Consider the following 51,724-nt stretch of genomic DNA (forward strand, 5'->3'; position numbering starts at 1 on the left):
TGAATGGGAGTCATTAGACTTAATGGGGCCCATTGGAATGAATGGGGGCTCCTTGGCCACGCCCCCATGCCCTTATATGGCGTGTTGCTTCCGTAACCCCGCCCACTTGGCTCCTTAGCTCCGCCCCCTTTCCATATATAGGCATGGCCTGCTTAGCTCCGCCCCATTTCCATATATGGGCGTGGGTTGCTTGGCCCCACCCCCTTCCTTATATGGGCGTGGGTTTCTTAGCCCCGCCCCCTTTCCATATAAGGCCATCGCTTCCTTGGCTCCGCCCCCTGTCCATATATGGGCGTATCTTAACCCCGCCCCCTTTCCATATATGGGCATGGCTTTCCCCAGTCTTCCATATATGGGCACCTAAGCTCCGCCCCATTTCCATATATGGGCACCTCTCCTTAAGCCCCGCCCCCTTCCCCCCCTCCTCCCTCCCCCCTCCCATCCCGGACCTACTTAATAATCGGCCGGTTATTAATTAATTAATTAGCTCTTATTAATTAATTAATTAATTAATTAATAATTGGGGGGGGGAGGGGGGGGGGGGGGGGGAGGCGTCCGGTCGCTCCGTCGTTAATATGGACCTGGAATAGAAGAAAATAGGGGTTAATTAGGGCTAATAATTAGGGCTAATAATGGCATTAATAGCCCTAATAATGGCATTAATAGCCCTAATAATGGCATTAATAGCCCTAATAATGGCACTAATAGCCCTAATAATGGCTCTAATAGCCCTAATAATGGCATTAATAGCCCTAATAATGGCATTAATAGCCCTAATAATGGCACTAATAGCCCTAATAATGGCATTAATAGCCCTAATAATGGCATTAATAGCCCTAATAATGGCATTAATAGCCCTAATAATGGCACTAATAGCCCTAATAATGGCATTAATAGCCCTAATAATGGCACTAATAGCCCTAATAATGGCATTAATAGCCCTAATAATGGTATTAATAGCCCTAATAATGGCACTAATAGCCCTAATAATGGTATTAATAGCCCTAATAATGGCATTAATAGCCCTAATAATGGCATTAATAGCCCTAATAATGGTATTAATAGCCCTAATAATGGCACTAATAGCCCTAATAATGGCATTAATCGCCCTAATAATGGCACTAATAGCCCTAATAATGGCATTAATCGCCCTAATAATGGCTCTAATAGCCCTAATAATGGTATTAATAGCCCTAATAATGGCACTAATAGCCCTAAAAATGGCACTAATAGCCCTAATAATCCCTATTAATCCCTATTAATCCCCTAATAATTGCTATTAATCCCTAATAATCCACTATTAATCGCTATTAATCCACTAATAATCCACTAATAATCCCTATTAATCCCTATTAAACCCCTAATAAATCCTATTAATCCCCTAATAATCCCTATTAATCCCTAATAATCCCCTATTAATCCCCATTAAACCCCTATTAATCCCTATTAATCCCTATAAAATCCCTATTAATCCACTAATAATCCCCATTAAACCCCTAATAATCGCTATTAATCCCTATTAATCCCTAATAATCCACTAATAATCCCTATTAATCCTTATTAAACCCCTATTAATTCCCTAATAATCGCTATAAATCCCTAATAATCCACTATTAATCCCTATTAAACCCCTATTAATCGCTATTAATCCCTATTAATCCACTAATAATCCCTATTAAATCGCTATTAATCCCTAATAATCCACTATTAATCCCCATTAAACCCCTATTAATCCCTAATAATCCCTATTAATCCCTATTAATTTCTAATAATCCACTAATAATCCACTATTAATCCCTATCAACTCCTATTAATCCCTAATAAATCCCTATTAATCCTTATTAATTCCCTAATAATCGCTATTAATCCCTATTAATCCCCTAATAATCCCTATTAATCTCTGATAATCCCTATTAATCCCCATTAAAGTGCCATTAATCCCTATTAATCCCCTAATAATCGCTATTAACCCCCATTAAACCCCATATAACCCCTATTAATCCCCTAATAATCCCCTATTAACCCCCATTAAACCCCATATAACCCCTATTAATCCCTATTAATCCCCTATTAATCCCTATTAATCGCTATTAATCCCCTAATAAATGCTATTAATCCCTAATAATCCACTATTAATCCCCATTAAACCCCTATTAATCCCCATTAAACCCCTAATAATCGCTATTAATCGCTATTAATCTCTATTAATCCCTATTAAACCCCTATTAATCCCTATTAATCTCCATTAAACCCCTAATAATCGCTATTAATCCCTAATAATCTACTAATAATCCCTATTAATCCCCATTAAACTGCTCTTAGTCCCCATTAAACCCCTAATAATCCCTATTAATCCCCTAATAATCCCTATTAATCCCCATGAAACTGCTATTAATCCCTATTAATCCCCTAATAATCCCTATTAATCTCTAATAATCCCCATTAAACCCCTATTAATCGCTATTAATCCCTATTAAACCCCTATTAATCCCTATTAATCCCTAATATTCCACTGATATTCCCTATTAATCCCCTAATAAACCCTATTAATCCTTATTAATCCCTATTAATCCCTAATAATCCACTAATAATCCTAATAATCCACTATTAATCCCCATTAAACCCCTAATAATCGCTATTAATCCCTATTAATCCTTAATAAACGCTATTAATCCCCTAATAATCGCTATTAATCCCTATTAATCCACTAATAATCCCTATTAAACCCCATTAAACCCCTATTAATCGCTATTAATTGCTATTAATCCCTAATAATCCCTATTAATCCACTAATAATCCACTAATAATCCCTATTAATCCCAAATAATTCACTAATAATCCCTAATAATCCCTATTAGTCCACTATTAATCCCTATTAATCCACTAATAATCCCTATTAATCCCCATTAAACCCCTAATAACCCCTATTAATCCCTATTAATCCCTAATAATCCACTATTAATCCCTATTAAACCCCATATAACCCCTATTAATCCCTAATAATCCCCTATTAATCCCCATTAAACCCCCTATTAATCCCTATTAATCACTAATAATCCCTATTAAACCCCCATTAAACCCCTATTAATCCCCATTAAACTCCCATTAACCCCCATTAAACCCCTAATAATCGCTATTAATCCCCATTAATCCACTAATAATCCCTATTAATCACCTAATAATCACTATTAATCGCTATTAATCCACTAATAATCCCCATTAATGTCCTAATAAACGCTATTAATCGCTATTAATCCCCTATTAATCCCCATTAAACCCCTATTAATCCCTATTAATCCACTAATAATCCCTATTAATCGCTATTATTCCCCTAATAATCGCTATTAATCGCTATTAATCCCTATTAATCCCCCCCAAAACCCCCATTAACCCCCATTAATCCCCATTAAACCCCTAATAATCGCTATTAATCCCTATTAATCCCCTAATAATCCCCATTAAACCCCTATTAATCCCTATTAATCCCCTAATAAACGCTATTAATCCCTATTAATTCCTATTAAACCCCTATTAATCCCTATTAATCTCCATTAAACCCCTATTAATCGCTATTAATCCCTAATAATCCACTATTAATCCCTATTAGACCCCTATTAATCCCTATCAACCCCTATTAATCCCTAATAAATCCCTATTAATCCCTATTATTCCCTAATAAACCCCTATTAATCCCCATTAAACCCCTATTAATCCCTATTAAACCCCTAATAAATGCTATTAATCCCTATTAATCCACTAATAATCCCCATTAAACCCCTAATAATCGCTATTAATCCCTATTAATCCCTAATAATCCACTAATAATCCCTATTAATCCCCATTAATCCCCTATTAATCGCTATTAATCCACTATTAATCCCTATTAATCCCATTAAACCCCCATTAATCCCTATTAATCCCTAATAATCCACTATTAATCCCTATTAATCCACTATTAATCCCTATTAAACCCCTATTAATCCCTATTAATCTCTATTAAACCCCTAATAATCCACTATTTATCCCCATTAAACCCCTATTAATCCCTATTAATCCCTAATAATCTCTATTAATCCCTATTAATCCCTATTAAACCCCCATTAAACCCCTATTAATCCCTATTAATCCCCATTAAACCCTTATTAATCCCTATTAAACCCCTATTAATCGCTATTAATCCCTATTAATCCACTAATAATCCCTATTAATCCCCATTAAACCCCTAATAACCCCTATTAATCCCTAATAATCCCCCATTAATCCCCATTAAACCCCTAATAATCGCTATTAATCCCTATTAATGCCCTAATAATCGCTATTAATCCCTATTAATGCCCTAATAAACGCTATTAATCCCTAATAATCCACTAATAATCCCTATTAATCCCCTAATTATCGCTATTAATCCCTAATAATCGCTATTAATCCCCATTAAACCCCATATAACCCCTATTAATCCCTAATAATCGCTATTAATCCCTAATAATCCACTAATAATCGCTATTAATCCCTAATAATCCTTATTAATACCCCCCAAAACCTCTATTAATCACTATTAATCCCTAATAATCCCCTATTAACCCCCATATAACCCCCATATAACCCCATATAACCCCATATAACCCCATATAACCCCATATAACCCACCTTTAACAGTATGTCCCCCCCCCCCCCCACCCCGGAAGTGGGTCACATGGGTCCCAGATGAGCGGCGGCGTCGCCCATGGCCGAATGGGAAGCGGCCAAAGCCCCTATTGGTCCCTATTGATCCCTATTGATCCCTATTGATCCCTATTGATCCCTATTAGTCCCTATTAATCCCTATTGGTCCCTATTAGTCCCTATTGATCCCTATTAATTCCTATTAATCCCTATTAATCCCTATTAGTCCACTATTAATCCCTATTAATCCCCTAATAATCCCTATTAATCTCTAATAATCCCTATTAATACACGAATAATCTCTATTAATCCCTAATAATCCCTATTAATACCTATTAATCCCCTAATAATCCCTATTAATCCACTAATAATCCCTATCAACCACTATTAATCCCTAATAAATCCCTATTAATCCCTAATAATCCACTAATAATCCCTATTAATCCCCTAATAATCCCTATTATACCCCTATTAATCCCTATTAATCCCTAATATTCCACTATTAATCGCTATTAATCCCCATTAAACCCCTAATAAACCCTATTAATCCCTAATAATCCCTATTAATCCCCCCCAAAACCCCTAATAATCCCTATTAATCCCCATTAAACCCCTAATAATCGCTATTAATCCCTAATAAACCCCTATTAATCCCCATTAAACCCCTGTTAATCCCTATTAATCCCTAATAATCCCTATTAATCTCCCCCAAAACCCCCATTAATCGCTATTAATCCTTATTAATCCCTAATAAACCCCTATTAATCCCCATTAAACCCCTATTAATCCCTATTAATCCCCATTAACCAACACGATACCCACCTTTAACAGTATGTGTCCCCCCCCCCCACCCCGGAAGTGGGTCACATGGGTCCCAGATGAGCGGCGGCGTCGCCCATGGCCGAATGGGAAGCGGCCAAAGCCCCTATTGATCCCTATTGATCCCTATTGATCCCTATTAGTCCACTATTAATCCCCATTAAACCCTTATTAATCCCTAATAATCCACTAATAATCCCTATTAATCTCTATTAATCCACTAATATTCCCTATTAATCCCTAATAAACGCTATTAATCCCTAATAATCCACTAATAATCCCTATTAATCCCCTAATAAATGCTATTAATCCCCATTAAACCCCTATTAATCCCTATTAAACCCCTATTAATCCCCATTAAACCCCTAATAATCGCTATTAATCCCTATTAATCCTTAATAAACGCTATTAATCCCCTAATAATCGCTATTAATCCCTATTAATCCACTAATAATCCACTATTAATCCCTATTAATCCCCCCAAAACCCCTATTAATCCCTAATAATCGCTATTAATCCCTATTAAACCTCATTAAACCCCTATTAATCCCTAATAATCCGCTATTAAACCTTATTAAACCCCTATTAATCGCTATTAAACCCCTATTAATCGCTATTAATCCCTAATAATCCCCCATTAACCCCCATTAAACCCCCATTAAACCCCATATAACCCCATATAACCCCATATAACCCCATATAACCCCCATATAACCCCCATATACCCCCATATAACCCCATATACCCCCATATAACCCCATATAACCCCCATATACCCCCATATAACCCCATATAACCCCATATAACCCCATATAACCCCATATAACCCCCATATAACCCCCATATAACCCCCATATAACCCCCATATACCCCCATATAACCCCATATACCCCCATATAACCCCATATAACCCCCATATAACCCCCATATAACCCCATATAACCCCATATACCCCCATATAACCCCATATAACCCCATATAACCCCATATACCCCCATATAACCCCATATAACCCCCATATACCCCCATATAACCCACCTTTTAAGGTGTCCCCCCCCCCCCCCCACCCCGGAAGTGGGTCACATGGGTCCCAGATGAGCGGCGGCGTCGCCCATGGCCGAATGGGAAGCGGCCAAAGCCAACGGGGGGGGGTCGGATCCCACTTTCTCTTCCTCCCGCCGCTTCAAACACGCCGCCTTCGGGTTCAGGTTGCGCTCTGCAACAGCAAAGGGGACCCCCATGTTTGCATTGCAAGAGCCGGTTGCATTGCAACCCCCCTCCCTCTTGCATTGCAAGACCCAATTGCATTGCAACCCCCTTTTGCATTGCAAGTCCTTTTTGCATTGCAATCCTTTGTTGCATTGCAATCCCTTGTTGTATTGCAAGCCCCAATTGCATTGCAATCCCTTGTTGTATTGCAAGTCGCTTTTGCATTGCAACCCACTCCCCTTTTGCATTGCAATCCTATGTTGCATTGCAAGCCCCAATTACAATGCAAACCCCTTTTGCATTGCAATCTGCTTTGCAAGCCCCAATTGCATTGCAACCCCCCTCCTTTTATATTGCAAGTCCCTTTTGCATTGCAACCCACCCCCCCTTTTGCATTGCAAACCCCCTTTGCAACCCCCTTTTGCATTGCAATCCTTTGTTGCATTGCAAGCCCTTCTCCTTTTGCATTGCAAGACCCAATTGCATTGCAACCCACCCCCCTTTTGCATTGCAAGACCCAACTGCATTGCAAGACCCAATTGCATTGCAAGGTCCAATTGCATTGCAATCCTATATTGCATTGCAAAACCCAATTGCATTGCAAGCCGCTTTTGCATTGCAGCCCCCCCTTCTTTTGCATTGCAACCCCCTTATGCATTGCAAGCCCCAATTGCATTGCAACCCCCTTATGCATTGCAAGCCCCAATTGCAACCCCATTTTGCATTGCAACCCCCAATTGCATTGCAACCCCCTTATGCATTGCAAGCCCCATTTGCATTGCAACCCCTTTTCCTTTTGCATTGCAACCCCCATTTGCAAGCCCCCCTTTCGCATTACAACCCCCTTTTGCATTGCAACCCCTTTTCCTTTTGCATTGCAATCCTTTGTTGCATTGCAACCCCTCTTTTCAAGCCCCCCTTTTGCATTGCAAGACCCAATTGCATTGCAATCCCTCCTCCTTTTGCATTGCAAACCCCCATTGCAAGACCAAATTGCATTGCAACCCCCCTTTGTAGCCCCCTTTTGCATTGCAAACCCCTCTCCTTTTGCATTGCAAGACCCAATTGCATTGCAAGTCCCCCTTTTGCATTGCAACCCCCCTTTGCAAGCCCCATTTTTGCATTGCAACCCTTTGTTGCATTGCAACCCCCTTTTGCATTGCAACCCCCCTTTCGCATTGCAACCCCTTTTCCTTTTGCATTGCAACCCCTCCTTTTGCATTGCAACCCCTTTTCCTTTTGCATTGCAATCCTATGTTGCATTACAACCCTTTGTTGCATTGCAACCCCTCCTTTTGCATTGCAATCCTTTGTTGCATTGCAACCCCCTTTTGCATTGCAACCCCTTTTCCTTTTGCATTGCAACCCCCTTTTGCATTGCAACCCCCTTATGCATTGCAAGACCCAATTGCATTGCAAACCCCATTTACATTGCAACCCCTTTTCCTTTTGCATCGCAATCCTTTGTTGCATTGCAACCCCCTTTTGCATTGTAATCTCCCCTCCTTTTGCATTGCAACCCCCCTTTGCAAGCCCCATTTGCATTGCAAGACCCAATTGCATTGCAACCCCCTTATGCATTGCAACCCCCTTTTGCATTGCAACCCCTAATTGCATTACAACACCCCTTTTGCATTGCAACCCCCTTTTGCATTGCAACACCCATTTGCATTGCAAGACCCAACTGTATTGCAAGACCCAATTGCATTGCAACCCTTTGTTGCATTGCAAGACCCAATTGCATTGCAAGACCCAATTGCATTGCAAGACCCAATTGCATTGCAATCCCTTGTTGCATTGCAAGCCCCAATTGCATTGCAACCTCCCTCCCTTTTGCATTGCAATCCTTCGTTGCATTGCATGACACAATTGCATTGCAACCCCCATTTGCATTGCAACCCCCTTATGCATTGCAACCCCCTTTTGCATTGCAACCCCTTTTCCTTTTGCATTGCAATCCTTTGTTACATTGCAACCCCCTTTTGCATTGCAATCCTATGTTGCATTGCAATCTGCTTTGCAAGCCCCATTTACATTGCAACCTCTCCTCCTTTTGCATTGCAAGACCGAAGTGCATTGCAACCCCCTTTTGCATTGCAACCTCCTTTGCAAGCCCCATTTGCATTGCAAGACCCATTTACATTGCAACCCCTTTTCCTTTTGCATTGCAACCCCCATTTGCATTGCAATCCTTTGTTGCATTGCAAGTCCCAATTGCATTGCAATCCCCATTTGCAAGCCCCAATTGCATTGCAAGCCCCCTCCCTTTTGCATTGCAAGCCCCATTTACATTGCAACCCCTTTTCCTTTTGCATTGCAACCCCCTTTTGCATTACAACCCCCCTTTTGCATTGCAATCCTTTGTTGCATTGCAACCCCCTTATGCATTGCAAGACCCAATTGCATTGCAACCCCTTTTCCTTTTGCATTGCAACCCCCTATAGCACTGCAAGCCCCAATTGCAACCCCCTTTTGCATTGCAATCCTTTGTTGCATTGCAACCCCCCTCCCTTTTGCATTGCAAGACCCTTTTGCATTGCAATCCCTTGTGGCATTGCAACCCCCAATTGCATTGCAACCCCCATTTACATTGCAACCCACCCCCCTTTTGCATTGCAATCCTTTATTCCATTGCAACCCCCTTATGCATTGCAAGCTCCAATTGCAAGACCCAATTGCATTGCAACCTCCCTCCTTTTGCATTGCAATCCTTTGTTGCATTGCAACCCCCTTTTGCATTGCAACCCCTTTTCCTTTTGCATTGCAACCCTTTGTTGCATTGCAACCCCCTTTGCAACCCCCTTTTGCATCGCGACCCCCCTCTCACCTCTCACTTGCTGCTCCAAGCTGAGGATGACGGCGACCGCCTGGTGCAAGATGAGCAGCTTGGTCTGCGGTTTGTCGCTCTTCAAATGCAGCTGCACCATCCGGCCCAGCTCCTTAAAGGCCTCGTTGATGTCTCTCACCCTCAACCTCTCTCTTGCATTGTTGGCCATCCTTCGTTCTTTCTCCCTCTCGGCTTTTTGCTCCGGGGTCAGATCTTCTTCTTCCGGGTTGCTGCAAGGTTTGCAAAGAAAGGGGGGGATAAAAGCAAAGCAAAAGAAGGGGGGGGGGGAATAAAAAGCAAGATGCAAAAGCAAAACTGGAGAGCGTGGGGGAGGAAGGGAGGGCTTGCTTTGCAAGTTGCAAGGGTAAATTGCAATGCAATGCAACCCTTTTGTAGTTTGCAAGCATGCGTGGTATTGCAATGCAACCCCTTTGCAGTTTGCAACCACGCAATGCAACCCCTTTGCAACTGGCAAGCATACTTTGCATTGCAATGCAGCCCCTTTGCAATTTGCAAGTGTGTATCGCAATGCAACCTGATCCCTTGGCAATTTGAAAGCATGCATGGTATTGCAATGCGACCCTTTTGTAACTTGCAAGCATGCAATGCATTGCAATGCAACCCCTTTGTAACTTGCAAGCGTGTATTGCAATGCAATGGGACCCCTTTGTAATTTGCAAGCATGCATGGTATTGCAATGCGACCCCCTTTGCAGTTTGCAAGCATGCGTGGTATTGCAATGCAGCCCCTTTGTAACTTGCAAGCATGCATTGAAATGCAATGCAACCCCTTTGTAACTTGCAAGCATGTGATGCATTGCAATGGGACCCCTTTGCAACCTACAAGCATGCAAAGCAATGCAATGCAATGGGACCCCTTTGTAACTTGTAAGGATGTGATGCATTGCAAAGCAACCCTTTTGTAACTTGCAAGCGTGTATTGCAATGCAACCTGATCCCTTGGCAATTTGAAAGCATGCATGGTATTGCAATGCGACCCTTTTGTAACTTGCAAGCGTGTGATGCAATGCAATGCAACCCTTTTGTAGTTTGCAAGCATGCGTGGTATTGCAATGCAACCCTTTTGTAGCTTGCAAGTGTGTATTGCAATGCAATGTGACCCCCTTTGTAATTTGCAAGCATGCAAAGCAATGCATACTATCCCCTTTGCAACCTACAAGCATGCAATGCATTGCAATGGGACCCCTTTGCAATTTGCAAGCATGCATTGCAATGCAATGGGACCCCTTTGTAATTTGCAAGCATGCATGGTATTGCAATGCAACCCTTTTGTAGTTTGCAAGCGTGCATGGTATTGCAATGCAACCCTTTTGCATTTTGCAAGCGTGTATTGCAATGCAACCCGTTTGCAGTTTGCAAGCATGCGTGGTATTGCAATGCAGCCCCTTTGTAACTTGCAAGCATGCAATGCATTGCAATGCAACCCCTTTGTAACTTGCAAGCGTGTATTGCAATGCAATGCGACCCTTTTGTAACTTGCAAGCGTGTATTGCAATGCAATGCAACCCTTTTGTAGTTTGCAAGCATGCATTGCAATGCAATGGGACCCCTTTGTAATTTGCAAGCATGCATGGTATTGCAATGCAACCCTTTTGCAGTTTGCAAGCATGCATGGTATTGCAATGCAACCCCTTTGCAGTTTGCAAGCGTGCAATGCATTGCAATGCAACCCTTTTGCAGTTTGCAAGCGTGCAATGCATTGCAATGCAACCCTTTTGCAAGTTGCAATAATGTGATGCAATCCAATGGGACCCCTTTGTAATTTGCAAGCACGCATGGTATTGCAATGCAACCCTTTTGCAGTTTGCAAGCATGCATGGTATTGCAATGCAGCCCCTTTGTAACTTGCAAGCATGCAATGCATTGCAATGGGATCCTTTTGCAGTTTGCAAGTGTGTGATGTAATGCAATGCAGCCCCTTTGTAATTTGCAAGCATGCATTGAAATGAAAAGTAGCCCCTTTGCAAATTGCAAGCATGTGATGCAATGAAAAGTAGCCCCTTTGTAACTTGCAAGCGTGTATTGCAATGCTATGCAACCCGTTTGCAGTTTGCAAGCATGCAATGCAATGCAATGTGACCCCTTTGTAACTTGCAAGCGTGTATTGCAATGCAACCTGATCCCTTGGCAATTTGAAAGCATGCATGGTATTGCAATGCGACCCTTTTGTAACTTGCAAGCATGCAATGCATTGCAATGCAACCCCTTTGTAACTTGCAAGCGTGTATTGCAATGCAATGCGACCCTTTTGTAACTTGCAAGCGTGTGATGCAATGCAATGCAGCCCTTTTGTAGTTTGCAAGCATGCATTGCAATGCAATGGGACCTCTTTGTAATTTGCAAGCATGCATGGTATTGCAATGCAACCCTTTTGCAGTTTGCAAGCGTGCAATGCATTGCAATGCAACCCTTTTGCAAGTTGCAATAATGTGATGCAATCCAATGGGACCCCTTTGCAACTTGCATGTGTGTGATGCAATGCAATGCAACCCTTTTGCAATTTGCAAGCATGCAATGCATTGCAATGGGACCCCATTGTATTTTGCAAGTGTGCATTGCAATGCATGCTATCCCCTTTGCAACCTACAAGCATGTGATGCATTGCAATGGGACCCCTTTGTAATTTGCAAGCGTGTGATGCAATGCAAAGCAATCCTTTTGCAGTTTGCAAGCGTGCATTGCAATACAATGTGACCCTTTTGTAACTTGCAAGCATGCAATGCATTGCAAAGCAACCCTTTTGCGACTTGCAAGTGTGTATTGCAATGCAATGCAATCCTTTTGCAACTTGCAAGCATGCAAAGCAATGAAAAGCAGCCCCTTTGCAACTTGCAAGCATGCAAAGCAATGCATACTATCCCCTTTGTAACTTGCAAGCGTGTATTGCAATGCAATGTGACCCTTTTGCAAGTTGCAAGTGTGCACTGCAATGCATACTATCCCCTTTGCAACCTACAAGCATGTGATGCATTGCAATGGGACCCCTTTGTAATTTGCAAGCATGTGATGCAATGCAATGGGACCCCTTTGTAATTTGCAAGCATGCATGGTATTGCAATGCGACCCCCTTTGCAGTTTGCAAGCATGCGTGGTATTGCAATGCAGCCCCTTTGTAACTTGCAAGCATGTAATGCAATGGGACCCTTTTGTAACTTGCAAGCGTGTATTGCAATGCATACTATCCCCTTTGCAATTTGCAAGTGTGTATTGCAATGCAATGGGACCCCTTTGTAATTTGCAAGCATGTGATGCATTGCAATGGGACCCCTTTGCAGTTTGCAAGCATGCATTGAAATGCAATGGGACCCCTTTGTAATTTGCAAGCATGCATGGTATTGCAATGCAATCCTTTTGCAATTTGCAAGCGTGTGATGCAATGCAATGCAATCTTTTTGCAGTTTGCAAGCATGCATGGTATTGCAATGCAACCCTTTTGTAACTTGCAGGCATGTGATGCATTGCAATGTGACCCTTTTGCAAGTTGCAAGCGTGTATTGCAATGCAATGGGACCCCTTTGTAACTTGCAAGCATGCAATGCAAAGCAGCCCTTTTGCAACTTGCAAGTGTGTGATGTAATGCAATATGACCCCTTTGTAATTTGCAAGCGTGTATTGCACTGCAATGCAACCCTTTTGCAGTTTGCAAGCATGCATGGTATTGCAATGCAACCCCTTTGCAGTTTGCAAGCTTGCATTGCAAATGCAATGAAACCCTTTTGCAGTTTGCAAGCATGCATTGCATTGCAACCCCTTTGCAACTTGCAACCATGCAATGCAATAGGACCCCTTTGCAACCTAACAACACGCAATGCAATGCAACCCTTTTGCAACCTGCAAGCATGCAATGCAATAGGACCCCTTTGCAACCTAGAAGCGTGCATTGCAATGCAAACCATCCCCTTTGCAACCATGCAATGCAACGTGACCCCTTTGCAACCTGCAAACATGCAATGCAACGTGACCCCCTTTGCAACCTGCAAGTGCGCATTGCAATGCAAACCATCCCCTTTGCAACCATGCAATGCAATGCAACCCCTTTGCAACTTGCAAGCATACAATGCAATGTGACCCCTTTGCAACCTGCAAGCGTGCATTGCAATACAATGAGACCCCATTGCAACTTGCAAGCATGCAATGCAATGCAACCCTTTTGCAACGTGCAAGCATACTTTGCATTGCAATGCAACCCCCTTGCAACCATGCAATGCAATGCAACCCCTTTGCAACTTGCAAGCATGCAATCCAATGCAACGTGACCCCTTTGCAACCTGCAAGCATACAATGCAATGCAACCCCCTTGCCATTTGCAACCACGCAATGCAATGCAATGCAACCCTTTTGCAACCTGCAAGCATGCAATGCAATGTGATCCCTTTGCAATTTGCAAGCATGCACTGACACGCGACTCCCTTTGCAACTTGCAAGCACACTTTGCATTGCAATGCAACCCCCTTGCAACCACGCAATGCAACGCAACCCCTTTGCATCCCCGTTTGCATTTGCAAACCCCCCCCCCCAGGTTCTGTTTGCAAGCTTGCATTGCTTGTTACCTAGACCTTGACCTCGTTATTGCCTTGAGCTCCTTCTTGTCGTCGTCCAGTTGCTGCTGTTGCAGTTGCAGCTGCTGCTGCTGTTGCTGCTGCTTCTTGTCCTCGTTGCTTTTGACCTCGTGCAAATGATTCTCGTCGGCTCCTCCTTCCTCGTCCGACTTGAGCTCCGAGCTGCCCGACGACACGCTCTGCCCTTGCAAAGCGAGGCCTGCAAGGAGAGGGAGGAGGCGATGCAATGCAATGCAATGCAAGGTGGGGTCAATGCAATGCAATGCAATGCAATGCAAGGTGGATGGGATGCAATGCATTGCATTGCAATGCAATGCAAAGCGGGGGTGATGTAATGGGATGCAATGCAATGGGATGCAATGCAATGCAATGCAATGCAAGGTGGGGGTGATGCATTGCATTGCATTGCACTGGAATGGGATGCAATGCAATAGGACGGGATGCAATGCAAGGTGGGGGTGATGCAATTGGATGCAATGCAATGCAATGCAAACTGGGGGTGATGCAATGCAATGCAATGCAATCTGGGGGTGATGCAATGGGATGCAATGCAATGTGGGTGCAATGCAATGCAATGCAATGCAATGCAATGGGATGCAATGCAATGGGATGAAATGGGATGCAAACTGGGTGTGATGCAATGGGATGCAATGGGATGCAATAGGATGGGATGGGATGCAATGGGATGCAATGCAATGCAATGCAAGGTGGGGTCGATGCAATGCAATGCAATGGGATGCAATGCAAAGTGGGGGTGATGTAATGGGATGCAATGGGATGCAATGCATTGCAATGTAATATAAGGCAATGGGATGCAATGGGATGCAATGGGATGCAATGGGATGCAATGCAATGGGATGCAATGCAATGCAATGCAATGCAATGCAATGCAATGGGATGGAATGCAATGCAATGGGATGCAATGGGATGCAATGCAATGTGGGTGTGATATAATGGGATGCAATGCAATGCAATGCAAGCTGGGGGCGATGCAATGCAATGCAATGCAATGCAAGGTGGGTGTGATGCATTGCATTGCATTGCATTGCATTGCATTGCATTGCATTGCATTGCATTGCAATGGGATGAAGTGCAATGCAATGCAAAGGGATGTGATGCAATGCAATGCAATGCAATGCAAGGTGGATGTGATGCAATGCAAGGTGGGGGTGATGCATTGCATTGCATTGCATTGCATTGCATTGCATTGCATTGCATTGCAATGGGATGAAGTGCAATGCAATGCAAAGGGATGGGTTGCAATGCAATGGGATGCAATGGGATGGGATGCAATTGAATGCAATGCAATGGGATGCAATGCAATGCAATGCAATGCAAAGCAATGCAATGCAATGCAATGCAAGATGGATGTGATGCAATGCAATGCAAACTGGGTGTGATGCAATGCAATGCAATGCAATGCAAGGTGGATTTGATGCATTGCATTGCATTGCATTGCAATGGGATGCAATGCAATGCAATGCAATGCAATGCAATGCAATGCAATGCAATGCAATGCAATGTAATGGGTTGCAATGCAATGGGATGCAATGCAAAGTGGGTGCAATGCAATGGGATGCAATGGGATGCAATGGGATGCAATGGGATGCAATGCAATGGGATGCAATGGGATGCAATGGGATGCAATGGGATGCAATGCAATGGGATGCAATGCAAGGTGGGGGCGATGCAATGCAAGGTGGGGGTGATGCATTGCATTGCATTGCATTGCATTGCATTGCAATGGGATGAAGTGCAATGCAATGCAAGGTGATGTGATGCAATGCAATGCAATGCAAAGCAAGGTGGGGGTGATGCAATGCAATGCAATGCAATCTGGGGGTGATGGGATGCAATGCAATGCAAGGTGGGGGTGATGCAATGCAATGGGATGCAATGGGATGTAATGCAATGCAATGCAATGCAAACTGGGTGTGATGCAATGCAATGGGATGCAATGCAAAGTGGGTGCAATGCAATGGGATGGGATGGGATGCAATGGGATGCAATGCAATGCAATGGGATTCAATGCAATGCAATGCAATATAATGGGATGCAATACAATGCAATGGGGTGCAATGCAATGCAATGCAATGCAAGGTGGGGGTGATGGAATGCAATGCAATGCAATGTGGGTGCAATGCAATGGGATGCAATGGGATGCAATGCAATGCAAAGCAATGTGGATGCAATGTGAGGCATTGCATTGCATTGCAATGTGATGCAATGGGATGCAATGCAATGGGATGGGATGCAATGGGATGCAATGCAAGGTGGGTGTGACACGCTCTGCCCTTGCAAAGCAAGGCCTGCAAGGAGAGGGAGGTGCAAGGTGAGGGCGATGCAATGCAATGCAATGCAATGCAATGCAATGCAAGGTGGGGGTGATGGGATGCAATGCAATGCAAGGTGGGGGTGATGCAATGCAATGCAATGCAAGGTGGGGGTGATGCATTGCATTGCATTGCATTGCAATGGGATGCAATGCAATGGGATGCAATGGGATGTAATGCAACGCAATGCAATGCAAACTGGGTGTGATGCAATGGGATGGGATGGGATGCAATGGGATGCAATGCAATGCAATGGGATTCAATGCAATGCAATGCAATATAATGGGATGCAATGCAATGCAAGGTGGGTGTGATGGGATGTAATGCAATGCAATGCAAGGTGGGGTCGATGCAATGCAATGCAATGGGATGCAATGCAAAGTGGGGGTGATGTAATGGGATGCAATGGGATGCAATGCATTGCAATGTAATATAAGGCAATGGGATGCAATGGGATGCAATGGGATGCAATGGGATGCAATGGGATGCAATGCAAGCTGGGTGCAATGCAATGCAATGCAAAGTGGGTGCAATGCAATGGGATGCAATGGGATGCAATGGGATGCAATGCAAAATGGGTGTGATATAATGGGATGCAATGCAATGGGATGCAATACAATGCAATGGGAGGCAATGCAATGCAAGGCGATGCAATGCAATGCAATGGGATGCAATGCAATGTAATGGGATGCAATGCAATGCAATGGGATGGGATGGGATGCAATGGGATGCAATGCGATGCAATGCAATGCAAGGTGGATGTGATGCAATGCAATGGGATGCAATGCAATGGGATGGGATGCAATGGGATGCAATGGGATGCAATGCAATGCGATGCAATGGGATGCAATGGGATGCAATGCATTGCAATGTAATATAAGGCAATGGGATGCAATGCAATGCAATGCAATGCAAGCTGGGTGCGATGCAATGGGATGCAATGCAATGCAATGCAATGGGATGGGATGCAATGCAATAGGATTCAATGCAATGCAATACAATAGGATGCAATGCAATGCAATACAATGGGATGCAATGCAATGCAATGCAATGCAATGCAAGCTGCGTGCAATGCAATGCAATGCAAGCTGGGAGTGATGCAATGCAATGCAATGCAATGCAATGTGGGTGTGATGCATTGCATTGCATTGCATTGCAATGGGATGCAATGCAATGGGATGCAATGGGATGCAATGCAATGCAATGCAATGCAAGGTGGGTGCAATGCAATGGGATGCAATGCAATGCAATGGGATGCAAAGGGATGCAATGCAATGCAATGGGTTGCAATGGGATGCAATGGGATGCAATGCAATGCAATACAATGGGATGCAATGCAATGCAATGCAATGGGTTGCAATGCAATGCAATGCAATGGGATGCAATGCAATGCAATGGGATGCAATGCAATGCAATGGGATGCAATGGGATGCAATGTAATGCAATGGGATGCAATGCAATGGGATGCAATGCAAAGTGGGTGCAATGCGATGGGATGCAATGGGATGCAATGCAATGCAATGCAATGCAAACTGGGTGTGATGCAATGCAATGCAATGCAATGCAAGGTGGATGTGATGTAATGCAATGCAATGCAATGCAATGCAATGCAAGGTGGGGGTGATGCAATGCAATGCAATGCAATGGGATGCAATGCAATGGGATGGGTTGCAATGCAATGGGTTGCAATGCAATGCAATGCAATGCAATGCAATGGGATGCAATGCAATGCAATGGGATGCAATGGAATGGGATGCAATGCAATGCAATGCAAGGTGGGGTCGATGCAATGGGATGCAATGCAACGTGGGTGCAATGCAATGCAATGCAATGCAAAGTGGGTGCAATGCAATGGGATGCAATGGGATGCAATGCAATGGGATGGGATGCAATGTAATGGGTTGCAATGCAATGGGATGCAATGCAATGCAAAGCAATGCAATGGGATGCAATGCAATGGGATGCAATGCAATGGGATGCAATGGGATGCAATGCAATGGGATGCAATGCAATGCAAAGTGGGTGCAATGCAATGCAATGCAATGGGATGCAATGCAATGCAATGCAATGGGATGCAATGCAATGCAATGGGTTGCAATGCAATGCAATGCAATGGGTTGCAATGCAATGCAATGGGTTGCAATGCAATGCAATGCAATGGGATGCAATGCAATGCAATGCAATGGGATGCAATGCAACCTTGCTCCTCACCCCTATAAGGATCCTGGCCTTGGTTGAGCTCCGGCGACGTCGCTGATTGGACGGGGAGCTGAGGCACCGCGACCTGATTGGACAGCAGCGAGTGAGCGGAGCGGAGGCCGACGGCGTCATCCCGATGGGCACCGACCTGCAACGTTATGGGGTCCTATGGGGTCCTATGGGGTCCTATGGGGTCTTATGGGGTCTTATGGGGTCTAATGGGGTCTCTATGGGGTCCTATGGGGTCCTATGGGGTCCTATGGGGTCCTATTGAGTCCTATTGGATTCTATGGGGTCCTATGGGGTCTCTATGGGGTCTTATGGGGTCTTATGGGGTCCTATGGGGACCTATTGGTTCCTATGGGGTCTAATGGGGTCTTATGGGGTCCTATGGGGTCTCTATGGGGTCCTATGGGGGGCTGCAATACCCTCAGCTGCCAGCAGGTGGCGCTGTAACAGGAGGTCTATGGGAGTCAATGGGAGTCTATGGGAGTCAATGGGAGTCAATGGGAGTCAATGGGAGTCTATGGGAGTCAATGGGAGTCTATGGGGTCCAATAGGGTTTAATGGGGTCCTATGGGGTCTTATGGGGTCCTATGGGCTCCTATGGGGTCTTATGGGGTCCTATGGGGTCCTATGGGGTCCTATGGGGTCTTATGGGGTCCTATGGTGTCCTATGGGGTCTTATGGGGTCTTATGGGGTCCTATGGGGTCCTATGGGGTCCTATAGGGTTCTATGGGGTCTTATGGGGTCTAATGGGGTCTAATGGGGTCCTATGGGGTCTTATGGGGTCTTATGGGGTCCTATGGGGTTCTATGGGGTCCTATGGGGTCTTATGGGGTCTAATGGGGTCCTATGGGGTCCTATGGGGTCCTATGGGGTCCTATTGGTTCCTATTGGTTCCTATGGGGTCTAATGGGGTCTTACAGGGTCTTATGGGGTCTTAATGGGGTTTCTATGGGGTCCTATGAGGTTTAATGGGGTCTAATGGGGTCCTATGGGGTCCTATGGGGTCTCTGTGGGGTCCTATGGGGTCTCTATGGGGTCCTATGGGGGGCTGCAATACCATCAGCTGCCAGCAGGTGGCGCTATAACAGGAGGTCTATGGGAGTCAATGGGAGTCAATGGGAGTCAATGGGAGTCAATGGGAGTCTATGGGAGTCAATGGGGTCCTATGTTGTCTCTTATGGGGTCCTATGGGGTCTTATGGGGTCCTATGGGGTCCTATGGGGTCTAATGGGGTCCTATGGGGTCCTAAGGGGTCTTATGGGGTCCTATGTTGTCTCTTATGGGGTCCTATGGGGTCTTATGGGGTCTAATGGGGTCCTATGGGGTCCTATGGGGTCTAATGGGGTCTAATGGGGTCCTATAAGGTCTTATGGGGTCCTATGGGGTCTAATGGGGTCCTATGGGGTCTTATGGGGTTTAATGGGGTCTCTATGGGGTCTAATAAGGTCCTATGGGGTCCTATGGGGTCCTATGGGGTCCTATGGGGTCTTATGGTGTCCTATGGGGTCTTATGGGGTCTTATGGGGTCCTATTGCTTCCTATGGGGTCTTATGGGGTCTTATCGGGTCCTATGGGGTCTTATGGGGTCTAATGGGGTCTTATGGGGTCCTATGGGGTCCTATGGGGTCCTATGGGGTTCTATGGGGTCTTATGGGGTCTTATAGGGTCTAATGGGGTCTTATGGGGTCCTATGGGGTCCTATGGGGTCCTATGGATTCCTTGGGGTCTTATGGGGTCCTATGGGGTCTAATGGGGTCCTATGGGGTCCTATGGGGTCTAATGGGGTCCTATGGGGTCCTATGGGGTCTTATGGGGTCCTATGGGGTCTTATAGAATCCTATGGGGTCTTATGGGGTCCTATGGGGTCCTATGGGGTCTTATGGGGTCTTATGGGGTCTTATGGGGTCCTATGGGGTCCTATAGGGTCCTATGGGGTTTAATGGGGTCTCTATGGGGTCTAATGGGGTCTTATGGGGTCTAATGGGGTCCTATGGGGTCCTATGGGGTCTTATGGGGTCCTATGGGGTCTTATGGGGTCCTATGGGGTCTTATGGGGTCTTACAGGGTCTTATGGGGTCCTATGGGGTCTTATGGGGTCCTATTGATTCCTATGGGGTCTTATAGGGTCTAATGGGGTCCTATGGGGTCTTATCGGGTCCTATTGATTCCTATGGGGTCTTATCGGGTCCTATGGGGTCTAATAGGGTCTTATGGTGTCCTATGGGGTCTATAGGGTCTTATGGGGTCCAATGGGGTCCTATTGATTCCTATGGGGTCTAATGGGGTCCTATTGATTCCTATGGGGTCTAATGGGGTCTTATGGGGTCCTATGGGGTCTTATAGGGTCTAATGGGGGTCCTATGGGGTCTTATGGGGTCTTATCGGGTCCTATGGGGTCTAATGGGGTCCTATGGGGTCCTATGGGGTCCTATGGGGTCCTATGGGGTCTAATGGGGTCTTATGGGGTCCTATGGGGTCTAATGGGGTCTTATGGGGTCCTATGGGGTCTTATGGGGTTTATAGGGTCTAATGGGGTCCTATGGGGTCTTATCGGGTCCTATGGGGTCTTATCGGGTCCTATGGGGTCTTATGGGGTCTTATGGGGTCCTATTGATTCCTATGGGGTCTTATGGGGTCTTATAGGGTCCTATGGGGTCCTATTGATTCCTATGGGGTCTTATAGGGTCTTATGGGGTCTTATTGATTTCTATGGGGTCCTATGGGGTCTTATGAGGTCCTATTGGTTCCTATGGGGTCTTATGGAGCCTTATGGGGTCTTATGGGGTCTTATGGGGTCCTATGGGGTCCTATTGATTCCTATGGGATCTTATGGGGTTCTATGGGGTCTTATGGGGTTCTATGGGGTCTTATGGGGTCCTATTGATTCCTATGGGGTCTTATAGGGCCTAATGGGGTCCTATGGGGTCCTATTGATTCCTATGGGGTCTTATGGGGTCCTATAGGGTTCTATGGGGTCCTATTGATTCCTTGGGGTCTTATGGGGTCCTATGGGGTCCTATGGGGTCTTATGGGGTCCTATTGATTCCTATGGGGTCTTATAGGGTCCTATTGATTCCTATGGGATCTTATGGGGTTCTATGGGGTCTTATAGGGTCTTATTGGGTCCTATGGGGTCTATAGGGTCTAATGGGGTCTTATGGGGTCCTATTGATTCCTACGGGATCTTATAGGGTCTTATGGGGTCCTATTGATTCCTATGGGGTCTAATGGGGTCCTATGGGGTTTATAGGGTCCAATGGGGTCCTATGGGGTCCTATGGGGTCCTATGGGGTCCTATTGATTCCTATGGGGTCTTATGGGGTCCTATGGGGTCTAATGGGGTCCTATTGGTTCTAATGGGGTCTTATGGGGTCGTATGGGGTCTTATGGGGTCCTATGGGGTCCTATTGATTCCTTTGGGTCTTATAGGGTCTTATGGGGTCCTATAGGGTTCTATGGGGTCCTATTGGTTCTAATGGGGTCTTATGGGGTCTAATAGGGTCTTATGGGGTCCTATGGGGTTTATAGGGTCCTATGGGGTCTTATGGGGTCTTATGGGGTCTAATGGGGTCTAATGGGGTACTATGGGGTCCTATGGGGTCTATAGGGTCTAATGGGGTCTTATGGGGTCCTATTGATTCCTATGGGGTTTATAGGGTCCTATGGGGTCCTATTGATTCCTTGGGGTCTTATGGGGTTCTATGGGGTCCTATGGGGTCCTATTGATTCCTATGGGCTCTTATAGGGTCTAATGGGGTCCTATGGGGTCTTATCGGGTCTTATGGTGTCCTATGGGGTCTATAGGGTCTAATGGGGTCTAATGGGATCCTATTGATTCCTATGGGGTTTATAGGGTCTAATGGGGTCCTATTGGTTCCTATAGGGTCCTATGGGATCTTATGGGGTTCTATGGGGTCCTATGGGGTCCTATGGGGTCTTATGGGGTCCTACCCCCCCTATTACTCACCATCACCGCGTGCCTATTGGCCGTCAACAATCCGCTCCCGTAACCGGACCCCAAAGCCGCCATGTTCCCGTTCTGGGTCGACCCCAACACGTTGTGGATCTCCCCTATGGCCGGTCCTATAGGGTCTAATGGGGTCCTATGGGATCCTATAGGGTCTAATGGGGTCCTATGGGATCCTATGGGGTCTAATGGGGTCCTATGGGGTCCGGTTCCGACCGCGTGGTTCCTCAACACGTGGATGGCGTCGTCCAGACGCTCCAAGCGATCCTCGATGCGGCTCTAGGAAGGATAGAGACCCCATAGAGACCCCATAGAGACCCATTAGACCCCATAGACCCCATAGGATCCCATTAGACCCCATAGACCCCATAGGACCCCATTAGACCCCATAGAGACCCCATAGAGACCCATAGAACCCCATATAGCCCCATAGACCCCCATATAGACCCCATAGACCCCTCATAGACCCCTATAGAGCCCCATAGAGCCCCATATAGACCCCATAGACCCCATTGGACCCCATAAGACCCCATAGGACCCCATTAGACCCCATAGAGACCTCATAGAGACCCATAGAACCCCATATAGCCCCATAGACCCCCATATATACCCCATAGACCCCTCATAGACCCCTATAGAGCCCCATAGAGACCCATAAAGCCCCATAGAGCCCCATTAGACCCCATAGACCCCATAGGATCCCATTAGACCCCATAGGATCCCATTAGACCCCATAGACCCCATAGAACCCAATGGGTCCCCATAGGATTCAATAGAGCTCCCGTTATAGCGCCACCTGCTGGCAGCTGAGGGTATTGCAGGCTCCCATTAAACCCTATGGGCCCCATTAAACCCTATGGGCTCCATTAAACCCTATGGGCTCCATTATACCCTATGGGCTCCATTAAACCCTATGGGCTCCATTAAACCCTATGGGCCCCATTAAACCCTATGGGCCCCATTAAACCCTATGGGCTCCATTAAACCCTATGGGCTCCATTATACCCTATGGGCTCCATTAAACCCTATGGGCTCCATTAAACCCTATGGGCTCCATTAAACCCTATGGGCTCCATTAAACCCTATGGGCTCCATTATAGCGCCACCTGCTGGCAGCTGAGGGTATTGCAGGCCCCCATAGAAAACAATGGGGCTCCATAGACCCCCATAGAGACCCCATAGAGACCCCATAGATCCCCATAGAGACCCATAGAGACCCATAGAGCCCCATAGGGACCCATAGAGCCCCATAGAGCCCCATAGAGCCCCATAGCGCCCCATAGAAACCCATAGGACCCCATAGAACCCCATAGACACCCTATTGACCCCCATAGAGACCCATAGAGCCCCATAGAGCCCCATAGAGACCCATAGGGCCCCATAGAGACCCATAGAGACCCCATAGAGCCCCATAGAGACCCCATAGCGCCCCATAGAGACCCATAGAGACCCATAGAGCCCCATAGAGCTCCATAGGGACCCATAGAGACCCATAGAACCCCATAGATCCCCATAGAGCCCCATAGAGCCCCATAGAGACTCATAGGGACCCATAGAACCCCATAGAGACCCATAGGGCTTCATAGAGACCCATAGTGCCCCATAGAGACCCCATAGAACCCCATAGAGCCCCATAGCGCACCATAGAGACCCCATAGAGACCCATAGCGCCCCATAGAGACCCATAGAGACCCCATAGCACCCCATAGAGACCCATAGAGCCCCATAGGACCTCATAGTGACCCATAGAGACCCATAGGACCCCATAGAGACCCATAGCGCCCCATAGAGCCCCATAGCACCCCATAGAGACCCATAGAGCCCCATAGAGACCCATAGAGCCCCATAGAAACCCATAGAGCCCCATAGAGACCCATAGAGCCCCCATAGAGCCCCATAGAGCCCCTATTGACCCCCATAGAGACCCATAGGGACCCATAGAGCCCCATAGAGACCCATAGAGACCCATAGGGCCCCATAGAGACCCATAGAGACCCATAGGGACCCATAGAGCCCCATAGACCCCCATAGAGCCCCATAGCGCCCCATAGAGCCCCATAGAGCCAACGTACCAATGAGTGCAAAGGGCCTTCGTAATTGGGCGAGGCCGACGCTTGAGCTCCAGTTCTCGACCAACCAGCTGGGCCTGTTATAAGGGATAAATTAGCATAAATTAGCATAAATTAGCATAAATTAGCATGCATTAATACGAGGCTTGGGGGAGAGGGGGGTTAGATTTGAGGTAGGCCGAAGCAAGGATGGCCGCCGACGGGTTGAGGCCTAGGTCCAAGATGGCCGCCGTCGGGCCAAGAATGGCCGCCGTCGGGGGGTTGAGGCCTAGTCCAAGATGGCCGCCGTCGGGCCAAGATGGCCGCCGTCTGGGTTGAGGCCTAGTCGGGTCCTAGTCAGGCCTCAATGGGGCCAAGGCCCTATCAGATGGGTGGTAAATATAGGATACCAAGCGGGCGAGGATTGGGGTTAAAAAGGCGGATTTTAGGTTTTATGGGGTGTATTTTTAAGGGTTTTATGGGGTGATTTAGGGTTTTCAAGGTGATTTTTGGGGTTAAAATGAGGTTTTAAAGGGATATTTTGGGGTTTTTAAAGTGGGGGGGGGGGGGGGGGTTGGTTTTGAGGTAGGCCAAGATGGCCGCCGTCGGGTTGAGGCCTAGTCGGGCCTAGTCAGGCCTCAGTGGGCCAAGCCATATAGATGGGGGTTACTATAGGATAAAGGGGGGGATTTTGGGGTTAAAAAGGGGGATTTTAGGGTTTTATGGGGTGATTTTAGGGTTTTATGGGGTGATTTGAGGGTTTTCAAGGTGATTTTTGGGGTTAAAATGGGGGATTTGGGGGTTTTAAAGGGATATTTTGGGGTTTTAAGGTGGGGGGGGGGGGGTTGGTTTTGAGGTAGGCCAAGATGGCCGCCGTCGGGTTGAGGCCTAGTCGGGCCTAGTCAGGCCTCAATGGGCCAAGCCATATAGATGGGGGTTAATATAGGATAAAGGGGGGGATTTTGGGGTTAAATAGTGGGATTTTGGGGTTTTATGGGGTGATTTGAGGGTTTTATGGGGTGATTTGAGGGTTTTCAAGGTGATTTTTGGGGTTAAAATGGGGGATTTGGGGGTTTTAAAGGTGATTTTTGGGGTTTTAAAGTGGGGGGGGGGGGTTGGTTTTGAGGTAGGCCAAGATGGCCGCCGTCGGGTTGAGGCCTAGTCGGGCCTAGTCAGGCCTCAATGGGCCAACCCATATAGATGGGGGCTAATATAGGATAAAGGGGGGGATTTTGGGGTTAAATAGTGGGATTTTAGGGTTTTATGGGGTGATTTTGGGGTTTTATGGGGTGATTTTAGGGTTTTCAAGGTGATTTTTGGGGTTAAAATGGGGGATTTTGGGGTTTTAAAGGTGATTTTTGGGGTTTTAAAGTGGGGGGGGGGGGAGGTTGGTTTTGAGGTAGGCCAAGATGGCCGCCGTCGGGTTGAGGCCTAGTCGGGCCTAGTCAGGCCTCAATGGGCCAAGCCATAGAGATGGGGGTTAATATAGGATAAAGGGGGGGGGATTTTGGGGTTAAATAGTGGGATTTTAGGGTTTTATGGGGTGATTTTAGGGTTTTATGGGGTGATTTTAGGGTTTTAAAGGTGATTTTTAGGGTTAAAAAGGGGGATTTTGGGGGTTTTAAAGGGATATTTTGGGGTTTTAAAGTGGGGGGGGGGGGGTTGGTTTTGAGGTAGGCCAAGATGGGCCGCCGTCGGGTTGAGGCCTAGTCGGGCCTAGTCAGGCCTCAATGGGCCAAAGCCATATAGATGGGGGTTAATATAGGATAAAGGGGAGGATTTTGGGGTTAAATAGTGGGATTTTAGGGTTTTATGGGGTGATTTTAGGGTTTTATGGGGTGATTTTGGGGTTTTCAAGGTGATTTTTGGGGTTAAAATGGGGGGATTTGGGGTTTTAAAGGTGATTTTTGGGGTTTTTAAAGTGGGGGGGGGGGTTGGTTATGAGGTAGGCCAAGATGGCCGCCGTCGGGTTGAGGCCTAGTCGGGCCTAGTCAGGCCTCAATGGGCCAAGCCATATAGATGGGGGTTAATATAGGATAAAGGGGGGGGATTTTGGGGTTAAAAAGGGGGATTTTAGGGTTTTATGGGGTGATTTTAGGGTTTTATGGGGTGATTTTAGGGTTTTCAAGGTGATTTTTGGGTTAAAATGGGGGATTTGGGGGTTTTAAAGGGATATTTTGGGGTTTTAAAGTGGGGGGGGGGGGGTTGGTTTTGAGGTAGGCCAAGATGGCCGCCGTCGGGTTGAGGCCTAGTCGGGCCTAGTCAGGCCTCAATGGGCCAAGCCATATAGATGGGGGTTAATATAGGATAAAAGGGGGAGATTTTGGGGTTAAATAGTGGATTTTAGGTTTTTATGGGGTGATTTTAGGGTTTTATGGGGTGATTTTGGGGTTTTCAAGGTGATTTTTGGGGTTAAAATGGGGGATTTTGGGGTTTTAAAGGGATATTTTGGGGTTTTAAAGTGGGGGGGGGGTTGGTTTTGAGGTAGGCCAAGATGGCCGCCGTCGGGTTGAGGCCTAGTCGGGCCTAGTCAGGCCTCAATGGGCCAACCCATATAGATGGGGGTTAATATAGGATAAAGGGGGGGATTTTGGGGTTAAAATGGGGGATTTAGGGTTTTATGGGGTGATTTTAGGGTTTTATGGGGTGATTTTAGGGTTTTAAAGGTGATTTTTAGGGTTAAAAAGGGGGATTTTGGGGGTTTTAAAGGATATTTGGGGTTTTAAGGTGGGGGGGGGGGTTGGTTTTGAGGTAGGCCAAGATGGCCGCCGTCGGGTTGAGGCCTAGTCGGGCCTAGTCAGGCCTCAATGGGCCAAGCCATATAGATGGGGGTTAATATAGGATAAAGGGGGGGGATTTTGGGGGTTAAATAGTGGGATTTTAGGGTTTTATGGGGTGATTTTAGGGTTTTATGGGGTGATTTTAGGGTTTTCAAGGTGATTTTTGGGGTTAAAATGGGGGATTTTGGGGTTTTAAAGGTGATTTTTGGGGTTTTAAAGTGGGGGGGGGGGGGGGTTGGTTTTGAGGTAGGCCAAGATGGCCGCCGTCGGGTTGAGGCCTAGTCGGGCCTAGTCAGGCCTCAGTGGGCCAAGCCATATAGATGGGGGTTAATATAGGATAAAGGGGGGGATTTTGGGGTTAAATAGTGGGATTTTTAGGGTTTTATGGGGTGATTTTGGGGTTTTATGGGGTGATTTTAGGGTTTTATGGGGTGATTTTGGGGTTTTCAAGGTGATTTTTGGGGTTAAAATGGGGGATTTTGGGGTTTTAAAGGGATATTTTGGGGTTTTAAAGGGGGGGGGGGGGGGTTGGTTTTTGAGGTAGGCCAAGATGGCCGCCGTCGGGTTGAGGCCTAGTCGGGCCTAGTCAGGCCTCAATGGGCCAAGCCATAGAGATGGGGGTTAATATAGGATAAAGGGGGGGGATTTTGGGGTTAAATAGTGGGATTTTAGGGTTTTATGGGGGTGATTTTAGGGTTTTATGGGGTGATTTTAGGGTTTTAAAGGTGATTTTTAGGGTTTAAAATGGGGGATTTTGGGGTTTTAAAGGGATATTTTGGGGTTTTAAAGTGGGGGGGGGGGGGTTGGTTATGAGGTAGGCCAAGATGGCGGCCTATAAGTTCCCATTAGACCCCATAAGACCCCATTAGACCCCATAGGACCCCATTAAACCCCATAAGGACCCCATAGAGACCCCATAGAAACCCATAGTGACCCCCATAAGACCCCATAAGGCCCCATTAGACCCCATAGGACCCCATAAGACCCCATTAGACCCCATAAAACCCCATTAGACCCCATAGGACCCCATTAGACCCCATAGGACCCCATTAGACCTCATTAGACCCCATAAGTCCCTATAGGAACCTATAGGATCCCATAAGGCGATTTTGGGGTTTTATGGGGTTTTTTAGGGTCATTTTTAGGGTTTTTAGGGTCATTTTTAGGGTTTTTGGGGTCGATTTTCACCATTTTCGGGTCATTTTTAGGGTTTTTAGGGTCATTTTTAGGGTTTTTAGGGCCAATTTTAGGGTTTTTTGGGGGTTTTATGGGGTTTTTGGGCCGATTTTAGGGTTTTTGGGGTCGATTTTTAGGGTTTTTGGGGTCAATTTTCACCATTTTCGGGTCATTTTTAGGGTTTTTATAGGCCAATTTTAGGGTTTTTTGGGGGTTTTATGGGGGTTTTTTAGGGTCATTTTTAGGGTTTTTTGGGGTGTTTTAGGGTCATTTTTAGGGTCTTTTTGGGGTTTTATGGGGTTTTTAGGGCCAATTTTAGGGTTTTTGGGGTCATTTTTAGGGTTTTTGGGGTCAATTTTCGCCTTTTTTGGGTCATTTTTAGGGTTTTTAGGGTCATTTTTAGGGTTTTTAGGGCCAATTTTAGGGTTTTTGGGGGGTTTTATGGGGTTTTTAGGGTCATTTTTAGGGTTTTTAGGGCCAATTTTAGGGGTTTTTTTGGGGGTTTTATGGGGTTTTTAGGGTCATTTTTAGGGTTTTTTGGGCTATTTTTTGGGTTTTTTTGGGGTCATTATGGGGTTTTATGGGGTATTTTTGGGGTATTTTTTAGGGTATTTTGGGGCTTTTTGGGGTCAATTTTAGGGTTTTTTTGGGTCATTTTTAGGGTTTTTAGGGTCATTTTTAGGGTTTTAGGGCAATTTTAGGGTTTTTTGGGGATTTTATGGGGTTTTTGGGGCCGATTTTAGGGTTTTTGGGCGTCGATTTTTAGGGTTTTTGGGGTCAATTTTCACCATTTTCGGGTCATTTTTAGGGTTTTTAGGGCCAATTTTAGGGTTTTTTAGGGGTTTTATGGGGTTTTTAGGGTCATTTTTAGGGTATTTTGGGGTAATTTTTGGGTTTTTTGGGGGTCATTATGGGGTTTTATGGGTATTTTTGGGGTATTTTTAGGGTATTTTGGGGCTTTTTGGGGTCAATTTTAGGGTTTTTAGGGTCAATTTTAGGGGTTTTGGGGCCAATTTTAGGGTTTTTTGGGGGTTTTATGGGGCTTTTAGGGTCATTTTTAGGGTTTTTGGGGTCGATTTTTAGGGTTTTTGGGGTCAATTTTCGCCTTTTTTGGGTCATTTTTAGGGTTTTTCGGATCATTTTTAGGGTATTTTTGTCCATTTTTAGGGCATTTTTAGGGTATTTTTGGGCAATTTTAGGGTTTTTAGGGCCAATTTTAGGGTTTTTTGGGGTTTTTAGGCCAATTTTTGGGTTTTTTTTGGGGTATTTTTAGGGTTTTTGGGGCCAATTTTCGGGTTTTTAGGGTTTTTAGGGGTCAATTTTTGGGGTATTTTTAGGGTTTTTGGGGTCAATTTTCGGGTTTTTAGGTTTTTAGGGTCAATTTTTGGGGTATTTTTAGGGTTTTTGGGGTCAATTTTCGGGTTTTTTGGGGTTTTTATGGGGTTTTATGGGGTATATTTGGGGTTTTATGGGATATTTTTCGGGTTTTTAGGGTGATTTAGGGTCAATTTCCGCCTTTTTAGGGTGAATTTTAGGGTTTTTAGGTCCAATTTTGGGGTATTTTGGGGTTTTTGGGGCCAATTTTCGGGTTTTATGGGGTATTTTTGGGGTAATTTTAGGGTTTTTTGGGGGTATTTTTGGGGTATTTTGATGTTTTTAGGGTCATTTTTAGGGTTTTTGGGGTCAATTTTCGGGGTTTTTTGGGGTTTTATGGGGTTTTTGGGGCCGATTTTAGGGTTTTCGGGGTCAATTTTAGGGTTTTTGGGGTCAATTTTCACCATTTTTGGGTCATTTTTAGGGTTTTTTGGGGCTATTTTGGGGTATTTTTAGGGTTTTTTGGGTCAATTTTAGGGTCTTTTGGGGGTTTTATGGGGTTTTTAGGGTCATTTTTAGGGTTTTTTGGGGTATTTTTGGGGTAATTTTAGGGTTTTATGGGGCATTTTTGGGGTCATTTTGGGGTTTTTAGGGCCAATATTGGGGTTTTTAGGGGATTATAAGGTTATTTTTAGGGTTTTTTGGGGGTTTTATGGGGTTTTTAGGGTCATTTTTAGGGTTTTTTGGGGTGTTTTAGGGTCATTTTTAGGGTCTTTTGGGGGTTTTATGGGGTTTTTAGGGCCGATTTTAGGGTTTTTGGGGCCAATTTTAGGGTTTTTGGGGTCAATTTTCACCATTTTTGGGTCATTTTTAGGGTTTTTAGGGTCATTTTAAGGGTTTTTAGGGCCAATTTTAGGGTTTTTTGGGGGTTTTATGGGGTTTTTAGGGTCATTTTTTAGGGTTTTTGGGGTCGATTTTTAGGGTTTTTGGGGTCAATTTTCACCATTTTCGGGTCATTTTTAGGGTTTTTCGGGTCATTTTTAGGGTTTTTAGGGTCATTTTTAGGGTTTTTTAGGGTCATTTTTAGGGTTTTTTGGGGTATTTTTCGGGTTTTTTGGGGTCATTATGGGGTTTTATGGGGTATTTTTGGGGTATTTTTAGGGTATTTTGGGGGTTTTTGGGGTCAATTTTAGGGTTTTTAGGGCCAATTTTGGGGTATTTTGGGGTTTTTGGGGCCAATTTTCGGGTTTTATGGGATATTTTGGGGTATTTTTAGGGTTTTTTGGGGCTATTTTGAGTTTTTTGGGGCCAATTTTAGGGTTTTATGGGCTGATTTTAGGGTTTTTAGGGTCAATTTTAGGGTTTTTTGGGGTATTTTTAGGGTCTTTTGGGGTATTTTTGGGGTTTTTAGGGCCAATTTTAGGGTTTTTAGGTCCATTTTTAGGGTTTTTTGGGGGGTTTTAGGGGTATTTTAGGGTTTTATGGGGTATTTTGGGGTAATTTTTGTCCTTTTTTGGGGTATTTTTGGGGTATTTTTAGGGTTTTTGGGGCCAATTTTAGGGTTTTTGTGGCCAATTTTGGGGTTTTTTGGGGTTTTTGGGGTCGATTTTCGCCATTTTTGGGTCATTTTTAGGGTTTTTTGCCCTTTTTTTGGGCATTTTTAGGGTATTTTTGGGGTATTTTTCATGTTTTTAGGGTCATTTTTAGGGTTTTTAGGGTCAATTTTAGGGTTTTTAGGGCCAATTTCCTCCATTTTTGGGTCATTTTTAGGGTTTTTAGGGTCATTTTTAGGGTTTTTGGGGTCGATTTTCGCCATTTTCGGGTCATTTTTAGGGTATTTTTGTCCATTTTTAGGGTATTTTATAGGGTAAAACCCACCTGCGAGAGAAGGGGGAGAAGCGACGGGCGTCGAAGGGTTGGACGGGAAACTGGCGTTGGTGTGATCGGGTGAATAGATCTAATAGAGAGACATGGCAAACAAAGGGTTAAATCCCCATAGGAAACAATGGGGGCCCATAGGAATCAATGGGAGCCCAATAGGAATCAATGGGAGCCCATAGGAATCAATGGGAGCCCATTAACTCCAATGGGGGCCCATAGGAATCAATGGGAGCCCATAGGAACCAATGGGGGCCCATTAACCCCCATAGGAACCAATGGGGGCCCATAGGAACCAATGGAGGCCCATTAACCCCATAGGAACCAATAGGGGCCCATTGACCCCATAGGAATCAATGGGGGCCCATAGGAATCAATGGGAGCCCATAGGAATCAATGGGAGCCCAATAGGAATCAATAGGGCCCCATTAGACCCCATAGGATCCCATTAAACCCCATAGGACCCCATAGGATCCCATTAGACCCCATAGGATCCCATTAGACCCCATAGGACCCTATAGGACCACATTAGACCCCATTAGACCCCATAGGACCCCATTAGACCCCATAAGACCCCATAGGATCCCATTAAACCCCATAGGATCCCATAGGATCCCATAGAACTCCATTAGAGCCCATAGGACCCCATTAGACCCCATAGGATCCCATTAGACCCCATAGGACCCCATAGGACCCCATTAGACACCATAGGATCCCATAGGACCCCATAGGATCCCATTAAACCCCATAGGACCCCATAGGATCCCATTAGACCCCATAGGACCCCATTAGACCCATAGGATCCCATAGGATCCCATAGGACCCCATTAGACCCCATTAGACCCCATTAGACCCCATACGACCCCATAAGACCCTATAGAACCCCATTAGACCCCATTAGACCCCATAGGACCCCATTAGACCCCATAAGACCCCATAGGATCCCATTAGACCCCATAGGACCCCATTAGACCCTATAGGACCCCATAAGACCCCATAGGACCCAATAAGGCCCCATTAACCCCATAGGAACCAATAGGGGCCCATTAACCCCATAGAACCCTATAGAACCCCATAGGACCCAATAGGGCCCCATTAACCCCATAGGAACCAATAGGGCCCCATTAACCCCATAGTGACCCCATAGGACTCAATAGAGCTCCATTAACCCCATAGGACCCTATAGAACCCCATAGGAACCAATAGAGCCCCATTAACCCCATAGAACCCTATAGAACCCCATAGGACCCAATAGGGCCCCCATTAACCCCATAGAACCCTTTAGAACCCCATAGGACCCAATAGGGCCCCATTAACCCCATAGAACCCTATAGAACCCCATAGGAACCTATAGGACCCCATTGACCCCATAGGACCCAATAGGGCCCCATTAACCCCATAGAACCCTATAGAACCCCATAGGAACCAATAGGGGCCCCATTGACCCCATAGGAACCAATAGGGTCCCATTGACCCCAAAGAACCCTATAGAACCCCATAGGACCCAATAGGGGCCCATTAACCCCATAGGACCCTATAGAACCCCATAGGACCCAATAGGGGCCCCATTGACCCCATAGGAACCAATAGGGTCCCATTGACCCCAAAGAACCCTATAGAACCCCATAGGACCCAATAGGGGCCCATTAACCCCATAGGACCCTATAGAACCCCATAGGAACCAATAGGACCCCATTAACCCCATAGAACCCTATAGAACCCCATAGGACCCAATAGGGGCCCCATTGACCCCATAGGAACCAATAGGGTCCCATTGACCCCAAAGAACCCTATAGAACCCCATAGGACCCAATAGGGGCCCATTAACCCCATAGGACCCTATAGAACCCCATAGGACCCAATAGGGGCCCCATGACCCCATAGAACCCATAGAACCCTATAGAACCCCATAGGACCCAATAGGGCCCCATTAACCCCATAGAACCCTATAGAACCCCATAGGAACCAATAGGGGCCCATTGACCCCATAGAACCCTATAGAACCCCATAGAACCCTATAGAACCCCATAGGAACCTATAGGACCCCATTGACCCCATAGGACCCAATAGGGCCCCATTAACCCCATAGAACCCTATAGAACCCCATAGGACCCAATAGGGCCCCATTGACCCCATAGAACCCTATAGAACCCCATAGGAACCAATAGAGCCCCATTAACCCCATAGAACCCTATAGAACCCCATAGGACCCAATAGGGCCCCATTAACCCCATAGGACCCTATAGAACCCCATAGAACCCTATAGAACCCCATAGGACCCAACAGGGGCCCCATTAACCCCATAGGAATCAATGGGGGCCCATAGGAATCAATGGGAGCCCATAGGAAACAATGGAGCCCATAGGAATCAATGGGGGCCCATAGGAACCAATAGGGGAGCCATGACCCCATAAGAATCAATAGGGCCCCATTAGACCCCATAGGACCCCATTAGACCCCATAGGATTCCATTGGACCCTATAGGACCCCATTAGACCCCATTAGACCCCATAGGACCCTATAGGACCCCATTAGACCCCATAAGACCCCATAGGACCCCATTAGACCCCATAGGATCCCATAGGACCCCATTAGACCCCATTAGACCCCACTAGACCCCATTCAACCCCATAAGACCCCATTAGACCCTATAGGAACCCATTAGACCCCATTAGACCCCATAGGACCCCATTAGACCCCATTAGACCCCATAGGTTCCCATTAGACCCCATTAGACCCCATAGGACCCCATAGGACCACATTAAACCCCATAGAACCCCATAGGACCCCATTAGACCCCATAGGACCCCATAGGACCCCATTAGACCCCATAGGACCCCATTAGACCCCATTAGACCCCATAGGACCCTATAGGACCCCCATTAGACCCCATAAGACCCCATAGGACCCCATTAGACCCCATAGGATCCCATAGGACCCCATTAGACCCCATTAGACCCCATTAGACCCCATAAGACCACATAGAACCCCATTAGACCCCATAGGATCCCATTAGACCCCATTAGACCCCATAGGATCCCATTAAACCCCATAGGACCCCATAGGACCCCATAAGACCCCATTAGACCCCATTAGACCCCATTGGACCCCATAGGACCCCATTAGACCCCATAAGACCCCATAGGACCCCATTAAACCCTATAGGACCCCATTAGACCCCATTAGACCCCATAGGACCCCATTAAACCCCATAAAACCCCCCTATTATAATGAATGGGGGAGGTTCATTTGCATACGCCTCATTAAGCCTCATGAATATGCATCACCCCAACTTACAGAGGCCAAAGCTTTGCCCAATGCGTCGCCGGTCTGGGAGCCGCCGCTTCCTCTATGGCCTATAGGAGGGCGAGATAGGAGGGGGGTTCATTACGTATTCATGCATACATTTGCATACATTAAGCTCGCCGTGACTAATATGGGACTCTATGGGACCCTATGGGGGCCCATTGGTTTCTATGGGGCCCCATTGGTTTCTATGGGGCTTTATGGGGTCTAATGGGGTCTTATGGGATCCTATGGGGTCTAATGGGGTCCTATGGGGTCTAATGGGATCCTATGGGGTCTAATGGGGTCCTATGGGGTCTAATGGGATCCTATGGGGTTCTGTGGGGTTTAATGGGGTTCTATGGGGTCTAATGGGGTCCTATAGGGTCTCATGGGGTCCTATGGGATCCTATAGGGTCTAATGGGATCCTATAGGGTCTAATGGGGTCCTATGGGGTCTAATGGGGTCCTATAGCGTTTAATGGGGTCCTATAGGGTCTAATGGGGTCCTATAGGGTCTAATGGGGTCCTATGGGGTCCTATAGGGTCTAATGGGATCCTATAGGGTCTAATGGGGTCCTATGGGGTCTTATGGGGAACTATGGGGTCTAATGGGGTCCTATAGGGTCTAATGGGGTCTAATGGGGTCCTATAGGGTCTAATGGGATCCTATGGGGTTCTGTGGGGTTTAATGGGGTTCTATGGGGTCTAATGGGGTCCTATAGGGTCTAATGGGGTCCTATGGGATCCTATAGGGTTTAATGGGGTCCTATGGGATCTAATGGGGTCTAATGGGATCCTATGGGGTCTAATGGGATCCTATGGGGTCCTATAGGGTTTAATGGGGTCCTATGGGGTCCTATAGGGTTTAATAGCATCCTATGGGGTCTAATGGGATCCTATGGGGTCTAATGGGATCCTATGGGGTCCTATGGGGTTTAATGGGGTCCTATAGGGTTTAATGGGGTCCTATTGGGTTTAATGGGATCCTATGGGACCCTATAGGGTTTAATGGGGTTCTATAGGGTCTAATGGGGTCCTATGGGGTCTAATGGGGTCCTATAGAGTTTAATGGGGTCCTATAGGGTCTAATGGGGTCCTATAGGGTCTAATGGGGTCCTATGGGGTCTAATGGGGTCCTATAGGGTTTAATGGGGTCCTATAGGGTCTAATGGGGTCCTATAGGGTCTAATGGGGTCCTATGGGGTCCTATAGGGTCTAATGGGATCCTATAGGGTCTAATGGGGTCCTATGGGGTCTTATGGGGTACTATGGGGTCTAATGGGGTCCTATAGGGTCTAATGGGGTCTAATGGGGTCCTATAGGGTTTAATGGGGTCCTATGGGGTCCTATAGGGTTTAATGGGGTCCTATGGGGACTAATGGGGTCCTATGGGGTCTAATGGGGTCCTATAGAGTTTAATGGGGTCCTATAGGGTCTAATGGGGTCCTATAGGGTCTAATGGGGTCCTATGGGGTCCTATAGGGTCTAATGGGATCCTATAGGGTCTAATGGGGTCCTATGGGGTCTTATGGGGTACTATGGGATCTAATGGGGTCCTATAGGGTCTAATGGGGTATAATGGGGTCCTATAGGGTTTAATGGGGTCCTATAGGGTTTAATGGGGTCCTATGGGGACTAATGGGGTCCTATAGGGTCTAATGGGGTCCTATGGGATCCTATAGGGTCTAATGGGGTCTAATGGGATCCTATGGAGTCCTATGGGGTCTAATGGTATCCTATGGGGTCTAATGGGCTCTATGGGACCCCATTGGTTTCTATGGAGCTCTATGGGGTTCTATGGAGCCCCATTGGTTTCTATGGAGCCCCATTGGTTTCTATGGGGCTCTATGGGGCCCCATTGGTTTCTATGGGGCTCTATGGGACTCTATGGGGCCCCATTGGTTTCTATGGGGCTCTATGGGGGCCCATTGCTTTCTATGGGGCCCCATTGGCTTCTATGGGGCCCCATTGGTTTCTATGGGGCTCTATTGGTTTCAATGGGGCCCCATTGGTTTCTATGGGGCCCCATTGGTTTCTATGGGGCTCTATGGGGTTCTATGGGGCCCCATTGGTTTCTATGGGGCTCTATGGGGCCCCATTGGTTTCTATGGGGCCCCATTGCTTTCTATGGGATCCCATTGGTTTCTATGGGGCCCCATTGGTTTCTATGGGGTCCCATTGGTTTCTATGGGGCCCCATTGGCTTCTATGGGGCTCTATTGGTTTCTATGGGGCCCCATTGTTTTCTATGGGACCCCATTGGTTTCTATGGGGCTCTATGGGGCCCCATTGGTTTCTATGGGGCCCCATTGGTTTCTATGGGGGCCCCATTGGTTTCTATGGAGCCCCATTGGTTTCTATGGGGCCCCATTGGATTCTATGGAGCCCCATTGGTTTCTATGGGGCTCCATTGGTTTCTATGGGGTCCATTGCTTTCTATGGGGCCCCATTGGTTTCTATGGGGCCCCATTGGTTTCTATGGAGCCCCATTGGTTTCTATGGGGCCCCATTAGTTTCTATGGGGCCCCATTGGTTTCTATGGGGCCCCATTGGTTTCTATGGGGCTCTATGGGGCCCCATTGGTTTCTATGGGGACCCATTGGCTTCTATGGGGCCCCATTGGTTTCTATGGGGCCCCATTGGCTTCTATGGGGCCCCATTGCTTTCTATGGGGCCCCATTGGTTTCTATGGGGCTCTATGGGGCTCTATGGGATCCTATGGGGCTCTATGTGGGTCTATGGGGCCCCATTGGGTTCTAGGGGGTTCTATGGGGCTCTATGGGGCTCTATGGGGCCCCATTGGTTTCTATGGAGCCCCATTGGTTTCTATGGGGCTCCATTGGTTTCTATGGGGCCCCATTGGTTTCTATAGGGCTCTATGGGGGTCTACGTGGGTCTATGGGGCCCCATTGGTTTCTATGGGGCCCCATTGGTTTCTATGGAGCTCCATTGGTTTCTATGGGGCCCCATTGGTTTCTATGGGGCTCTATGGGGCCCCATTGGTTTCTATGGGGCTCTATGGGTCTCCATGGGGCCCCATTGGGTTCTATGGAGCCCCATTGCTTTCTATGGGGCCCCATTGTTTTCTATGGGGCCCCATTAGGTTCTATGGGGCCCCATTGGTTTCTATGGGGCTCTATGGGGCTCTATGGGACCCCATTGGTTTCTATAGGGCTCTATGGGGCTCTATGGGGCTCTATGGGGCTCTATGGGGCCCCATTGATTTCTATGGGGCCCCATTGGTTTCAATGGGGCCCCATTGCTTTCTATGGGGCCCCATTGGGTTCTATGGGGTCCCATTGCTTTCTATGGGGGTCTATGGGATCCTATGGGGCTCTATGGGACCCCATTGGTTTCAATGGAGCCCCATTGGTTTCTATGGGGCTCTATGGGGCCCCATTGGTTTCTATGGGGCCCCATTGGTTTCTATGGAGCCCCATTGATTTCTATGGGGCTCTATGGGTCTCTATGGGTCTCTATGGGGCTCTATGTGTCTCTATGGGGCCCCATTGGTTTCTATGGGACCCCATTGGTTTCTATAGGGCTCTATGGGGCTCTATGGGGCCCCATTGGTTTCTATGGAGCCCCATTGGTTTCTATGGGGCCCCATTGGTTTCTATGGGGCTCTATGGGGCTCTATGGGGCTCCATTGGTTTCTATGGGGCTCTATGGGGCTCTATGGGGCTCTATGGGGCTCTATGGGTCTCTATGGGGCTCTATGGGGCCCCATTGGTTTCTATGGGGCCCCATTGGATTCTATGGAGCCCCATTGGTTTCTATGGGGCTCCATTGGTTTCTATGGGGTCCATTGCTTTCTATGGGGCCCCATTGGTTTCTATGGGGCCCCATTGGTTTCTATGGAGCCCCATTGGTTTCTATGGGGCCCCATTAGTTTCTATGGGGCCTCATTGGTTTCTATGGGGCCCCATTGGTTTCTATGGGGGTCTATGGGTCCTATGGGGCTCTATCGGGCTCTATGTGGGTCTATGGGGTTATATGGGGCTCTATGGGTCTCTATGTGGGTCTATGGGGAGCTATGGTGCACTATGGGGCTCTATGGGGCTCTATGTGGGTCTATGGGGCTCTATGTGGGTCTATGGGGCTCTATGGGTCTCTATGGGGCCCCATTGCTTTCTATGGAGCCCCATTGCTTTCTATGGGGCTCTATGGGGCCCCATTGCTTTCTATGGGGCTCTATGGGGCCCCATTGCTTTCTATGGGGCCCCGTTGCTTTCTATGGGGGCCCATTGGTTTCTATGGGGCCCCATTGGTTTCTATGGGGCTCCTTTGGTTTCTATGGGGCCCCATTGGTTTCTATGGGGCCCCATTGGTTTCTATGGGGCTCTATGGGGCCCCATTGGTTTCTATGGGGCCCCATTGCTTTCTATAGGGCCCCATTGGTTTCTATGGGTCTCTATGGGGCCCCATTGGTTTCTATGGGGCCCCATTGGTTTCTATGGGGCTCTATGGGGCCCCATTGGTTTCTATGGGACCCCATTGGTTTCTATGGGGTTCTATGGGGCTCTATGGCGTCTATGGGTCTCTATAAGGCACTTTGGTCTCTATGGGTCTCTATGGGTCTCTATGGGGCCCCATTGGTTTCTATGGGGCCCCATTGGTTTCTATGGGGCTCCATTGGTTTCTATGGGGCGCTATGGGGCCCCATTGGATTCTAAGGGGCCCCATTGGTTTCTATGGGTCTCTATGGATCTCTATGGGTCTCTATGGGGCCCCATTGGTTTCTATGGGGTTCTATGGGGCTCTATGGGGCTCTATGGGTCTCTATGGGGCTCTATGGGTCTCTATGGTGCGCTATGTGGGTCTATGGGGCTCTATGGGGCCCCATTGGTTTCTATGGGGCTCTATGGGTCTCTATGGGGCCCCATTGGCTTCTATGGGGCCCCATTGGTTTCTATGGGGCTCTATGGGGCCCCATTGGTTTCTATGGGTCTCTATGGGGCCCCATTGGTTTCTATGGGGCCCCATTGGTTCCTATGGGGCCCCATTGGTTTCTATGGGGCTCTATGGGGCTCTATGGGGCCCCATTGCTTTCTATGGGTCTCTATGGGTCTCTATGGGGCCCCATTGGTTTCTATGGGGCTCTATGGGGCCCCATTGCTTTCTATGAGGCTCCATTGGTTTCTATGGGGCCCCATTGGTTTCTATGGGGCCCCATTGGTTTCTATGGGGCTCTATGGGGCCCCATTGGTTTCTATGGGGCCCCATTGCTTTCTATAGGGCCCCATTGGTTTCTATGGGGCTCTATGGGGCCCCATTGCTTTCTATGGGGCCCCATTGCTTTCTATAGGGCCCCATTGGTTTCTATGGGGCTCTATGGGGCTCCATTGGTTTCTATGGGGCTCTATGGGTTTCTATGGGGTCCCATTGGTTTCTATGGGGCCCCATTGGCTTCTATGGGGCCCCATTGGTTTCTATGGGGCCCCATTGGTTTCTATGGGGCTCTATGGGGCTCTATGGGGCCCCATTGGTTTATATGGGGCCCATTGCTTTCTATGGGGCCCCATTGGTTTCTATGGGCCCCATTGGTTTCTATGGGGCTCCTTTGGTTTCTATGGGGCCCCATTGGTTTCTATGGAGCCCCATTGGTTTCTATGGGGCTCTATGGGGCCCCATTGGTTTCTATGGGGCCCCATTGGTTTCTATGGAGCCCCATTGGTTTCTATGGGGCCCCATTGGTTTCTATGGGGCTCTATGGGGCCCCATTGGTTTCTATGGGGCTCTATGAGGCCCCATTGGTTTCTATGGGGCTCTATGGGGCCCCATTGGTTTCTATGGGGCCCCATTGGTTTCTATGGGGGTCTATGGGTCCTATGGGGCTCTATAGGGCTCTATGGGGCTCTATGGGGCTCTATGGGTCTCTATGGGGCACTATGGTTCTCTATGGGGCTCTATTGGTCTCTATGGGTCTCTATGGGGCTCTATGGGTCTCTATGGGGCCCCATTGGTTTCTATGGGTCTCTATGGGTTTCTATGGGGCTCTATGGGGCTCCATTGGTTTCTATGGGGCCCCATTGGTTTCTATGGGGTGCTATGTGGATCTATGGGGCGCTATGGGTCTCTATGGGTCTCTATGGGGCCCCATTGCTTTCTATGGGGCTCTATGGGGTTCTATGGGATCCTATGGGTCTCTATGTGGGTCTATGGGGCCCCATTGGGTTCTATGGGGCTCTATGGGGTTCTATGGGATCCTATGGGTCTCTATGTGGGTCTATGGGGCCCCATTGGTTTCTATGGGGGTCTATGGGGCTCTATGGGGCCCCATTGGTTTCTATAGGGCTCTATGGGGCTCTATGGGTTCCTATGGGTCTCTATGGGGTTCTATGGGGCTCTATGGGGGTCTATGGGTCTCTATGGGGCTCTATGTGGGTCTATGGGGCTCTATGGGGCCCCATTGGTTTCTATGGGGCCTCATTGGTTTCTATGGGGCTCTATTGGTTTCTATGGGGTCTATGGGCTCCTATGGGTTCCTATGGGTCTCTATGGGGTTCTATGGGGCCCCATTGGTTTCTATGGGGCTCTATGGGGCTCTATGGGGCCCCATTGGTTTCTATGGGGCACTATGGCGCTCTATGGGGCTCTATGGGGCCCCATTGCTTTCTATGGGGCCCCATTGGTTTCTATGGGGTCCCATTGCTTTCTATGGGGGTCTATGGGATCCTATGGGGCTCTATGGGGCCCCATTGGTTTCTATGGGGCCCCATTGGTTTCTATGGGGCTCTATGGGTCTCTATAGGGCTCTATGGGGCTCTATGGGGCCCCATTGGGTTCTATGGGGCCCCATTGGTTTCTATGGAGCTCTATGGGGCTCTATGGGATCCTATGGGTCTCTATGTGGGTCTATGGGGCCCCATTGGGTTCTATGGGGTTCTATGGGGCGCTATGGGGCTCTATGGGTCTCTATGGGGCTCTATGGGGCTCTATGGGGCTCCATTGGTTTCTATGGGGCCCCATTGGTTTCTATGGGGGTCTATGGGGCTCTATGGGGCTCTATGGGTCTCTATGGGGCCCCATTGGTTTCTATGGGTCTCTATGGGTTTCTATGGGGCTCTATGGGGCTCCATTGGTTTCTATGGGGCCCTATTGGTTTCTATGGAGCCCCATTGGTTTCTATGGGGCTCTATGGGGCTCTATGGGGCTCCATTGGTTTCTATGGGGCCCCATTGTTTTCTATGGAGCCCCATTCGTTTCTATGGGGCTCTATGGGGCTCTATGGGGCCCCATTGGTTTCTATGGGGCACTATAGGGGTCTATGGGGGTCTATGGGGCTCTATGTGGGTCTATGGGGCTCTATGGGGCCCCATTGGTTTCTATGGGACCCCATTGGTTTCTATGGGGCTCTATGGGGGCCCATTGATTTCTATAGGGCCCCATTGGTTTCTATGGGGCCCCATTGGTTTCTATGGGGCCCCATTGGTTTCTATGGGGCTCTATGGGGCTCTATGGGATCCTATGGGTCTCTATGTGGGTCTATGGGGCCCCATTGGGTTCTATGGGGCTCTATGGGGCGCTATGGGGCTCTATGGGGTCCTATGGGGCTCTATGGGGCTCCATTGGTTTCTATGGGGCTCTATGGGATCATATGGGTCTCTATGTGGGTCTATGGGGCGCTATGGGGCTCTATGGGGCTCTATGGGTCTCTATGGTGCGCTATGTGGGTCTATGGGTCTCTATGGGGCTCTATGGGTCTCTATGGGGCTCTATGGGGCTCAATGGTCTCTATGGGGCCCCATTGGTTTCTATGGGGTTCTATGGGGCTCTATGGGTCTCTATGGGGCCCCATTGGTTTCTATAGGGCTCTATGGGGCTCTATGGGGCTCTATGGGTCTCTATGGGGCCCCCTTGTTTTCTATGGGGCTCTATGGGACTCTATGGGTCTCTATGGGGTCCCATTGGTTTCTATGGGGCTCAATGGGGCTCTATGGGGCCCCATTGGTTTCTATGGGGCCCCATTGGTTTCTATGGGGTTCTATGGGGCTCTATGGGGGTCTATGGGTCTCTATGGGGCTCTATGGGGCCCCCTTGTTTTCTATGGGGCGCTATGGGTCCCCATTGGTTTCTATGGAGCCCCATTGGTTTCTATGGGGCCTCATTGGTTTCTATGGGGCTCTATGGGGCACTATGGGTCTCTATGGGTCTCTATGGGGCTCTATGGGTCTCTATGGGTCTCTATGGGGCCCCATTGCTTTCTATAGGGCCCCATTGGTTTCTATGGGGCTCTATGGGGCCCCATTGGTTTCTATGGGGCCCCATTGGTTTCTCTGGGGTCTCTATGGGGATCTCGATGCGGCCGCGCATACATTTGCATGCATTAACCTCACCCAACATCCCTTCGGTCCCATTGGCCGGCGGCGTGCAGGACGAGGCGCCGTATTGGCCGCCGCGATGGAAGGCTCCCATTGGCGGAAGGCTGGCGTTGATCTCGGCCGACGAATGGGAAGGGTACGGCTGGATAGAGGGGAACCAATAGGGAAACCCTATTAAAACCCATTGACCCTATAGGACCCTATAAGGCCCCATTGGACCCCATTAGACCCCATTAGACCCTATAGGATCCCATTAGACCCCATAGGATCCCATTAAAACCCATAGGATCCCATTCGACCCTATAAGGCCCCAATAGACCCCATAGGACCCCATTAGACTCCATTAGACCCCATTAGACCCTATAGGATCCCATTAGACCCCATAGGATCCCATTAGACCCCATAGGATCCCATTAGACCCCATAGGATCCCATTAGACCCTATTAGACCCCATAGGACCCCATTAGAACCCATAGGACCCCATTAGACCCCATTAGACCCTATAGGACCCCAAAGGATCCCATTAGACCCCATAGGACCCCATTAGACCCCATTAGACCCTATAGGATCCCATTAGACACCATAAGACCCCATTAAACCCCATAGGATCCCATTGGACCCTATAAGGCCCCATTAGACCCCATAGGACTCCATTAGACCCCATAGGATCCCATTCGACCCTATAAGACCCCATTAGACCCCATAGGACCCCATTAGACCCTATAGGACCTCATAGAATCCCATTAGACCCCATAAGACCCGATTAGACCCTATAGGACCCCATAGAGTCCCATAGGATCCCATTAGACCCCATAGGATCGCATAGGACCCCATTAGACCCCATAGGATCCCATTAGACCCTATAGGATCTCATTAGACCCTATAGGAACCCATAGGACCCCACTAGACCCCATAGGACCCCATTAGACCCCATAGGACCCCATAAGACCCCATAGGATCCCATAAGACCCCATTTGACCCCATAGGACCCCATAAGACCCCATAGGATCCCATTAGACCCTATAGAATCTCATTAGACCCCATAGGACCCCATTAGAATCCTATAGGACCCCATAGGATCCCATTAGACCCCATAAGACCCCATTAAACCCCATAGGACCCCATTAGACCCCATAGGATCCCATTAGACCCCATAGGATCCCATTAGACCCCATAGGATCCCATTAGACCCTATAGGATCTCATTAGACCCTATAGGAACCCATAGGACCCCATTAGACCCCGTAGGACCCCATTAGACCCCATAAAACCCCATAGGACATATTAGACCCCATAAGATCCCTTTAGACCCTGTAGGATCCCATAGGATCCCATTAGACCCTATAGGACCCCATTAGACCCTATAGGACCCCATTAGACCCCATAGGATCCCATTAGACCCCATAGGATCCCATTAGACCCCATTAGACCCTATAGGACCCCATTATACCCTATAGGACCCCATTAGACCCCATTAGACCCCATAGGACCCTATTAAAACCCTATAACCCCATAGGACCCCATTAAACCCCATAGGATCCCATTAGACCCCATAGGATCCCATTAAACTCCATAGGATCCCATTCGACTCTATAGGACCCCATTAGACCCCATTAGACCCCATTAGACCCCATAGGACCCCATTAGACCCCATAGGATCCCTTTAGACCCTATAGGACCCTATTAGACCCCATAGGACCCCATTAGACCCCATTAGACCTTATAGGACCCCATAGGACCCCATAAGACCCCATAGGACCCCATTAGACCCCATAGGATCCCATTAGACCCTATTAGACCCCATAGGACCCCATAGGACCCATTAGACCCCATTAGACCCCATAGGACCCCATAAGACCCTATAGGACCCCATTAGACCCCATAGGACCCCATTAAAACCCTATAACCCCATAGGACCCCATTAAACCCCATAGGACCCCATTAGACCCCATTAGACCCCATAGGACCCTATTAAAACCCTATAACCCCATAGGACCCCATTAGACCCCATAGAACCTTATAGGATCTTACCAGTCTCTCATAGGGCTGCGTCAATCCCCCATAGGCCCAATGGTCGCCGCCGTGGTTGTCTATATATGGGCATAGGCTCATGAATATGCAAATCGAGATGCAAATCACATAATACTATATATAGGACAATATGCTAATTAGGGTGCTGATTAATATGTAAATCAGTATGCAAATCGATATGCTAATTACCTTGCATATAAAAGGAAGCCGGGATGGAGTCGCGGTTGTAGTCGCTCGCTGTGTAGACCTGGAAGTCAATGGGGTCTAATGGGATCCTATAGGGTTTAATGGGGTCCTATAGGGTTTAATGGGGTCCTATAGGGTTTAATGGGATCCTATAGGGTCTAATGGGGTCTAATGGGATCCTATGGGGTCCTATGGGGTCTAATAGGGTCTAATGGGATCCTATGGGGTCTAATGGGGTCCTATAGGGTTTAATGGGGTCCTATGGGATCCTATAGGGTTTAATGGGGTCCTATGGTGTCCTATAGGGTTTAATAGGGTCTAATGGGGTCTAATGGGATCCTATGGGGTCTAATGGGGTACTATAGGGTCTAATGGGATCCTATAGGGTTTAATGGGGTCCTATGGGGTCTAATGGGATCCTATGGGGTCTAATGGGGTCCTATAGGGTCTAATGGGGTCCTATGGGGTTCTATGGGGTTTAATGGGGTCCTATGGGGTCTAATGGGGTCCTATGGGGTTCTATGGGGTTTAATGGGATCCTATGGGGTCTAATAGGGTTCTATGGGGTCTAATGGGATCCTATGGGGTCTAATGGGGTCTAATGGGGTCCTATAGGGTTTAATGGGGTCCTATAGGGTTTAATGGGGTCTAATGGGATCCTATGGGGTCTAATGGGGTCCTATAGGGTTTAATGGGGTCTAATGGGATCCTATGGGGTCTAATGGGGTCCTATAGGGTTTAATGGGGTCCTATGGGGTCTAATGGGGTCCTATGGGGTCCTATAGGGTTTAATGGGGTCCTATGGGGTCTAATGGGGTCCTATAGGGCCTAATGGGATCCTATGGGGTCCTATAGGGTCTAATGGGGTCTAATGGGATCCTATGGGGTCTAATGGGATCCTATGGGGTCCTATGGGGTTTAATGGGGTCCTATAGGGTCTAATGGGATCCTATGGGGTCTAATGGGATCCTATGGGGTCTAATGGGGTCTAATGGGGTCCTATGGGGTCCTATAGGGTTTAATGGGGTCCTATGGGGTCCTATGGGGTTTAATGGGGACCTATGGGGTCTAATGGAATCCTATGGGGTTTAATGGGGACCTATGGGGTCTAATGGAATCCTATGGGGTTTAATGGGGTCCTATGGGGTCTAATGGGGTCCTATGGGGTCTAATGGGATCCTATGGGGTCTAATGCGGCCCTATGGGGTTTAATGGGGTCCTATGGGGTCTAATGGGGTCCTATAGGGTTTAATGGGGTCCTATGGGGTCTAATGGGGTCCTATAGGGCCTAATGGGATCCTATGGGGTCCTATGGGGTTTAATGGGATCCTATGGGGTCTAATGGGGTCCTATGGGGTCTAATGGGATGCTATGGGGTCCTATAGGGTCTAATGGGGTCCTATGGGGTTCAATGGGGTCCTATAGGGTTTAATGGGATCCTATGGGGTCCTATAGGGTTTAATGGGGTCCTATGGGGTCTAATGGGATCCTATGGGGTCTAATGGGGTCCTATAGGGTCTAATGGGATCCTATAGGGTCTAATGGGGTCCTATAGGGTTTAATGGGGTCCTATGGGGTCCTATGGGGTCCTATAGGGTTTAATGGGGACCTATGGGGTCTAATGGAATCCTATGGGGTTTAATGGGATCCTATGGGGTCTAATGCGGCCCTATGGGGTTTAATGGGGTCCTATGGGGTCTAATGGGGTCCTATGGGGTCTAATGGGGTCCTATAGGGTCTAATGGGATCCTATGGGGTCTAATAGGGTCTAATGGGGTCTAATGGGGTCTTATGGGGTCTAATGGGGTCCTATGGGGTTCAATGGGGTCCTATAGGGTCTAATGGGGTCCTATAGGGTTTAATGGGGTCCTATAGGGTTTAATGGGGTCCTATGGGGTCTAATGGGGTCCTATGGGGTCTAATGGGGTCCTATAGGGTTTAATGGGGTCCTATGGGGTCCTATAGGGTTTAATGGGGTCCTATGGGATCCTATGGGGTCCTATAAAGTTTAATGGGGTCCTATGGGGTCTTATAGGGTCTAATGGGGTCCTATAGGGTCTAATGGGATCCTATGGGGTCCTATGGGGTCTAATGGGGTCCTATAGGGTTTAATGGGGTCCTATGGGGTCTTATAGGGTCTAATGGGGTCTAATGGGATCCTATGGGGTCCTATAAAGTTTAATGGGGTCCTATGGGGTCTTATAGGGTCTAATGGGGTCCTATAGGGTCTAATGGGATCCTATGGGGTCCTATGGGGTCTAATGGGGTCCTATAGGGTTTAATGGGGTCCTATGGGGTCTAATGGGGTCCTATGGGGTCTAATGGGATCCTATGGGGTCCTATAAAGTTTAATGGGGTCCTATGGGGTCTTATAGGGTCTAATGGGGTCCTATAGGGTCTAATGGGATCCTATGGGGTCCTATGGGGTCTAATGGGGTCCTATAGGGTTTAATGGGGTCCTATAGGGTCTAATGGGGTCCTATAGGGTCTAATGGGATCCTATGGGGTTTAATGGGGTCTAATGGGATCCTATGGGGTCTAATGGGCTCCTATAGGGTCTAATGGGATCCTATGGGGTCCTATGGGGTTTAATGGGGTCCTATGGGGTCCTATAGGTTCTAATGAGGTCTTATGGGGTCTAATGGGGTCCTATAGGGTTTAATGGGGTCCTATGGGGTCTAATGGGGTCCTATAGGGTCTAATGGGATCCTATGGGGTCTAATAGGGTCTAATGGGGTCTAATGGGGTCTTATGGGGTCTAATGGGGTCCTATGGGGTTCAATGGGGTCCTATAGGGTCTAATGGGGTCCTATAGGGTTTAATGGGGTCCTATGGGGTCCTATGGGGTTTAATAGGATCCTATGGGGTCTAATGGGGTCCTATAGGGTCTAATGGGGTCTAATGGGATCCTATGGGATCCTATGGGGTCTAATGGGGTCTAATGGGGTCCTATAGGGTTTAATGGGATCCTATGGGGTCTAATGGAGTCTAATGGGATTCTATGGGGTCTAATGGGATCCTATGGGGTCCTATAGGGTTTAATAGGATCCTATGGAGTCTAATGGGATCCTATGGGGTCCTATAGGGTCTAATGGGGTCCTATAGGGTTTAATGGGGTCCTATGGGATCTAATGGAATCCTATAGGGTTTAATGGGGTCCTATAGGGTTTAATGGGGTCCTATGGGGTCCTATGGGGTCCTATAGGGTTTAATGGGGTCCTACAGGGTCTAATGGGATCCTATGGGGTCTAATGGGGTCCTATGGGGTCCTATAGGGTCTAATGGGATCCTATGGGGTCCTATAGGGTCTAATGGGGTCCTATGGGGTCCTATGGGGTGTAATGGGGTCCTATAGGGTTTAATGGGGTCCTATAGGGTCTAATGGGGTCCTATGGGGTCTAATGGGATCCTATGGGGTTTAATGGGATCCTATCGGATCTAATGGGGTCCTATGGGGTATAATGGGGTCTAATGGGGTCCTATGGGGTCCTATAGGGTCTAATGGGATCCTATAGGGTCTAATGGGGTCCTATGGGGTCTAATGGGGTCCTATAGGGTCTAATGGGGTCCTATGGGGTCTAATGGGGTCTAATGGGATCCTATGGGGTCGTATGGGGTCTAATGGGATCCTATGGGGTCCTATGGGGTTTAATGGGGTCCTATGGGGTTTAATGGGGTCCTATGGGGTCTAATGGGGTCCTATAGGGTTTAATGGGGTCCTATGGGATCTAATGGGGTCCTATAGGGTCTAATGGGGTCCTATAGGGTTTAATGGGATCCTATGGGGTCTAATGGGATCCTATGGGGTCCTATAGAGTTTAATGGGGTCCTATAGGGTCTAATGGGGTCTAATGGGATCCTATGGGGTCGAATGGGGTCTAATGGGGTCCTATAGGGTTTAATGGGGTCTAATGGGATCCTATGGGGTCTAATGGGGTCCTATAGGGTTTAATGGGGTCCTATGGGGTCTAATGGGGTCCTATGGGGTCCTATAGGGTTTAATGGGGTCCTATGGGGTCTAATGGGGTCCTATAGGGCCTAATGGGATCCTATGGGGTCCTATAGGGTCTAATGGGGTCTAATGGGATCCTATGGGGTCTAATGGGATCCTATGGGGTCCTATGGGGTTTAATGGGGTCCTATAGGGTCTAATGGGATCCTATGGGGTCTAATGGGATCCTATGGGGTCTAATGGGGTCTAATGGGATCCTATAGGGTCTAATGGGGTCCAATGGGGTTTAATGGGGTCCTATAGGGTTTAATGGGGTCCTATAGGGTTTAATGGGGTTATATGGGGTCTAATGGGGTTCTATGGGGTCCTATAGGGTTTAATGGGGTCCTATGGGGTCCTATGGGGTCTAATGGGGTCCTATGGGGTCCTATGGGGTCTAATGGGGTCTAATGGGGTCCTATAGGGTTTAATGGGGTCCTATGGGGTTTAATGGGGTCCTATAGGGTCCTATAGGGTTCAATGGGATCCTATAGGGTTTAATGGGGTCCTATGGGGTCTAATGGGATCCTATAGGTTCTAATGGGATCCTATGGGGTTTAATGGGGTCCTATAGGGTTTAATTGGGTCTTATAGGGTTTAATGGGGTCCTATGGGGTCTAATGGGATCCTATGGGGTCCTATAGGGTTTAATGGGGTCCTATAGGGTTTAATGGGGTCCTATGGGGTCTAATGGGGTCCTATAGGGTTTAATGGGGTCCTATAGGGTCTAATGGGGTCTAATGGGATCCTATGGGGTCGAATGGGGTCTAATGGGGTCCTATAGGGTTTAATGGGGTCTAATGGGATCCTATGGGGTCTAATGGGGTCCTATAGGGTTTAATGGGGTCCTATGGGGACTAATGGGGTCCTATGGGGTCTAATGGGGTCTAATGGGATCCTATGGGGTTCTATGGAGTTTAATGGGGTCCTATGGGGTCTAATGGGATCCTATAGGGTTTAATGGGATCCTATGGGGTCTAATGGGGTCCTATAGGGTTTAATGGGGTCCTATGGGGTCTTATGGGATCCTATGGGGTCTAATGGAATCCTATGGGATCCTACGGGGTCTAATGGGATCCTATAGGGTCTATTGGGGTTGTATGGGGTCTAATAGTATCCTATAGGGTCTAATGGGTTCCTATGGGATTCAATGGGGTCTAATGGGGTCTTATGGGGTCTAATGGGGTCCTATGGGATCCTTTGGGGTTTAATGGGATCCTATGGGGTCTAATGGGTTCTAATGGGTTCCTATGGGGTCTAATGGGGTCCTATGGGGTCTAATAGGATCCTATGGGGTCCTATGGGGTTTAATGGGGTCCTATGGGATCCTATGGGGTTAAATGGGGTCCTATGGGGTTCAATGGGGTCCTATAGGGTTTAATGAGGTCCTATGGGGTCTAATGAGACCCTATGGGGTCCTATTGGGTGCTATAGGGTTTAATGGGGTCCTATGGGGTCTAATGGGGTCCTATGGGGGTCTAATGGGATCCTATGGGGTCCTATAGGGTCTAATGGGGTCCTATGGGGTCTAATGGGGTCCTATGGGGTCTAATGGGATCCTATAAGGTCTAATGGGGTCCTATGGGGTCTAATGGGGTCTAATGGGGTCTAATGGGATCCTATAGGGTCTAATGGGATCCTATGGGGTTTAATGGGGTCCTATGGGGTGTAATGGGATCCTATAGGGTCTAATAGGATCCTATAGGGTTTAATGGGGTGCTATAGGGTCTAATGGGATCCTATAGGGTCTAATGGGGTCCTATGGGGTCTAATGGGGTCCTATGGGGTCTAATAGGGTCTAATGGGATCCTATAGGGTCTAATGGGGTCCTATGGGGTTTAATGGGGTCCTATGGGGTGTAATGGGATCCTATAGGGTCTAATGGGGTCCTATAGGGTTTAATGGGGTGCTATAGGGTCTAATGGGATCCTATAGGGTCTAATGGGGTCCTATAGGGTCTAATGGGGTCCTATGGGGTCTAATGGGGTCCTATAGGGTCTAATGGGATCCTATGGGGTCTAATGGGATCCTATGGGGTCTAATGGGGTCTAATGGGATCCTATAGGGTCTAATGGGGTCCTATGGGGTCTAATGGGGTCCTATGA

General features: G+C 47.6%; 1 protein-coding gene across 1 annotated transcript; it reads right to left on the reverse strand.

The window, feature by feature from the left end:
• Positions 1 to 6,538: 6,538 nt before the first annotated feature.
• LOC140264986 (transcription factor 4-like) lies at positions 6,539 to 45,689 on the reverse strand (the record flags this gene model as incomplete). The annotated part of the gene is made up of 11 exons (XM_072360867.1): positions 6,539 to 6,697; positions 9,518 to 9,747; positions 14,088 to 14,295; positions 18,641 to 18,776; positions 22,606 to 22,884; positions 24,678 to 24,751; positions 31,802 to 31,880; positions 35,099 to 35,157; positions 43,428 to 43,554; positions 45,443 to 45,501; positions 45,632 to 45,689. Coding segments are annotated over 11 exons (1,446 nt in total), but the record flags the coding sequence as incomplete, so codon positions are not given.
• Positions 45,690 to 51,724: the final 6,035 nt, after the last annotated feature.

The sequence above is a fragment of the Excalfactoria chinensis genome, unplaced genomic scaffold, assembly GCF_039878825.1.
Source record: "Excalfactoria chinensis isolate bCotChi1 unplaced genomic scaffold, bCotChi1.hap2 Scaffold_373, whole genome shotgun sequence".
NCBI classification, from domain to species: domain Eukaryota; kingdom Metazoa; phylum Chordata; class Aves; order Galliformes; family Phasianidae; genus Excalfactoria; species Excalfactoria chinensis.